Genomic DNA, 54403 nt, shown 5'->3' with positions numbered 1-54403 from the left:
AGAGCTGGACCTGTTTACTGTTCCCTACACACAGACCAGCATTGAGAAAAGTATGTTTATTGAAATACCTCCTGTTTCGGCAATCACCGATGGAGGCCCGATCGAGTTTTACATCTCATCGTCCGGCGAAGACTACCTGGATCTAAATGACACATATATCTACACACGTGCGAGAATCACAAACGCTGATGGTTCAAACCTGGCTAGAGATGCTAACGTGGGATTTATTAATTATCCCGGATGCAGCTTATTTAGTCAAGTCGATGTTAATTTGGGACACACGCTCATTAGTCAATCATCCAACACATATCCATACAGAGGTGTGATAGAATGTCTTATCAATTATAATAAGGACACTTTAGACACACAGTTCAGCACAGGGTTATTCTGTAAGGATACAGCATCACACATGAATGACACATCCATAGAAGGGGACAACCAAGGCCTTGTGACCAGAGGTGAATATACAGCGAATAGCAGCATTGTTGAATTGATAGCTCCTGTACACGCAGATCTGTTTTTTCAAGAAAAACTGTTACTTAATGGAATCGATCTGTCACTGAAATTTGTGCGCTCTAAAGACGAATTTGCTCTCATGACAGCGGATGCCAATGCGTACAGAGTTAAAATTGTCTCAGCCAGTCTCTTTGTCAAGAAAGTTAGTATATCACCGAGCGTCAGACTTGCACACAGCAAGGCATTGCACCACGCAAACGCAAAATATGCTATAGACAGAGTATCTTTAAAGACTTTCTCCATACCAGCAGGGTCTCGAATATCAACTAATGACAATTTATTTATGGGCAGGATACCTAAATTTGTCATCATTGCTTTCATTGATAATGAAGCTTTTACAGGAAGTCCAACCCGTAACCCATTTAATTTCGAAAACTGTGATGTAGAATTCATTTCTTTATACGCTGATGGTCAGGCTTATCCTGCTAAACCGTTCCAGCCAAATTTTCAGAGAAAACAGTATACCAGAGAATTCTATCAGCTGATACAAACCACTGGAAGACATTTAAAGGACAGGGCACTTGCCATATCGCGTAACGACTTTGGTAACGGGTATACATTATTCTGTTTCAATCTGGAAGCTGACGAAGGACATTCAGGCAATGTATCGTTAATTAAAACTGGGAACGTGAGGCTTGAAGCCCGTTTCAGAAACCCGCTACCCCGCACAATGAACATCTTGTGTTATTCAGTATTTGATTCAGTCATTGAAATATCTAATATGAGACAGGTGCTCTTGGATTACTATTGAGACAGCAAACACGGTCATGAACACTATAGAGCTAACATCTGTGATCGGTAGGATTATCAATAAAAACACACATTTTCTAGGAGTGCTAGCCAGCGATCAGCTACCCAATGCACAGCTTCAAAGACTGCCTGCTATGGCTATTGTAAACACTCACCCATCTACAATGCCCGGGGAACACTGGCTTGCTGTTTATATTTCGAGAGACAAACGCTGTTATTTTTTGATAGTTTTGGAAACTCGCTAGACCGTTTTCCGCCAGAGATAAAGGTGTTTGTTCTAAAAAACTGTTCCACTATTTTATATTCAGGAAAACAAGTGCAGAACGACTTCTCCGTCACATGTGGCCAACATTGTGTATTTTTTTTATTTCATATACAAAATGGTGTATCTTATTCACGTTTGCTTAACATGTATTCTACTAATTTATCTTGTAACGATGCTATGGTGTGTCGCTTTGTCAACAACATAGAGCCTGTGGCAGGCTGTAGCGATTATGTATGTGTGCAACAAGGATACTGATGTGTACTAGTGGTTATAATAAAAACGATATGAGAGCGTGATTTAATCGAGTCAATTGTATTTATTTATTATCAAAAATGTTGCATATATATATATTATACAGCCACATCATACAGACTTCAAGAGTAATAAAAAACAATAATAGAAAAACTGTAATAAAAGAAAACAACGTAGTAATAATGTAGTAATAAAGTAATAAAGAAATCAAACATTATACAATAATAGAAAAACTGTAATAAAAGAAAACAATCTAACAGTTAGTGAAAAATTACGGTAGAAAAAACAACAAACAGTCAATATTTTAGGCAGAAAAAACAACAACAACAACATTACAGCTGTGATAAGAAATAGTCTGAATTCAAAAATCCAACCACTCGACAGGACCACCCTTTAATTTATTTTTTTTATTCTTTATTTTTTTCTTTAATGTACTATCACGCAGTGAGATGCCCGGGGTGTTCTTTCTAGGCGTATGTTTTAAAAAAACAGGGTCTTCAGGCAGGGTGTGATCTGTTTTATACAACGCAAGGGTCTTACGTACGCCGGCATTGGATATGGCTGATAACGGTATGTTTAAATCTGAAACAGCCTTTAAAAACTCTGTCCAGCCTATAGGTCTGAAACCTTCAGAAGGTGTGTGTGTGGATGTGACGGCTTTAATCAGATCATAAATGTGTGAGCCCGGTATAGTGTGTTTATCGACAACAATTTCGCCTTTGTCATTGTAAGAAATAGTGTTCGGCGAACGGTTCAGAGCTGATAGAATGAGTTCTGCATTCCTCCTACTCCTTTTAGATATGTGTGTCAAAACATTCTCTGAGATAAAATCCTTCACACCTTCAGCGCCATAAGCAAGAGGGGTGTCCGCAGGAGGGGTTTGCACCTCTGTGTTAAGCTGCTCCGGTAGAGATAAAGACAATACGCTCTTTTCACGGGCCCCTTGTCTCACAAGTGCTAGGTATCTTTGGAGAATATCGCTGTATTTTTTAGCTTTCTCATACACATCTATGTCTGATTCTTGCAACACCTGAAGCATTTCCTTGTCCAAGTCATTCTGAGCCTGTTGTCTGATGTTGCCTGTGTGCTGTGGTGGTTGCTTCAATAAGTCCAACTGATGCTGGGGGCACCAAAAACATCTTTTGCACATGTTCCATTTTCACCTGTTTGCTATCAGACTGGTGATGAAAGGGATTGCAGCCCCTAATAACGGCAGTAAAAACCCTCCAGATTGGTTGATTGTCTTTCTCTTTTTCAAAGTTTTTATTTTTTTGTCGGCAATCAGTCTGATTAGAGATTTTTTCTTTTTTAGCTGTTTGTACTGGTGATTGGTCAGTGGAATGTTACCTTGCAATACGTTAAAGGCTATCTCACACAAAGCATTGATGAAATCCAAGTTTGCATTGCTAATAATAACTCTGCGTAGAGCCGGTGGAGACTTGTATATCAACTCCAACAGAGACAGATTCCTCCGCATGCGTGACGACATCCTTTCACCTCTTCACAGTTTTTTGTTTTGGGATATAAACAACCGGACGGTCTGACAGTAAATTTGTTCTGAGTCTTAAATAGTCAGGGGTCTTGGCTTTATAGTCTATTAAAAGATACCCGTATGTTGCGGATGTAGCATCATTAAACGCTTCTAAAAAATATTTAGTATTACCGGGAAACATTTGTCTACCTAAAAGCATGATTTGATATTTATCTCTAGGATTTTTAAACAATATTAGGTAGTTAGTGTTCAAGGAAATAGTTCTACTGGATTTTCCTTGAATAAACAAATTCTGAACCAGATATATACAACTCAAATTCCTATGATGCACATACTTTGTGAACACGTTTTGTACTTCTAAATTGTTAGCGGCATCGTTCATTACATCGTCTATAATTAACAAATTGTTCTTGTCTATAGGCAGAAGGGTGTCATCAGCCAGAGATTCGGGTATACCATTAACAAAGTTTATGTCTCTTATCTTAAGAAGTTGGTCATATAAAGGCTGCCAGCATGAGTATATATACACAATGTTATCAATGTTGTGCGAAATAATCCCGGATGCATTTTCAATGACATTTTTGACAAAAAAAGTCTTGCCGCAGTTACTGGGACCGCTGACCACCATGCTGAACGGGTGCTGCAACCTAGCGTCAAACCCCTGATCTAATTTAAAATCCATAAGGCAGGGTTGTGTAGTCTGGGAGCACGCGGCGCTTGTTGTAGACAACTTTAAGCTTCTTCACAACGGATACATTCTTCAAATGAAGCTTCTTTTTATCGCGTTTGATATTATCAGACACAGCCACTAGGTGTGCATCTGAAACCTGATTGGATACAAACTTGTGGACTAAACCTTTCAAGGATTCGTGGTGACAACTTTGGAGTTTTGTGCGTTCAGTGTTACACCTTTACATTTGACCTGTGTTTTGCCCAGCGATGTGTGATACGCGTAGCATTTTGGCCCCCCGGAAACAAATTCTACTATGTGATCCTCCACACCGCCCTCTCCAGAAGCTAATTCACTGGTGAGATCACCCAGAAAAGGGCCTAGAGGAGGCATCCAGTCGCCAGGGCGTGCTGTGAAAATGACGCTGTCTGTATCACAATACAGCACACGGTGTTGCAAGCTGTCTAACAAGTCATACAACATGAGTCTGGCGTGTGCAGTGGTCATGGCACCCACAAAGACATTAACGTCCTTTACGCGGGATGCTCTACCATCGGCGTGGCGCCACTGCACCATGGCGACGTCGTCAGAGATGAAACAAAACTGCCGCACGTCGTACTGATCGCTGAACATTAGCTGACTAAACCTGGACGGATCTGTGATGAGCTCAGACGATGCCATGTTTGACCTCATACTGAAACGACCCCATAATGAGTTTAGCAGCAGCTTGTTGCAGTTTCGAACAGCTTTATTTACACATATTTTGGACGGATCCAGCATTATTCCCTCCTTTTCATAATACTCGGCTATGTACTTTTGCTGTTCTTCAGGGGTTTTCACATGTTCTGGATACCCCGAGGCCTCCTGTTTAAGTTTTAGGAAGGCTTTCACATAGTCTTTAAACAATGTGTCGGTCTTGTTGGGGAAATGCCACACCTCATCAATAGAAACAAGCTTGTATCCTTTCTCAACAGCTTTTTCAAGCTCAAATGAGGCCCATGTGCCTTTCAACACCCGTTCACTGTCACTGTGCCCGCATGCAGTGTGCTGGTTCTGGTCTTCAGCGCACATGCTGCAGAGTGGAAACATCAGTTTGCCATGGCACCTGTAGGGAAGGACGGGGTGAAAAAGCCCTCTTGGTGGCAGTACTGTGCATTTAACAAAGCCGAAATAATTTTCTAGCTTGTCAAAGTTGCTGTAAATGATTTGAGGGTGTCCTACAGGATAATCTTTTTTAGATTGCACCGTGGGATAGAGACTGGTGAAGTCGTAGTAAAATATTTTTTCATCACACGCAACCTTGTGGTACAGTTTTATAGCATTTGTGCGACCGCCAAAAAGGGCGTCTCGGGGGTTCAGGCGTTCTGGCTTTCTGTATGTATGCATGAAAGCCACAACTGCAGGGTCTGTCTGCTTCAAGGCAGCCCATTCGCACTCCCACATCACAACAACGCTCAAACTGTATTGTGATTTCAGTGCATCCACTTTGTCACAAAACATACGGTGCAGCAGTCCGTAGGACGCTTTGCTGACAGGATTTACTTCACTCTCGGGGTAGCATTTAACACATCCGTGGTGAAAACATCCTGCAAATTCGTAAGCCATGTGAGCTGCGGGGTCAAAACCATCCAGAAAATACGGCCCAACCCTCTGTTCGCCTCCTCTGAGAGCGTGTTTTATCACTGTGTTGGTGGTGTGGGACACATATTGAAGCCATTCAATAGAGACGTTTGAAAATGTCTTATTCTGCTCAACGTATGCACCATCATATGTGAGAGCGAGCGTGTCTCTAGGCAGAAACAGTGTTTTATACACACCCATACTGAATGCAGCCAGGGTAGTGTGCATGAATGGATCAACTTGTGTACAACCCAACAGAGTGTCACGATATATGGTACATGCTTTACGCAGGACATCAACATCGTTAACACAGTAGCGTCTGAGTTCAACCTGAAAATCAAAGGTGTTCTGTGAGGCGGTCTGGTACCATTCCATGAAGCTCGCCTTACCACTTTCAGACATGCTCTCATAACCATAGAAGGAGGGATCCGGGTATGGACCGACATAATACTCATTATCCCTAGTGTTGAATCTGTGTGGGAAATGGCCCTTCTGCAGGTCTTGAAACCTAAAGCAGAGGGTATTTTGGCAAGACCCATGGGCAAAAAGCTGAACGAATCAATCCACCGCTGGTCATAGGCCGTGTCATGCATCAAAATCACACGGCTCCCTCTCATTGTGACGGTAGGTGTTATACATTGCTTGACGAAATACTCCAAAATTATGTAATTATCGAAGCCGGACGCGTTATGGGCTATGAATGTGTACCCACGAAACCTCGGGCGTCTGTAATGCTGCACAAACGCAGCCACACATTTTAATGTATTAAATGAGAACTTGTTGCCCTTCAGATCAGACGCACACACAAAGTTGGCCTCATGTTTACCGTTGTGATACCTTGTCTCAAAATCATATAAAATATATTTATCGCAAGGGTTCTGTTGTTCAACAGGCTGTATAAAACACTGATGCTCAGAGTCCCCGGCTAATTTAGGCTCGCAGCAGTGCTCGCATTTAGGCTGGACACATCTGTGTGGTGATTTCTTTGATTTTTTATATGTGACACCACAGCTCATGCAATGCTTCATATTGTCACATGGGACCATGTTGTGTTTTATTTCTGGTAATTTGTGTTGTTGGTAACAGTGTTGTGATTTGCAGATGCGGTTACAGTCACTGCATTTCACGGTGGGACCTCTGTGGTGGTGACAGAGTGTGAAACATACATTGCATCTATGTTTACAGCTGTGATAGAGCGGTGATTCATATGTATTGTAACAAAAATTACACACATAGCCTGCCCCTAGAAAAGCTGTGGGTTTTTCAATCAGGTGATAGTGTTCATTGTGTAGGTACAGCATTACAGTGTTTGGATTTGGCTCATCATGTGTGAAAAAAGTATGCAGACGTTTACGCCCTGCTGCGTGATAATAGATCACTATCTTAATGTTTAGATGTTTCTCAAATTTGCAGACATCAGAGAATGATACTGTCTGTGTGTCGCGTAGACCTACTTGAGCATGTAACTGTTTAGCAGCAGCATATTTTTCATGCTCTGGGGCTGTTGGGTTTAATGAATGTGCTATGCAAAGGGAGAAGCACAAATTGTTGTGCGTATTGTTTGGTGTATACAGATGTTTACCCTTCTTTGAGAGAATCTCATCATAAGGAATGTTTGCCAGTTTTAAGCGAGCCCCGCCACCGCTACTGTTTTGTGCAACTGTGACAATAAACTCTAATTCATCATCACCGATAGATTCGTCGTTACTTTGCATAACTTGTGCTATTTGGTCGAGAAACAGGTCGGGGTCATACTGATCATCAGGATTTAAAACAGCTTGAACATCAGAAGCCAGCGAAGGTCCACGGAGGACCACATTTAGAACACAACCCTGCTGAGATCCAGCCACTGCTCTATCTATCACATTAGCTAGGCAGCTTCTAACTCTTTCTGGCACTTGTTCTGGATCATCAAGACTTATGTCCCTAAAATCAAGGCGCTCACGCAACTCTCGTGCATTGAAATTAGGTATCTCTCTGATGCTAAGCTGACTGTGACTGCCAGACCCAGACTGAACAATGGGCTCAACTACAGCAGCATGTGTTTGTGTATGGTTAACACTTGAGGAATTTCCATTGTTTGAGGGGTTGTGTGGTGATGCGTCAGCAACAGCAGCAGCAGCAACAGATACAGTAGCATCAGCCCCCTGATAAGCATGGGTGAAAGAAGGCTCAGTAATAACACATTCATCGGTATCCTGAGTAACAACAGTAACATTCGGGGTTACAGGAAACTCCGTCTGTGTTTCGGTTACATCATCAGCAATAGGTTCAGAATGAGTTGGACGAGGACGCTCATTAGACACACCACTGCGGGTTGCATCGAGACTACTAAGTGTTGCATGCAAAACTTGACAATTGGTTACTAATTGCGCAGCAGCCTGATTAAAAACCTCAAAGTCGAACCATTTAGCCCTAGCGGAGGTACCGTCATTGTGCTTGAATAATTTACAGGGTGGGTCCATGATGTGGATTTTAAAAGTCACCTATTTAGAATGGTGGTATTAATGAGACGTAATAAACCCGAGGTCTCGTTTATTGCCTGGTGGCTACTTGTTAGAACACGTGCTATTTCTTGCAAGTTGGCCTGTGCTGCTTCTCGATCTTGGTTAACTTTAGCTAGTATTTCTTGCAAGTTCAGCTGTATTGCTTGTTGTTGCTGGTTAAGTTTAGCCTCTATTTCTCGTTGATGTTGACTAAGTTTAGCTTCGATCAAAGATAATATATCATTTTTTGAGGCACTATGGCTCTGTTCAAATGTAGAGGGTTTTGCTGCATTTAAGTATGCATCATATGCCTGCGATATTTGTGAGTCTGTTATGCCTCCTTCTTCAAAACCTATGTCTGAATCGCTGTTGTTTCTGAGACATTTTGGTGTGGTGGGTATGTCATTTATGTTGAAATCTGATAGACTGTACTCGAAAACATCGTTGAAATCACTAGGCAGACACTCACTCGCTGGTGTGTGCGGTCCGGTGATGAAGAATTCTTCCGATTCTCCGATGTTGCCCAAAGGTTGTGGTTTTTCTTGTTGTTCTGGGAGTTCAATATCACGTAAATATTCCAAAAACGTCAAGGGATCTTCAAGGGGTCCGTAGTGGTAAGGGGTTGTGTGATCGCTGTGGAGATAAACGGGTGTTAGAAATATATATATATGGTGTATCATTTCAAAACAGGATGTGTTTGGCTCTTTTGATTTATTTATGCCTATACTCACACTTTGTTCTGTGTTATTCCGGATGGCCCCGCTTCTTGACACGCTGTGTACTCTGTCTCGGGCCTGGTGTATTAGAACGTTTGTAAATATTTAAAACCTTTTTTCCTTTAAATTGTGTGTCATGTATAGAGACATGTATACATACCTAACGTAAGGCTTGGTCTTATTTCCTCCGCTTCTGTAGGTTTTTCTGGACAACTTATTGATCCTGTACCCGGGGGATAAGCACTGTTAATACAAAGTTTAAACAGAACACACACGCACACATATTTAAAACATGTGTAACACTATATTTACCTTGTGTTTTTTAGAGGTGTTGTTTGCCCTATATAGCTTTGTGATCCTGTAGAAAGAATGAGAAATACACATTTAAATGTTACTATGTGTGAAACAGGTAAGATTGCTTCTAAACAGTGAGGCACAATCTGTTTTGTGTGAGAAGAAATACAAACCTTGTGTAAGTCCCGCTTGTGGTGTCCATGTGTACCATGTTCCTAAAAATCAGGCTTTTGTTTAGAAGAGAAAACAGTTTGAATATTTTTTGATATACAGTTGTATAAATTTAAGAATCCGTTAATAGTATTGTTTACCTACCATATACGCTGTCCATGTTAAAAAGAACGCTCTTAGGGATGTTGTCCGTGCTGATGAACGAAGTGTTATGCTCTCAATGACCGATGTAATGTAGTGAGGGAAAATACAGGGTGACTGATTATGGCCTTTTATATAGGTGGGGCTTGTTTCAGGTGACCTCTGAGATGTAGAGATAAAAGGTGTAAACAAAACAGTGATGCCATGTTTGGAGGATGGCCAGTACAAAGTGTAATGGCATGATAAAAGGTGAAAGTGTAATGGTGGCTCCGATGGACCTGGCCCCGCCGGACCTCTGCCATAAGATAAAGGAGACTGTTTGTATTGAAAACTATGGCCGTACAAATGAGATGCTCTTGATAAGGACGACCTCTTCTGCTGACTGTAGGGGGTCTAACTGTAACCCCACTCTGTCTAGCTGATGCAGAATTAAGAATCCCATTTCTAAAGGAATGCATACTGTTTGTGGTATTCTGTTTGAAACTATTAGCCTCTGTGTGTTTCAGAGCCCTAAAGAAAAAGAAAAATACCCCTAAAAACTAGTTAAATTAAAAGTAAAATGCTCTCAAGGCCAAATGTAAAGTAGTGAGGAAAAATACAGGGTGTTTGATTAGGGTGTTTTTATATAGGTGTGGGGCTTGTTTCAGATGCCCTCTGAGATGCAGAGATAAGGTGTAAACAAAAGATGATGCCTGTTTGGAGGATGGTCAGTACAAAGTGTAATGGCATGATAAAAGCTATAGTGGCTCCGATGGACCTAGCACAGCCAACCCTCTGCCATAAGATAAAGGAGACTATTTGTATTGAAAACTATGGCAGTACAATTGAGATGCTCTTGATAAGGATGACCTCTTCTGCTGACTGTAGGGGGGCTAACTGTTGCAGAATTAAGAATCCCATTTCTAAAGGAATGCCTGCTGTTTGTGGTATTCTGTTTGAAACTATTAGCCTCTGTGTGTGTGAATATGTGTTTTTAGAAGGTGGAAAAAAAACTTTCTGTTTAAAAACTATTAGCCTCTGTGTGTTTCAGAGCCCTAAAGAAAAATACCCCTAAAAACTAGTTAAATTAAATGCTGTGTGTGAATATGTGTTTTTAGAAGGTGGAAAAAACTTTCTGTTTAAAAACTATTAGCCTCTGTGTGTTTCAGAGCCCTAAAGAAAAATACCCCTAAAAACTAGTTAAATTAAATGCTGTGTGTGAATATGTGTTTTTAGAAGGTGGAAAAAACTTTCTGTTTAAAAACTATTAGCCTCTGTGTGTTTCAGAGCCCTAAAGAAAAAGCAAAATACCCCTAAAACTAGTTAAATTAAATGCTGCGTGTGAATATGTGTTTTTAGAAGGTGGAAAAACTTTCTGTTTAAAAACTATTAGCCTCTGTGTGTTTCAGAGCCCTAAAGAAAAATACCCCTAAACTAGTTAAATTAAATCATCTATGTCTAAATAACAGAACTCCGAGACCTATACAATCCTTTAAAAAAGAGTTTAATTAAAACACGTAATGGTTTCATTAAATAAAACGCTATTAAACACATGTAAACATATGATCTCTGAACTCGCAAGTCCGTTCACGCGCAAGGTCCGTTCACGCGCAAGGTCCGTTCGCGCGCACATGGACGCGGAGGGGATAGGGGAGGGGGGTGTGGGGTAGGGGTGTGGGGGGTGTGGGGGTGGGGTGGGGGGGGGGGGGGGGGCAAAAAAGCTATAGGTATATTACTACTTAAATTATATGCAACATTCTCTGACTGGAAGAAATTTGTTTAACATTTAAAGCTATTTTCTGCACATTCCAGCACATAAAATAAAATATTTTTTTGTCTTTACACTCACTCTTTCAAATAGATGAAAGTAAAACAGCAGAAAATAAATAAAATCAAAGACTCAGCAGTCCTGTTGCTCTATTTTCACCTGTAAAGCAGGAGTGGGGTAGGCGGAGGTTTACCCTGGTGCAGGTGTGCCGCAGCGGTCAGTGGAAGAATCCGCGAGTTTCTCTGTGAGTTTCACATTACGTCGTAGGGCACTCGCTGCTTGCTTAGAAGTTTAGGGGGTTTTTTCGCTGTAAAAAGAAGTTTTCTTCCCACGCACAACGGACACTAATGCTTTTGTCACTTTTTACGGAATCAAACTCAAAATAAGGTCAGTACTTCCACGCTTTAAACGCTGCACGCTCATACTCTCTCCCGCACTCGATATTATCCATTGTTGATCTGCACACAGCTGTTGTCATGAACGTCGCACTCGCTTACGTCACTGTCATGAGACATTCTCGCAAAAAATCACGGTTTTAGTAACGCAGTAACGCAGCGTTCCTACGGGAAAGTAACGGTAATCTAATTACTGTTTTTGCAATAGTAATCCCTTACATTACTCGTTACTTGAAAAAAGTAATCAGATTACAGTAACGCGTTACTGTAATCTGATTACAGTAACGCATTACTTGGGCAGTAACGCGTTACTTGTAATTAGATTAATTACAAGTAACGCGTTACTGCCCATCTCTGCTCATGAGGACACTTTTGCAAATTCATAATGCCAGTTACATTTTACCATTTCTGTCCTCTGAGTGCTTCTTCACAGTGCCCTGAGGACTGGCTGGGGACAGAGCCAGCAGCAATGACAGCTTTAATAAAAAAGAAATGCATTTTATTGCAAACAGTTTATATTGCAGTCATTAAACAGCTGACCACCACTGTTTACCCTAAACGCAGAGGCTGCACAAGAAACACGAAACTCAAACTTATGGTAAAATCTGAAAACTAAAATTCCTTAGAAATCAAATGTTAAATTATCTTCAGCAATAAGTGAACAGTCTGCTTGTTTTGCAGTTTTATGTTTAGATTAATTACATTTTCAAAACCTGTTTCAACATTTACTGTGAAGTAAAAAGTTACTCACCATCATAAGTGTAAGTTGCTAAGTCTGTCTAGGTCTGACGTGTGTCTGACTACAGACCAATATCTTATTTTGGACTCTGACCAATCAACAGGTGGGTGAAAGCAGAGATCAATAACATGTTACAGTGTGTTTGTGTCACGTTGCATTTATTACCTACCATATATTACATATATGTCTGTAAAGGTTCTCAGTCATTCAGGTCATCGTAGTCTAAGGAGCTTGGAAAGAAAAGCGTCTAGACTTCTTCAAGTTGCTTCAAGACATTTCAGCTCTCATCCGAGAAGCTTCTTCAGTTCTAGGGTCAAATGGTGGAGAGTCCCAGATTTAAGCCCTATTGGAGTGTCCCCCAAGAAGGATGCCCACTCACATTCTGGGCCTTTTGACCTCAGGAAATCACATGATAGGGTAGAGCTAGGTTTCACAGCGGGTTCACCCGAAACCTTGGCTGATTGTGACCTACACCCGTTTTCACACCTTGTCTCGTGTGATTAGGTAGAGGATCAACAGGAGGTTCATGTCCCTTTTAGGGGGACACTCTCATAGGGCTTTAATGGGACTCTCCACCATCTGACCTTAGAACTGAAGAAGCTTCAAGCCAGACACTTTTCTTTTCAAGCTCCTTAGACTACCTTTCCCAGTGAGTGTTCACATTTTTGACATACATGATGACTATTTACATTGTTAAAGTGGAGGACAGTGCAATGTTGCTTCCTTCCTTCCTCATTAACCACCACTTGTAATATTTCACACAGTATGCTTTTTGCAATTACATACATTTGTGCATTGTTGCCTTGTGATGCTGAAGTAAGTAAAAACAACTTGATGATTGCAAATCCTAGTCTAAAATCTACATATATCATCTACCATAAATGGTGACTTCACAGATAAGCAAGTTACCTGGGTTAGCTGAACAAGCGGAAGTGTGAGCTGATAACAATCAAATGATCCCTGATGTAACGTCCATGATTTTTTAAAAGGACTTTTAAATTCTGACAGGTCAGTTTTTCACTTCACCTCAGGCCATCTTACATAACCTGAGGGCTTGAAGGCAGCTGGTTTCTGGATGTTAGAGTTCAATGTGGTATTTGTGCATTCGGTGATGAACTATGTTCACTTATGATGGTTGTCTGAAGTTACCTGTTACACATATTAAACAGCTCAGAAAAACACAGACTCTAAAGGGGTTTAACGAGAGAGTAATGGAGCTCGCTATCTGCCATTAATCCACCAATTACAGATTCTGGTATGCTCAGTTATTTGTGCTGTAAAAGTGGTAAATACACTCCAGTGTTTCTGGTAACATTAGTGTAGGATGATAGCTACACACAAACATTGTGTGTTTGTGTGTGCGTGCGTGCATGCATGTGCCTGATCCTTGGACTATTGTGTAAGCCCTTTTCCTCTCTCTCTTCTGTTCCCTGTATTTGCTATTTTGTCTGTTTGCATTGGTTTCATCATTTGATCTCTTTTTGTTGACCTTTTGCCAAGTAGCAAAGATTTGAGTTTCAGACTTTCATTTACTAACGTGGGTCCTCGTCTCCCGTCAGTCAACCACTGGTGGAGGCAGCTACAGTTGTAGCCACAGCTGCCCTGGGGCGCACTGACAGAAGCGAGGCTGCCATATCGCGCCATCAGCCCCTCTGACCACCACCAGTAGGCCGTAGGTGAAGTGTCTTGCCCAAGGACACAACGACTGAGACTGTCCGAGCCGGGGCTCGAACCGGCAACCTTCCGATTACAAGACGATCTGCCAACTCTTGAGCCGCGAAACAAGAACAATTTGCTGGTACTTGTGGGGCGCGATGCCTGTTAACTCGCTGACGGAGTTAACAGGCATCGCGTCAATGCGGTCAAGTCCTTTTAACAAGATTACCGCTGACAGCACTAATTTTTACTACTTCTATTTATTTGTCAATTCAATTCAATTTTATTTATATAGCAACAAATCACAACATCAGTCGCCTCAAGGTGCTTTATATTGTACAATAAATTTATTCATCACATAGCAACAAAAACAGAAAAAAATCATTGTTTTTGATCAAATTGACCAAATGAGTAAAAACAGTATCAACGTGCACCAGTCCATATTCACATGTGCATTTTTGATCACTCGTGGGCAGGATACATCATTTAGGCTCAATCAGTGTTTGGCAAGTTACTTTGATAAAGGAACTAGTTATAATTACTAGTTACTACTTCAAAAAAGTAACTGAGTTACAATATTATAAAAGTAACTAATTACTAGGAAAGATAACTTAAAAAAAAATGCTTGACCTTCTGAGGTCCTGCGTATAATTGCCCGTTTTTGACTACTTTTGATTTCACCTCTACTTTTCACTTTTAAAAACTATTTGTCGTGCCTTGTTCGTTACACACTCCAAACACACTAAACGTCACAAATCTCTCACATCTCAAAACTTGCTCTATCTCTCTCTCTCTCACTACCGTCACTCCTAAAATGTTCCCCTCTTCCTAAACAACCAAATGTCATGTTGCCATTTTTTGATTCGTCGACATGGTACATATTTCCACCAATAGGAAAGCGGTGTTTTTTCTTTTCCTTTCCTTCTTCTTGTTGGTTGCATGCAGAGAGTGCTTGCCAGCGCTGTCCTTAGAAAACAATGTTTTTACCGTTTGTAACCCTAATATAGTTTAAAGTCCGCACTTTTAACACAAAAATAGAGACACAGCATCTCGTTTCTATGTCATCTTAAGTTGATAATGTGATTGGTTTACCATGACTACTTTATTCTTCCTCAGCCAATGAGCAGCACTCATGTGATTTTTTGACATGGATAAATTCTTGAACATGCTTCCTTGTTTGTTTATGTCTAAATTTAAGTGTTTGTGCTTGGAAACATCAAAACAAATATATTTTTACGTATATTCTGTACTTTTCAATAAAGCGAGACACAGAAGTAAAAAAACGAATAATTTCTTTTACCTCTTTTGTTTATACGAGAACTCTTTCAAAATGCTGCTGTTGTGACCAATTTAGCCACCGTGAGGCTGAACTAGGGACTACTGCTCTAATGATTCATAAGCAACCCAACAAATTGATCCAGTTTCCAAGAACTGCTCCATAAATTATTTATTTGCATGTTTAATAATCCATCAATGCTGCAGTCAAGCCCGAGCAAAAGGAAGCTACTCCAAGGTGCTTTGCACTTATCAAGATGATTGACAGCGGTCAACAAGAAACACCCTCCCCTTACTCACCCAGTCTCCCTGCTGACACACCAGCGACCGAGTGAACACATTTCCTGCTCATTCAACACTTTCCAAATGACAATCATAAATCCAGGAATATACACGCAACAACATACACCACAAAGTGTGTAAAGTTTGCTGCAGCAGCTACAAAGTCTTTCTGTGGCATCAAAAATGAATATGTCACTGCTTTTGTTTTAGATTTCAAGTTCAGTGAAACAATAATTTGTTCATTTGTTTTCTTCTAAACATATTTATGAAAAGGTTTCCTGCAAAAGACAACTACATGTAACTGACATGCAGTTTTTATACTCCACCATTAGGTGGCGTTCTCTGCTATATTTTGGGGGGCACTGTGTAAGTCCCACCAAATTCACAGCAATACTGGTAACAATGATAATTAATGATAACAATAATTATATAAAAAAAAATCTACCTAGGGAGGAAAACTGGCATTCAAGCAGTGGAATCAATGAACACATAAATTACTAATGTTACAGGCCCCACTATGATGGGCGCGTAGCCAGATTACAATCCTGTAAAACAGGAGAGAAAGTGAACACAGGAGACACGCTGCCGTTCGCCTGGTCAGTCTTGCCAGAATGGAAAATTTACGGCAGCTGTGCACCCCAGTTCCCTTAGCACGCTGCTGCCCCCTACTGTCCAAAGTGTTATACACTCTCCTGGCAACAGGGAACTTGCATGACATTGTGGATTTAAATTACACCAATAAGCCAGCAAAATAAAACAAAGCATAATAATCTCCATATATCAAGACACTTAACTCACGATTGTGACCACATATCTGTGTGGATCACGCTAACACAAGACTCGAGTGCTGCACTCTGTGCAGGACAGATTTCTTTCTTCTTCCACGCTCCTTTTTCCTCCTATTGAAAGGATGATTGGTTCAGTCTTGGTTAAACAACTTAAAGTAACAAGAATCATAACATATATGAGGTGATTGACTGAAGTATTTACTTCAAATAAAAGTCCTCTTACTTTTCTGAGTAATGATATTTATAAACGGTGTGTTCATTTACAGAGACAACAGACACGAGGAAACTGTTGATCGAGTGCTGATATTGTTTCAAATGTTGTCAAATTATCATAAATAACCACGTGGAGGACACTGGGTGCAGACGTGTATATGACTGATACTTTCAGCCAATTTAGCATAAAGAAAGAAATGAATCAGGATTTGTGGAAGTAATCAATGACAAAAGACACAGTGTTGATGGAGGTGAATGTGTGAAGATCATGTCACTGAATCCTAAGGAAGAGGAGATCCTCAACATGTGAAGCTGTCAGTTGTGTATTTCTCATGTTCCTTTGTTTCCCGTAAGTGAATTTTCTCTGTGTTAATTTCTTCTGAAGAAAACCTTTGTACGAGAAAATCTACAGCTGATCAAAAGAGTAGAAACAAGCAGTGAAAATGTTTCTAACTGTAAAGTCATTATATTAACGATGCTACTTTGAGAGGAACAGTTTGAAACTGCAGTACAATCAAAGAAAAATAGAGCAAATGTGTATTTTTTATTCATGCCTCCAGCTTTATTAGAAAGTAGAAAAAGCAGCAAAAAAATATGTTTGTTTTTTTGGTTTTGAAGCAACAGAGTCATAGTGCGAAATGAAGGAAACAAGTTTTATTTGTCTTTTTCAACAATCCTGTCCACAGGCCTCATTTTCAGGTTCAGTTGGTTGTATATGAGCCGTTGAATCTGTTTGACAGTCTGAATAATCTCTCTGTTTTATTTTACATTCATGGGTTTTGAGTGTACATAAAAATAGCTTCTCCCTGGTTTTACTGCAGCTGCACTCATCTGCAACAACCAGGAGCACTCGTGTTTGGGAATTCTTTAAATTATTTGGAAGAATGATGATTAGATATAACCATGTTTCTGTCTGGTTTGTGTGGTGAAAGATGGTAAAATTTCATGTGGTGGACTAACCAAGTGCAGAATCTATTTTTTAAAAAAAAGTATAGCAAGCTGGCAGAAACAAAAAACTCATAAACTGTAAGAGGAACAGTAAAATGATAAACTGAATAACACTGACAGATATAACATCAAATCATGCTGCCTGATGTCTGTGGTTTCATGACATTTAGAAATAATTCATCGTAGTTTTGATCCAGGACAGCTGTCTCTCTGAGACAAACGAGTAGACTCCAGGTTTTTTAATGGTACCACAACCCTCTCCAAAAGAAGTGACTCCAACCAGCGCTCCATCGCACAACAGCGGCCCTCCTGAATCCCCCTGCAGCAAGAACAAACACACAGTGTTTCTTTGACTCACAGGTGTTGAGCTGAATGAACATTTACCTCAAACGAGGAAAAATACATGGATTCTTCATACGTACTCGACAGGTATCAGCGACGTTTGTACCATCTGAACCAGCACATATCATGTCTTTGGTGATAACAGGGTCGTGGTTATAATAAACACAAGAGTTGCACGTCTGTCTGTCCACCACAGTCACATTGACAGACATGAGGACGTCTGATGTTTGGCTGTTTTCAGTTACTCCCCATCCAGCCACCAGACACATGCTGCCAGCTGCCGGGTCTCTCACAGTGTCGCCAAACTCGAGCCACTGCACTGTTCTGGTTTTCAACACCGGTTTGTTAAGCTGATAAAAAAAAGTTAGGCTTGAATGACCACTCATTTATTTATAATATTTTGCTTGGAAAAATGCAATATGTGCAGTGATGTGTTGAAACATGTCTATACACACATGGAAATACATTTTAGAATTTAGTTAAGTAAGCAAAACCTGACTTGGCTGTAGGAGGTACAGCAGGTTATCTACGAATCGGATGGTTTGGTGTTTGATCCCTGGTCTTTCCAGTCTGCATGTCAGAAATCCGTTGGCAAATACTGAACCCCACGATGCTCTCCGATGCATAAGTTAGAGTGTGTGTGTGTCAGTGTTACACAGAAAGCACTTAAGCACAGAAAGATGTGTTTGGGTGAATAAGTCATGTTGTGTAACACTCTGAGTGCCCAGGTAGAGTAGAAAGGTGCTAAATAAGAAGCAGTCCATTTACATCATTTGGTATCAGACCCTGATTTTTCACCTTACCTTCAGCAACATGAGGTCATTGTCGTGCTTTGCACAACAGTAGTCAGGATGAGGAAAACTTTTCTCAACGACTCGGAGTTGCTTGGAACTTTCGTTTTTTGTTATGGAGTGGGCTCCCAGCATCACCTGATAACTCCTGTAAAAGAAAAAAAAACAATCTGGTGATGAAAGTTTACATATTTAAAAGGTTAACAGGTCAGCAGCTTCTAAAACAATAATCATGCTTCCTTATTATTGTGTATTATTACATATGGCTGAGTTATGGCTGTTATTGAGCTTTAGGTGAATCTGCATGTTTTCTTCAAGCTGAATGAAGAAATTAAAATGTACATAAAATGTTTTAGATGAAGAAATGTACAAAATGTTTGATGTAGTGATGGTAAATTTGATCATTTTTACTGAATCGAGTTTTAATGAGTCACTCACCAAAGTGAATCGGGTTTTTTGAGTCATTTGATTCACTGAGTCAGTTGACCAGAGAGTGCAAAAAATGTACATTTTCACTCAAAGTTAATTTGTTTCTATTTTCATGTACATCCTACTGCTAAGATGAGTGATTCTAAAAGAAAACAACTATTTTATAGAGCAAAAAAAGAGCAAACATTTTTTCTAAAGGGAACGTACACTCCTCCGAATGCAGCCGACAAATGCGTCCTCCTTTTCCCCGAATTTGAAGGATGGGTCGGGTGTGTCCCTCGTGGCCTACCATATCCCAGAATTCATAGCGCGGCCCAGCCAAACTCCAGTTTCCAACAATGGCGCCGCTACTAAGCTTTTAAAATTACTCTTACTAATGTTTCTGGGTCAAAAAATAAACTTTTAACATATTTTCAGGTGGATAGTCGCTGTGTAAATATCAAATATCTGCTCGGTTTATCAACATATTGCACATTTGCAAAAGTGCTTCGACGTTTTCGGAGATGCCTGCTACCCACCTATGGAACGCCAGGACTGCCATAATGAATTACTTAAATACACCATTAAATAATTAATTAAATGTGGCAATAATTAATTAAAATTGGAATTAATTAATTAAATAAATAGTTATGACACATGTAATTAATTAATTATTGACACATTTAATTAATTATTTATGTATTTCACATTTTAATTAATTATTGACACATTTAATTAATTAATTATTGACACATTTAATTAATTATTTATGTATTTCACATTTTAATTAATTATTGACACATTTAATTAATTATTTCATGATATATTTATTTATTTCATTTTGGCAGTCCTGGCGCCTGGCTCTCACCATGAATTAATTTTATCTGTCAGCTTCACCCATCAAACTCAGGGGGCGGGGTTAACGCTGATCGACTCAAAACCATTGCTTTGGCCTGGTGGCCATTGTTTATAGCCCACAACAACCGGCAGAACTGAACTTTGAAAAACCCTGTTTGTGTGTCACCAAATACAGTTTTAATATTTTTTTAGCCGAGAATGTAGTGGTTTAATCTTCATATGTCTGGTCGGTTTGTCAAGATACAGCCTCTTTGCAAAAGTGCTTCGATGATTTCGGAGATGTCTGCCCAGTCTCACGGCAAAGCGTGGGATAGACCCGCTTGCCTCGCAAGCAATCGAGCTGTTATTACCGCCGACAAAGCGCAGGCCCCGGTACACAGCTGTAATAACCCCCGCTGACACTGACTTATTTTACTGAGGTTATATTTATCGGGGTGTTATTTCCTGATGTTCGTATGTGTCCTACGTGTTTCAGTCGCCAATTCTGAATTATAACTAACATTAAAAACATGTTTAAGGAGGAGAGAGAGCAAATAAATTCGATTAACAGCTGATCTTTGGGTTTTTGTTCAGTAATCAGCGTGACCTGTGTATAAACGTATAAAAGAGAAAACGTTGGTGTTTCCGTCATGTAGTAACTGTTGGCTTTAACTGTACAAAGGTTGTTCGACTCTATGAAACACATACAGACTTAATGATGTTCGGCTAATATTTTTATCGTGAATATTAATCATGAGAGTAAACGGCCCTGTACACCACGGAGCGAGGTCAGCATCTCCACGATATCTTCAGCTCTCTGAGTTAACCCAGAGTTTCACAGCTGACTATCAAACTGTCATCTACGAATATGTCACGGGTCATATCAATATGATTTTACAGAAAAGCATCCTTAATACTGCCAACTATTCCAGAGACGTGGAAATCTACAGCATAAAGAACACAAAAATATAGCAGTCTAACGCAACACTGTAACAGAGATGAACCGTCAGTTTGTCGCAGATCAAAGTGGAAAGAAAGTGATTGGTTGAACAGGTGTTCGTGATCTGTGTTATCTGCATTTTCATCAGTGTAAGAGACTCAGCAGCAGATTAGACTAACAGTTATTGTTCTGACTATTGTCAAATTTGTACATGTTTTGTTTGGTTAGTGCACTGGCCCTTTAAGAGAAAGGCATGGTCTGTGTGCGGACAGGGGAAGTGTAAAGACTCAGACAATCGACTGATTAATGTGATCTATGCTGTGAAAGGCTGATAAAAAGGCATTCCCTGTGAGTATGCGTTATTGTTTGGCACTTTATGTTGATTAATAGCAGTTACTTAGATGCTGTATTACGTGTGCTAATTTATGGTTGTAGACAGTTGTTTGGTGTTAGCATTAGCACTTGGTCAAGCAGCTCCTCAAGTAATTATTTTAATTTGACACTCATATTCACTGTATTTGTTGTTACAGTTTCACACCTGCCATATAAAGCAAAGTCTAAACCCACTCTGGCGTCAGTGACTTTTGTGTGGAGCTGTTTAACTCCTGGATAGTAGAAAGTGGTTCTACAAGGCCAGTACAGTGAAAAGGGACACACTACACGACGATGAAGACTGCATTGTTACACGCTGTATCCAGACCAGCACGACAGACGCAGTGACACCAAGTCAGCATAAATGCACATTCAATCAGCTTAAAGATGGAGAAAGAAGGATATGAAGTAAGATCCACAACGTCAAAGAAATCTAGCCACTCTTCCACTGCAAGCGTAATGTTAGCCGCCGCTACTGCCCGTGCTAAAGCTGAAGCTGCCCAAAAAAGAGCTGAGTTTGCAAAGAAGGAAGTTGAATTTAAAATAGAAAGAGCCAAATTAGATGCAAAGCTTGATGTTCTAGCAAAAGAAAGTGAAGCTGAGGCCGCAGCCGCTGAAGCAGCTGTCTTGGAGTCTGCTGTTGCAAATTTTGACATGAGTGATGAGCACCTGAGCTTACCAAAGGAGACACAGAGTTCTCATGAGCGAACTACAGACTATGTCAATATGCATCAGGCACGCAGTGATTCAGTCAAATCAAAGGACGTCAAAATAGAAAAAGGCGAGTATGCAAATCGACCTAAGCCACCGGACATGTCACCGGATGAACTGCCCTCAGCACCAAAGGACTATGGCTCCCTCAGACCCCCTGATCAAAGACATTACTCACCTGAAAGGCAAGGACAACAGTTACGCTCTGTTAACTATCAGCAGCACCTCAGCCATGTCTCACCAGGGTTTACACCGCCCTCTGCTGGACGTTTTCAGTACTACCCTCCAGATCCAAATTCCTCTAGGGACTCTAATGAGCTTGCCAAATATTTAATGAGAGGTCAGTTGTTAACCTCTGAACTCACCAAGTTTGATGACAAGCCGGAGAACTATCTATCTTGGAAGTCATCTTTCATCAACGCCATTGACACTCTAGAGCTTAGGGCGTCTGAACACATCGACCTCCTTGTGAAATCACTTGGCCCAGAATCTACCAAGCATGCACATCGCATTAAAGCTGTAAACATAACAAACCCAGCTGTGGCATTAGAGCTAATCTGGGAGAGGCTAGAAGAAATCTATGGGTCGCCAGAAGCCATTGAAAGTGCTCTTTTCACCAAACTTGATCAATTTCCTAAAATAGGGCCCAGAGACAATCAAAAACTAAGAGAGCTGAGTGATCTGTTGCAGGAAATAAATGCAGCAAAACAAGAAGGGTACTTGCATGGACTCTCCTATCTCGATACAGCGCGAGGTGTCGCTCCCATTGTGGATAAGCTGCCATATGGGATACAAGACAAGTGGATGATGGAAGGCTCACACTACAAGCAGCGGCACAAGGTGACCTTCCCTCCATTCACGTTCTTCTTACAGTTCATACAGACACAAGCAAAGGCACGCAACGATCCAAGCTTCAATCTGCTGTCAACCTGCAACTCTGGAGTTAAAAGGGACAAGCTTGGAGATGGTTACAGCAACAACCGCAGGTCAGTTTCAGTGCATAAAACCAACGTTACGGCCATATCTGAGGAAGGACCGGACAAATGTTGTCCTGTGCACAACAAACCTCACGCCTTACAACAGTGCAGAAGTTTCAGAGAAAAGCCAATTCAGGAACGAAAGGCAATATTAAAGCAACACAACATCTGTTTCAAGTGCTGCGCTTCTAACAAACATGTAGCTCGCGACTGTCAAGCAGAAATCAAATGCTCTGAATGTAACAGTGATAAGCACCCAACAGCTCTGCATTCAGATGTTCCTCGCTTTCCCAAAGCTCTTCAGCCCCCAGCAAGTCACGGCGGGGAGAAACAAGAGCTACAGGAGACTGCAGTTGTTTCAAGTTGCACTGAGGTATGTGGGGAAGGATTTTCTGGGAAATCTTGCTCAAAAATATGCCTGGTTAACGTTTATCCTGCCAACGATCCTAGTAAACGCCAGAGAATGTATGTCATGCTAGATGACCAGAGTAACGTTTCACTAGCACGCTCTGAGTTTTTTGACATGTTCGAGGTTAATGGTAAGACAGAGCCATACACCCTCCAGACATGCAGTGGCATAGGTCTCACTTCTGGCAGAAGAGCCTCTGGGTATATGATAGAGGCAATCGATAGCTCCCTCGCTATTCAGCTGCCCATGTTAATCGAGTGCAACATGATTCCCAACAAAAGAGAGGAAATTCCCACTCCCTCCGCGGCTTACGCACACAGTCACCTCAAAGGCATAGCACACAAAATACCACCCTTGGACAGTGGTGCAGACATTTTGCTGTTGCTTGGAAGAGACATTTTGAGAGTTCATAAAGTGCGCAGTCAGATCAATGGTCCGCACAATGCACCATACGCACAGAGACTGGACTTAGGCTGGGTGATAATAGGAGATGTGTGCTTAGGCAATACTCATAAGCCTTCCCAAGTCTCCACCTTTAAGACTCACGTTCTATCGGATGGAAGACCAACTCATTTTTCCCCGTGCGAAAGCCACTTTACTGTCAAGCCAGACACCAGTCTTTTAAATCGACACTTAGTACTTGGTGGTTCAAACATAAAGGACAGAACACAAAACAGAACTATAGGAAACAATGTTTTCTGCCAGACCAAGGATGACAATAAGCTTGCACCCTCCATGGAAGATCTGCAGTTCCTGAATATCATGGACAATGAGTGTTTCCAGGATGAGTCACAAAGCTGGGCGGCTCCATTGCCGTTCCGCCAGCCCAGAGCATTGCTGCCTAACAATCGCCGCTACGCACTCAGTCGCCTCAAGTCACTTGAACGAACTCTAGACAAAAACCCAGAAATGAAAGCTCACCTGATAGACTTTATGCAGAAAATGTTGGACAATGGGCACGCGGAGCTCGCACCCCCATTACAAGGGAACAAAGAGTGTTGGTACCTGCCCTATTTCGGAGTATACCATCCTCAAAAGCCGTCACAAATCCGAGTGGTATTTGACTCCAGCGCGCAGTTTGAAGGTATGTCGCTCAACACAGTGCTGTTATCAGGACCCAGTCTGAACAACAGTCTATTAGGCGTGCTAGTGAGATTCAGGAAACATCCAGTTGCAGTAACCGCAGATATCCAGCAGATGTTCTATTGCTTCCTGGTGCGCGAGGACTGCAGGGATGTACTGAGGTTTGTCTGGCACAAAGACAATGATCCACAGAAAGAGCTCGTGGATCACAGGATGTGCGTGCATGTATTTGGAAACAGCCCCTCGCCTGCTGTAGCCACATATGGTTTGAGGAGGGCTGCGCAAAAAGGAGAAGCCAAATACGGGTCAGATGTTCGCCATTTCATTGAGCGTGATTTTTATGTTGATGATGCTTTAAAGTCTGTTCCCACCAAACATGATGCTATCGACCTCCTGAAACGGACACAAGACATGCTAGCAGACTCAAACCTTCGCCTCTTAAAAATAGCATCAAATAAGGTTGAAGTGATGGACGCATTCTCACCTCAAGACCGAGCCAAGGATCTCCAAAATCTGGACCTGTTCAAGGATGAACTCCCAGATCAGCGCAGTCTTGGAGTAAAGTGGAATATAATGGAGGACTATTTCACTTTTCACATTCCTCACGCTGAAAAGCCATACACACGAAGAGGAGTCCTTTCAACTGTGAACAGTGTGTTTGACCCGCTCGGGTTTTTGGCCCCAGTCACCATTCGAGGACGTCTGCTTCTAAGAGAGTTGTCGCTACAGACAACAGAGTGGGACTCACCTCTCCCAGAGGATCTGAAAGGCAGATGGATAGAATGGCAACAGTCCCTCCAATGCCTCAGCAAAGTCAATGTTCCACGCACTTACACTAAAATGTCACTGTCACAGGCTAAATGTGTAGAACTTTGTGTCTTTTCAGATGCGTCCATGAAGGCAATATGTGCAGTTTCATACCTCAAGGTCACCACTGGGGATGGCAAGACAGAGGTTGGGTTTGCCCTAGGTAAGGCACGACTCGCTCCACAGCCAGAGCTCATTGTACCTAGGCTCGAACTCTGCGCCGCAGTAATGGCAGTTGAAATGGCAGAGGTCATATGTGAAGAGATTGATCACCCTATAGACAAAACTAGTTTCTATACAGACAGCAAGGTGGTTCTTGGTTATATTCACAACCAATCCAGACGCTTTTATGTCTATGTAAACAATCGTGTGTGTCGTATTAGAGAGTCAACTACTCCAGAGCAATGGCATTTCGTTACGACCGACCAGAATCCTGCTGACCACGGCTCACGATCAGTTCCAGCTGCTGAGTTAGAACACACGACATGGTTCACAGGTCCAGCGTTTCTCCAGTGCCCTTCATACATCCATCTAGAGCAGACTGATTACAAATTGCTGGACCCAGACAACGACGCAGAGGTACGCCCAGAGGTAAAGACGCTTTGCACTAACATAACAAAGGAAGTTTTGGGCTCAGGACGTTGGGAGCGTTTCTCCACATGGTGCTCACTTCGGAAAACCATGTCAAACTTGATTCACATCGCACAGTGCTTTTCACAATCAAACGTTGACCCAGACTGTAAAGGATGGCACATTTGTAAAACGGCCATCACCCCAGAACTGTTAGATCAAGCAGAGACAATGATCATTAAAAATGTGCAGTTCGAAACATATGCAGACGAGATAAAGCGGATCTCTGAAAAACAGAACCTCCCTAAGAACAGCCCGCTGGTAAAACTAAACCCTGTGATTGGAAGTGACAATCTGCTGAGAATTGGTGGTCGCATTAATCGTGCGGGGCTGGGAGTAAAAGACACCAACCCTGTAATCTTGCCAGGCAGTCACTACATCACTACCCTCCTTGTACGCCACCACCATGAGAAAGTAAGCCATCAAGGCAGGCATTTTACAGAGGGCGCTGTCCGAGAAAGTGGCTTGTGGATTGTAGGAGGGAAAGGATGCATTAGCAGAGTCATAAGTAAATGTGTGACATGCAAGAAGCTGAGAGGGAAGTTTGAGGAGCAATTAATGAGTGACTTGCCCGTAGATCGCCTCCAAGTTGAGCCCCCCTTTTCTTACGTGGGCATGGACATGTTTGGCCCATGGGAAGTAACTACAAGGCGAACAAGAGGGGGACAAGCAAACAGAAAGCGGTGGGCAATATTATTCACGTGCCTGTGTACAAGGGCTGTCCACATTGAAGTAGTGGAGGAGATGAGCTCTTCAAGTTTCATTAATGCACTGAGGCGTTTCTTCGCCCTCCGAGGACCCGCAAAACAACTGCGCTCGGACTGCGGCACTAATTTCATTGGTGCTCACAAAGAGATGGCCACAAATGCACCAGAGAAAGACAAAGTGCAACACTTTCTACAGGACCAGAAGTGTTCCTGGGTTTTCAATCCTCCCCATTCTTCCCACATGGGGGGAGTATGGGAACGGATGATTGGTTTAGCACGGCGAATACTTGATAACATGCTGCTGCAAACTGGTCATGTTCAGCTCACTCATGAGATTTTGACCACATTTCTTGCAGAAGTCACAGCTATATTAAATGCATGACCGTTGTTGCCAGTATCATCAGACCCAGAACATCCTCACATTCTCTCACCGGCGATGCTGCTGACACAAAAGACTGGAGTTGTACCCACCATCTGTGATGATGTAGGACCCAAAGAAATGCTCAGAAGCCATTGGAAGCGGGTTCAGTTCCTTGCAGACACTTTCTGGAGCAGATGGCGCAAGGAGTATCTGCACAGCCTCCAAATTCGTCAAAAGTGGCACCACAAGAACATTGACATTAAACAGGGAGATGTCGTTCTCCTCAAGGACAAACAAACAAGAAGAAATGAGTGGCCAATGGGCGTAATCGTAAAGACAGTTGCGAGTCAAGATGGAATCATCAGAAAGGCCGAAGTTAGAGTTGCTTCCAAGGGAAATGTTAAGACTTATTATAGACCCATTTCTGAAATGGTTTTTCTGTTATCTAGTGATGTTTAGATATCTGTTGTGGTATCCCTAAGATACCAGGCGGGGAGTGTTCTGACTATTGTCAAATTTGTACATGTTTTGTTTGGTTAGTGCACTGGCCCTTTAAGAGAAAGGCATGGTCTGTGTGCGGACAGGGGAAGTGTAAAGACTCAGACAATCGACTGATTAATGTGATCTATGCTGTGAAAGGCTGATAAAAAGGCATTCCCTGTGAGTATGCGTTATTGTTTGGCACTTTATGTTGATTAATAGCAGTTACTTAGATGCTGTATTACGTGTGCTAATTTATGGTTGTAGACAGTTGTTTGGTGTTAGCATTAGCACTTGGTCAAGCAGCTCCTCAAGTAATTATTTTAATTTGACACTCATATTCACTGTATTTGTTGTTACAGTTTCACACCTGCCATATAAAGCAAAGTCTAAACCCACTCTGGCGTCAGTGACTTTTGTGTGGAGGTGTTTAACTCCTGGATAGTAGAAAGTGGTTCTACAAGGCCAGTACAGTTATACATTTAATAAATTACCAAATGAATCCACGATCGAACCTGTTCCGACAATTTGAGTTTGTATTCCCTCAGCTGCAGACTCGCTGCTGTTTAAATGTTTGAGAGGAAGATTAGATATAAAGCAAACGTCAAACATAGACTCAGTCTGCGTTCACATTTGATATGAGGCCAGGACGGATAATGGCTATGTCCTGTTTTAAGATCATACATGTAAAATTGTTGTCTGACCTCCGTCGATCCAGAGTCCGTGGTTACCATGGTTACTGCATAAGCAGCTATAATGTAAACATTACGCAGCATAGGTGTTTATGTTTTTCATTGCAAAAGAACTGTCTGAATGGTTAACTGAAGTTAACTTGGATAAATTATAGTTAAGGAGTATCACAGATAACGCCCATGTGAGCTGTGTGACTGTTCACCACTGCACTGAAATCAGTAGGCTATTACTGAAATACACGTGCTATATCATACACTATGATATAAATAGGGAGGTCCTACTAACATGTTTAGTTTTAAAGGACACCTTCCTGCCTTTAGTCTCATTCATGAGCAGTATTAGTTTTCTTCTAACATCCAGAAGTGTGCACGATGTGTTTCATAGTTTGTAACAAACCTTTTACAGTTAAACATAACATGACCGAAAAAGAAAAGAGAGAGAGAGAGAGAGAGAGAGAGAGAGAAATCACACAAATTATATGTTAACCTCATTTATTTTTAGTTAAGTAAACTCTAAAAATTCTAGCAGATAGCTGGTGCTTAGAATACAGTTGAATAACTATTAAAAAACAGATGATATAATATTTCTGTCCAGGTTGCAGTCTTCATGATGAACATGTTGTTGCAAACTCTGCTCCTCTCGGTGGAAATGCGCCTTCTCTTTCCTCTTTGTATAAAAACATTTTAAAAGTCAGTTTAATCTCAAAATTCACTGTTAAATCCAAAACACACCAGATAAAGAAAAGCGAATAGTTCAGTCTAACACATGTGTCAGTGAACCATTAAACGTCTGTAAAACTATGCAGTTATGAAACGTAACTTTAACCTCAGCCAAACCGATTTGCTCAGTTGTAAATAAAACAGCGAAGTAAACGTGACCCGACAGACAAAACCTGAGTGAATTAAGTCCAGCGTTTAACCACTGAGAGCTAAAACTCAGGTGAGGTTTCAAAGCTGTGTGCGGTGATTGGACATCAGCCGCCGATAAAGTGGGTTTGCCTATAAATAGCCTATAGCTCCAGCAGCTCTGTGCTCGGGAAAATACTATACTTTACTTATCTTGTGCAGAAAAATGCGCTGACATTGCGTTATATCGAGCACCGACTGCCCAGTTAAACTGTGACGATCACCAGGTAACGTGGGCGTGTTTCTTGAATTAGCAGCAGGTGTTAGAATAGAATAGAATAGAATAGCTTTTTATTGTCACTGTTACAAGAACAGTGAAAGGCAGTTTGGCATCTCTCCATGTGTGTGAAGTACACAATAGCGTAAGTATTTACACAATGACAAATTTACATTTACACAAGAAAGATATGTACAAGTTATACATACACCTGCAAACATACACGCACATACATACATATATGTATATATACATATTTGCATCCGTACATGCATACACACACATATTTCCACATACACACTTACATCTATATACATACACATACATGCCATCTAACTAGCAGGTGCATTGAGAGGTGCAGTGTGATCAGTGATATTGCACATTGAGTGGGGTGGGGGGTGCTGTTGGAACTATACTAAATAATGTTATAATAAATACAGTTTAAAGAGGTAGGGGTGTTGGTTGCATTGAAGTATAAACAGAAATACCATTTATAATTAAGGTGTAATGTCCATGAGTGTTGGCAGTGCAGTTATCCTCCAATCAGGGTGGAGGTAGGGCATGTTTGACAGCCTGTGGGTAAAAACTTCTGTTGAGTCTGTTTGTCTTCGACCTGATGGACCTGTAGCGTTTACCAGAGGGAAGGGGGGAAAAAAGTGAGTGTCCAGGGTGTGAGGGGTCTTTAATGATGATGCTGGCTTTCTGCTGAAGTCTGCCAGTATAGATGTCTCTGAGGGGAGTTAGTGAGGTGCCGATTGCCCGCTCTGCTGCCCTCACCACCCGCTGCAGTTTCCTCTTGTCCTCCGCAGTGCAGCAGTTGAACCAGAGTGTGCAGCAGTAAGTCAGAAGGCTCTCAATGGTGGAGCGGTAGAAGTTTACTAGCAGTCTTTGGGGTAATTGAGCCTGACGTAGTTTCCTGAGGAAGTACAGCCTTTGTTGTGCTTTCCCTACCTGGTGGGAGATGTTTGTGGACCAGGTAAGGTCGGCCGAGATGTGGACTCCGAGAAACTTGAAGCTTTCTACCCTTTCTACCTCCTCCCCATCAATGTAGAGGGTAGAGTGCTCAGATCGCTTTGTTCTTCTGAAGTCGATTACCATCTCCTTGGTCTTGGCTGTGTTCAGATGCAGGTTGTTGTCGTCACACCATTGCTTCAGATGCTGAACCTCCTCTCTGTACGCTGAATCATTGTTGTTGTCGATCAGTCCTATGACAGTGGTGTCATCAGCAAATTTTATAATGGTGTTACTGGTGTGGATAGGTGAACAGTCATGGGTGAAAAGTGAGTATAGGAGGGGACTGAGGACACACCCCTGTGGGACACCCACATTCAGAATGAGGGTGGAGGAGGTGTGCTCTCCCATTCTTACGTTCTGGGGTCTGTTGCTCAGGAAGTCCAGTATCCAGCTGCACAGTGAGCTGCTGAGTCCTAAGTTGCTTAGTTTATTAACCAGTTTGTGGGGTTGAACTGTATTGAAGGCAGAGCTGAAGTCCACAAACAGCATTCTCACATAGGTGTTACTACAGTCCAGGTGTGTGAGGGCTGTGTGAAGAGCTGTTATTATGGCGTCCTCTGTCGACCTGTTTGCCCTGTATGCAAACTGGTGTGGATCGAGGTTTGCAGGGATGGCAGCTTTAATGTGTGACATGATGAGCTGTTCGAAACATTTGGCAATTATGGGTGTTAAAGCAACTGGACGATAGTCATTCAAGCAGCTCACTGTGTTCTTCTTGGGCACTGGAACGATGGTGGCTGACTTAAGGCAGGATGGTACTACAGACTGTAGCAGTGAGAGGTTGAAGATGGTGGTGAAAACCTCTGCTAGTTGGTCTGCACATGCTTTAAGCACTCTACCGGCTACACCGTCAGGACCAGCTGCTTTCCTCGCGTTGACTCTGCGCAGTGTGGCTCTGACCTGGTGCTGCTCCAGCTGGATGGGAGCGTCGTCCCTCTCTGTAATGGCAGGATGGGTGATGGTGTCCCTGTTTTCTTGGTCAAAGCGGGCGAAGAAATGGTTTAGGGTGTCAGGTAAGGTGATGTCTGGGGAGTTGGTTTGTGTGCAACTGTCTTTGTAGCCAGTGAGTGTCTTGATCCCCTGCCACATGTCTCTGGAGTTCTTTGTGTTAAAGTGTTCCTCGATGCGCTGTTTGTATTTGCGCTTGGCTTCTTTTATGCCTTTAACCAGAGATTGGCGTGCCTCTTTGTAGACTTGTTGGTCTCCTGATTTGAAGGCGCTGTCACGTGCTCTTAGTAGGGCTCTCACCTCACTGTTGAGCCATGGCTTCTGGTTCGGGAACACTTTAACAGTCTTTGTTGTTGTTACGCTCTCAGTACAGAAGCTGATGTATGAGAGTACGGCAGATGTGTGGCCCTCCAAGTCTGATCCTTCTGCAAATACACTCCAATTCGTGTTATCAAAACAGTCTTGTAGGGCCGTGGTGGCTTCCGCGGTCCACACTCTTACTGATTTTTCAGATGGTTTTTGTCTTTGAATTAGAGGTTTATAAGCAGGGATCAGGGACAGAGAGAGATGATCAGAGAGTCCGAGATGAGGCAGGGGGGTGGCCTTGTAAGCATCTGGGATGTTGGTGTAGACCTGGTCTAGTGTGTTGTTTTCCCTCGTCGGAAAGCTCACGTTTTTAAAGAATCCAGGCAGGACAGATTTCAGGTTTGCGTGGTTAAAATCTCCTGCCACGATCACGGCGCAGTCCGGGTGCGTTGTTAGCTGTTTATTAATGGAGCGCTGGAGTAGCTCCATGGCTGACTTAGCGTTAGCTTGCGGCGGCACATAAACTGCTATTATTGTGATCGCTGTGAGCTCTCTCGGCAAGTAGAAAGGTCTACACTGAACCATCATGTATTCTATGTCCGGGCAGCAGTGGACAACTTTAACTGTGTTGTTGGTGCACCAGTTATTGTTTACAAACACTAGCAGACCTCCCCCGCGTTTCTTACCGGACTCTTTGTTCCTGTCCGCTCTGAACGTAGCGTGGCCCGCTAGCTCAATGGCAGTGTCTGGGGTAAAAGAGTCCAGCCAAGTCTCTGTGATGATCATAACACAGTAATCCAGACAGCGTGAGGTGATCCGCAGTCGTAGCTCGTCCATCTTGTTATTAAGTGACCGTGAGTTGGTGAGGAAGAGGCTCGGAATAGCCGGTCCGTGTGGGTTAGCACGTAGCCTAGCCTTCAGCCCCGCTCTCTTCCCTCTCTTCTGTTTCCTGTGCCTCCGTCGCCTACGCCACTTCAGCGGTGGTATGGTGAAATTAGAGTCGGTGACCCTCCGGATCTCAGGGGGAATTGAGTCCCAGTCATTGTCAGCAAAGGTGTGGAGGTTTTTGTGGTTTAGAACCGCAAGCAGTTCAGCTTTACTGTACTGCATATGTGCTCCTGCATATCGGAGTAAAAGTGAAACAAAAATACACAAAATAAAAAGAAAACCGCTAAGTTGAGGAGAGCGCCGGGCCGCTGCGACTGCTCGCGCCGCCATCTTGAATATAAACTTTAAACAGCTGACAGGTGAGGAGGACGCATGCAGGTAAACTGAGGGCCTGCTGAGCTGATCGCTGGTTTCGTGAGAAAAATGTCAGCTCGTTCTTTATGTTACAGAAGCACAGAGACACAAGACCAGGCGGAAAGAGACGTTCGGTGAAAATGATAATATGCGAATGCAACATGTGGAACACGGAAAGTGGAATATGTAAACAAACCGGTTGACGTAACCCCCTCGGTGCACTCTGCATGCTGACTGTTAGCAGAGCAGTGAAATCTCTGAAAACATCTGAGCACTTTTGCAAACATGTTCTATGTTGACAACCTGACCAGACGTGAAGATTACGGCGCGACATTTGCGTGTAGTTGGTGACAGAAAAACGGGGTATTTTAAAACTACACCACCACCATTGCTGCCTGTGATTTGAAATGCATTCTGGGACACCTGACTGCCTCAAGTCTACAGACGCAATCGATTATCTAGGATCGACCTGTTTTGACTTACTTTGCACGGCAACCAATCAAATGTTAGAGAAGCTGCATGGGCAGCGTTAACCCCGCCCCCTAGGTTTGATGGGTGAGGCTGACAGATAAAATTAATTCATGATGAGAGCCAGGCGCCAGGACTGCCAAAATGAAATAAATAAATATATCATTAAATAATTAATTCAATGTGTCAATAATTAATTAAAATGTGAAATACATAAATAATTAATTAAATGTGGCAATAATTAATTAATTACATGTGTCATAACTATGTATTTAATTAATTAATTCCAATTTTAATTAATTATTGCCACATTTAATTAATTATTTAATGGTGTATTTAAGTAATTCATTATGGCAGTCCTGGCGTTCCATACCCACCAGCTCGATAGCTAGCCGGGAGCTCGCCGAGAACGGCACAACTGCCGGCACATCATATTCAGATCACAGCGGACTTTCGTTACTCGGGTTAAACGTAATATATGAGTCACTTAGACAAACAGAAAACTGATTAAACAGAAGTGAGACGGTCGAGAATTTACGCCAGTGTCCTGCTATATTTTAGATAGCAAGGAGCAGACGGCCGACTTTATTAAACTCCACCGAAACAGCGGTGACGCTAATCAGAAGGCTAGACCGTCCAATTTCACAGCCGTTTACTTCCGGCCTACCCGACCTTCTGAGGACCCGGACCACGTAGACCGCGAAGGCTGGGTCCTCAGGAGGATGCAGCCCATGAATTTGGACACGACGTATGTGCACTGTTACTACCCGATCCGTACCGGAAACCCGATCGGTACCCCGCATGCGCAAATCTTACGTCACTTCCTGTCTTTGCCAACATTGTGGCAGTTTGTATTTGAATGACACGGTTAGCGCCTACTTAGCTCCTAGCATTTCTCAACAGCTGTGCCTCATTTTCGACTGCCTGGGACATTTAAACAATGGATAATCCGTATACAAACAAATTCATGCTTTTCTCCTCTACAGAGAGCGTTCCCCGATTGAACAACAGCGCCGTAAAATAAGAAGAATGGCGCCAAATTACAGAGTTAATAATACAGACTTTGTAATATGTCACGTGAAGATTCATCAGCCAGATGAAGTGTTTACTGACAACTGACAGTGATAGTGGACATCATCATCACTATTCCAATCAATCCTCTCCACACAGACAAGCATAAACACACTCGACTATCCCTAAATCAAATTTAACACACGTTTGAAATGACAGTAATTCAGTTTACAATAGGGTTCGTTCGCTCCGTCAGCAGGGGCGGTATCCTCGAACACTGGGGGTAAACTGCCATTAAACGAACAGAAGAAGAAGAAAACCCCTGCACATGCGCGGTACGGATCGCGTAGACCCGATTTGTACGGTCCGACTTTGCACATGCGCAGTAAGGATCGAGGAGTCCTGATCCGTAACTATCTTTTTATTTTTTTTGTTTTTGTCTACATTATATTAAATATTTCATTATCGGAAACATTTTAAGAGATACTTATTATCCTTAACATCTTAACAGATACTCTGACCCGTAACTATCGTAAAACGCTTCGACCGGAAGTAGACACCTTTCACGAATGCTGAACATTTGCCTGTTTAAATCATAAGACCAGTCACTGTACAGAGATGTGCTTCTGAATGTGGACGATGTGTCTTCTGATTCTGTAATGCAGGTCTGCTTGTGTTGAGTGATATAAACTCTTTAAACGTCAAAATTGATCATTAGATTTTTTATGACACAGCAGTGGTGAGTGTTCCCACCTTCTGCTCTTTGTAACTTAACGCAATCTTTCCGTTTTTGAGTTTTGGACATGATTTTGGAGCATATCTTCGCAGTAGGGATTGACCGCAAAGTAGAGCTACCGGAAATGTACAACCCCACATCTGAGGTGCGTTCTTCATACCTCGCTAAGTAAGTTAGCTGGATTTGATTGTTGACAATTTCGCGTGATCTTGGATCTCCAAAAGTTGAATCTGTTCATCTGGACGTAGCGTTTCTCCCACACTTTCCTGGATGATTGAGAATGCATCAAGATGTGATCTTGGATCGTTCGGTTCTCCGAAGCTCATCCGGGACTTGCTGTCATAGCAACAGATCCGTAAGCGTAAACCTGCTTGGGAGCAGGCTTACTTTATGTAAACAGGATTAGATCGCGGCCACTCAGGTATGTCCGCTTCATTTATACGACAGCAACAGCGATATTTCTCCACTGTTTTTCCATAAATAAATATTATCAATGTAACTAAAGATAATGCAGTATTTGATTCTTTTATTGATTTCATACAGATACATACAGGTCATTTCCTAAAAAAAGGGAAATGTACTATTAATCATTCTATTTCATGTATTTGATTATTTCAGATGTAATTCATATTTTAGAGTAGTAATAGTAAATTACTACGTGCAATCAAGATGAGAGACCACGGCTATAAAAGCGATAAATAATAAAAAAAAAATAAATATATATATATATATATATCTCCCAACTTACTGTGCATGCTTCAGCCACCCCTTGCATGGGAACAGGTAAAAGTGATGGAGTGTTATGTGAAACTACACACCAAAAAACCCCACAATGTCAATAAATGTCACAGTACAAAAAGCATTTTAATTAAGGCAACAACCAAATATTTTACATTGTACAAATAGAATTATGAGCTCATTTACCAGTTATGAAGGTGCTGCTGCTACTGCACCCCGGCTGCTGGTCTAAGGAAGAGCTGCCCCCAGGGATGCCCTCAACAATGGGTCTGGTGGCAACCCTAGGGCCAGCTCCTCTGCCGGGGTGTGACGAGGGGGTGCAGGACCACCACCTGTCTTTATTTGCTCTACCCTTTTCTTGGTTGCTGTTATAAACAAACAAACAGATTATTTCAGGGTCTCTTTTCAAGAGACTAAAAGCAATATAAGTGATAAATATTACCATTCTGTAGAATATTCTTATATTTCACTTTTACTTGTTCCCATGTTCAAGTGGGTCCTGTTGTGGTTCTAATGTGAAAGAGGATATAATGTAATATAATATGTTAAATTACTTACGAGTTTAATTTGTCAGCAACTTTCTGCCAGCCCTCTCTCCTTGCTTTTGCAGCCTTTGCAGTGTTCCCTTGCGTTTTAATTAAACTCTGAAACTCCTGAAATCCTTCAATCAAGAGTTCTTGCTCTGCTGCCGAAAAATACTGAGCGCGCTCCTTCGACATTTTCGCCGACCAATCAAAGGGTTGCCGATCAATGTTTCTACTATCGATGCGTAGCCCCTTTTAAGCCACCCAGTGATTTCAGATTACTTCATCCAGCTATACTAATCGTCAACAACAGGTGTGTTCGGAGAACCGGATTAGCGAGCTCAAAGTTAGCGCGATGATTTGATCTTAGATGTGTCATTTGATCTTGGATGTAGTAAGCGAGGTACGAAGAACGGACCCCAGGTCTCAAACCAGGAAGTTAGCATTTTCTCGTTCACAGGGTCTATTCACTTGCTCTATGATTCAGCACAGGAAAGGAGGGGGTGAGTAGCTCAAATGTGCTGTTAGCATGTTAGCAGAGCGATGCTACTGTGAACCGAGGAGCTATTGTCTTGATGTGAGCTTCTACTCAGGGTTTTTTCTTCCAGTCCAGAGCAGAAATTTTTTTAAGATACTGGATGTTGTGTTTTTCTCCACAATTTTAATTATAAGCTAGATATATTGCTGCTAACAGCAACAGGGATGAGTCAGTGAGTCAGTCGGGCTTGTGAATCATGATTCATGAGTCAGTAAAGTGATTCTCGAGTATTGAACGATTCGTTGGTGATTCGCGCATCACTAGTTTGATGTGTATGTAGCTGTGCCTTCTGTGTTGCTTGTTATTCCATCTTAAATAAAACTTTCTAGAACACCTCTGTAAAGATATTGTGCTTACAAGAGAGTGGAAAATTAACTTTAAATATTCATCTTCTCCATTCAATGTAATTAGCTTTGCATGCATAATTATAGCAGTGTGTATTATTTGACCTGCATGTGACCTAACCTGTGATGCATCCTTGCCAGATACCCGAACCACCTCACCTGGATCCTTTGAATGTGGAGGAGTAGCAGCTGAGCTTCTCTCCAATGACTGAATGAATGATTTCTCTACAGGAGAGGCCAGTCATGGTTCACAGAAAGCACATTTCTGCTGCTCTGTCCCTGATCTCATTCTTTCAGTAACTACCCAGAGCTCGTGACCACAGGTGAGGGTAGAGACATCTGGGTAGTTACTGAAGGAATGATAGTCTGTTAAAAATAAACACTGCATTATTTTCAAAATTGAGGAAAATAAGGCCTCAGATTCTTACCCAGTGCAGTGGGCAGCTGTCAGCACCCACTGTGGATGGATTAATGTTCCTCCACAGAAAGATTTAGTTACACTTCTCACATAAGCCATGAAAGGCAGTGAGTGTGGATTGACTTCTTTCCCATTAATAATCTCAGAACCACGACCTGAAACAAAGAAAATCTCCAGATGCATAAATGAAGAACAGCTGAAAGAAACAAACACCTGAAGGATATCAGCAGTGTGACTTTGCATTATGCTCATTTACATCCATCCATTCGCTTCCGCTTATCCTTTTCAGGGTCGCGGGGGGCGCTGGAGCCTATCCCAGCTGTCATAGGGCGAGAGGCGGGGTACACCCTGGACAGGTCGCCAGTCTGTCGCAGGGCCAACACACAGGGACAGACAACCATTCACACTCACATTCACACCTAGTGACAATTTCGATTATCCAATTAACCTATCCCCACAAGCTGCATGTCTTTGGACAGTGGGAGGAAGCCGGAGTACCCGGAGGGAACCCACGCAAACACGGGAGAACATGCAAACTCCACACAGAAAGACCCTGGCCTGATGGTGGAATTGAACTCAGGACCTTCTTGCTGTGCGGCAACAGTGCTAACCACCGTGCCACCTGCTCATTTACATGAAGATCAAAATTACCAGTAGGTAAATTAAGTTACAGTAGAAAACATCACTCACCTGGCTGGATGATGAAGAGGAGCACACATGAGATGAGAAGACTGAAATTCTTCAGGCAGGACATTTCTTCTTCCCTCTTTGATCAGACGCTGAATGCACTGAAACTCGCTGTGATGCTCAGCTTTATGTGTTCAAAGGATGTGGTCTGACCGTGGAAACGAATGAGTCAGCAAAGCAACACTCACTGAAACCTTCAAATCTATGGTCAAGAGAATCATTAATATCCACACCCCCTCCCCCAACTCCACACCCTTTCAGAACAACCATATGTATTTAAGTTGTGAAATATACTGGGATATTTATAACTGGCACTATTTGCATCTGTTAGAGCTGTTTTTTTATACATATTATTGTTATTAAAATATAATTTTTATATATTACAAAGTTGCATTCTGTAACTTTGTAATATCTTGTATTATTAAGTATTATTTATTTACTGCAGTATTCGTATTAGTATTATGTATTATTTACTGCAGGAATGTCTTAATTCAGATCAAACTGAGATTATTGTACTCAGCCCTGAAAATCTTAGAAATATGGTATCTAACCAGACTCTTACTCTGGATGGCATTACCTTGGCATCCAGTAAGGCTGTGAGGAACCTTGGAGTCATTTTTGACCAGGACATGTCCTTCAACGCACATATTAAACAAACATGTAAGACCGCTTTCTTCCGTTTGTGCAACATCTCTAAAGTTAGAAATATCCTGTCTCAGAGTGACGCTGAAAAACTAGTTGGGTGCGGTTCCCGCACCCATCTTAGAAGCATCCACCTCCACAACAAACTGTCTGGCAGTACCGGGATGGGGGAGAATGGGTGCAGAGCAAAACAACTCTTTTAACCAGGAATGCTGGGAATGTCTGCTCAGCTTCAGATCTCTAAAATCTCGAGCCGGGATGTCAGTCTGCAGTACACATTCCAAGTGAACTACAATGAACAACAAATGTAGAGCCAATCTAGGATGTTTCACTTCCCTGCAGTCAATGGACTCAATGATAAGGATAATCAATTCAAATGTAAAGAGGTCCAGTTAGAGAGAAGATCCTTAAATAATGGATTGGATTTCATATAGCGCTTTTCAAGACACCCAAAGCTCTTTACAATGCCACTATTCATTCACTCTCACATTCACACACTGGTGGAGGCAAGCTACTGTTGTAACCACAGCTGCCCTGGGGCAGACTGACAGAGGCGAGGCTGCCATATCGCGCCATCGGCCCCTCTGGCCAACACCAGTAGGCGGTAGGGTAAAGTGTCTTGCCCAAGGACACAACGACCAGGACAGAGAGCCCAGGGATCGAACCGGCAACCTTCCGGTTGCCGATACGCTTCCCAACCCCCTGAGCCACGGTCGCCCCAAAGATTAAACAAAGATTCAAGATTCAAAGTGTTTATTGTCATATGTACAAGAAGAAAAAGCATTTCTCTGTGCAATGAAAGTGTTTCTTTTGCTTCCACACACAAATGCCGGTTAGGTTTCAGAAGATCATAAAGTTCCACATACATTATTATTCAATACAAGATTTATATTGACAACATGCATGTTCTTATGTTTCAGGTACATGGGCCAGACGTGACCGTCAAAAAGGCCAGGTGGGTCTGGTACCAGGTAGTTTCTTGAGCGGTCAACAACTGGATGTCAAATAAAGAAAGTACAGTTTAGCAATAATTATTATTAATTTTCACAATGAAGGTGCAGAGAATAAAGTAGAAACATCAAACATCTGAACTCTGGAATGGGTCTGACAAGAAGAGCAGATCTGAACTGCAGCCCGCCTATTGGTGACCAAGGCTCTATGATGTGTTGCCAAAAGTGTCAAACAACACCTAGTGAGCTGCACATAAACCACAGGTGTTAAAACAAAATCAGCACCCATCAGTTCACGTCTCTATTTTTGCTGACTCATGGTTGGATCACATCCTGTGAGCTTTACAGAAAATGCTTGGTGCTTTAAAGAACCTGATAAAAGAGAGATAAGAAGAAATGTTCTGCTGAGAAAAGTATTTTTATCTCATGTGTTGTCACAGTATGCGCTGGCAGACCGTGGGGTTGTCGGGAAAGATGACCCAAATGCTGGACTCTTGGAAGCAGACAGTGTGTTTGTTTACAGTGTCATTGGGGTGGAATTACGGCACGACGAGTCCAAGGATCATAGTTTTAAGCCATTTTATTGAGCACTTCTCACCACAACACACTCCAACTCCTGTCCAGGGTGTGTACATCATCATCATTGATTGATTGATTGATTGATTGATTGATTGAGTCCTGGCCTGACGAGGTAGCTCTGCTGTGTTGTGCCATCCTCTTTGCCAGAGGGTGTGTGGTCTCCCCGATGTATGAATCCTGGCAATCCTCCTAGTACTTCACAGCGTACACTATGTTACTCTCTTTGTGTCGGGGGACATGATCCTTGGGATGGACCAATTTTTGCCACAGCATGTTTTGGGGTTTAAAAGCCACAGTGACACTGTTTAGAAAAAAATGCCTCACCTCCTTTGTTTAGTGTTTGGTTATGTGAGATTATTGCATGTTTGTATATTGAACAAGTTCATTATCGTCTGGCTTACACTCACTTTAAGTTTGCCAAAATCTGGGGCCTTTTCTCAATTATATTAATGGGGATTCGGAACTGAAGAAGCTTCTCAGATGAGAGGTGAAACATTTTCAAGTAACTTAAACAAGTGTAGATGCTTTTCTTTCCAATCTCCTTAGACTACGATGACCTGAGAACCTTCACAGACACAAACAATGGGGATTCAACATAAACTGACCCATTTGACTGCACTTTGTGTTTATGTGAAGCTGCACTTCTGCCGGACCCTGTCCACATCTGAACCAAAGAGTAAAACAGTGAAATGTGGATTATTAAATATTAGGTCTCTCTCCTCCAAGTCTCTGTTAGTACACAACTTAATAATTGATCAACAAATCGATTTACTCTGCCTTACAGAAACCTGGTTGCAGCAGGATGATTATGTTAGTTTAAATGAATCAACACCCCCGAGTCATTCTAACTACCAGAAACCTCGAAGCACAGGCCGAGGGGGCCTAGTGCTCCGATTACCACGGGGACCACCGTCACCTTCACCCTCCACATCCTCTCGAGCTCTTCTCTGAGCCCTTGGTATTTCTCCAGCTTCTCGTGTTCCTTCTTCCTGATATTGCTGTCATTCGGAGCCGCTACATCGATCACTACAGCCGTCTTCTTCTGTTTGTCTACCACCACTATGTCCGGTTGGTTAGCCACCACCATTTTGTCCGTCTGCATCTGGAAGTCCCACAGGATCTTAGCTCGGTCATTCTCCATCACCCTTGGGGGCATCTCCCATTTTGACCTCGGGACTTCCAGGTTATCCTCGGCACAGATGTTCCTGTACACTATGCCAGCCACTTGGTTATGGCGTTCCATGTATGCCTTGCCTGCTAGCATCTTGCACCCTGCTGTTATGTGCTGGATTGTCTCTGGGGCATCTTTACACAGCCTGCACCTGGGGTCTTGCCTGGTGTGATAGACCCCAGCCTCTATGGATCTTGTACTCAGAGCTTGTTCTTGTGCTGCCATGATTAGTGCCTCTGTGCTGTCTTTCAGTCCAGCTTTGTCCAGCCACTGGTAGGATTTCTGGATATCAGCCACCTCCTCTATCTGCCGGTGGTACATACCGTGCAGGGGCCTGTCCTTCCATGATGGTTCCTCGCCTTCCTCCTCTTTCTTGGGTTTCTGCTGCCTGAGGTATTCACTGAGCACTCGGTCAGTTGGGGCCATCTTCGTGATGTATTCGTGGATGTTTCTTGTCTCATCCTGGACTGTGGTGCTGACACTCACCAGTCCCCGGCCCCCTTCCTTCCGCTTAGCGTACAGCCTCAAGGTGCTGGACTTGGGGTGAAACCCTCCATGCATGGTAAGGAGCTTTCTTGTCTTTATGTCAGTGGCTTCTATCTCCTCCTTTGGCCAGCCTATTACCCCAGCAGGGTACCTGATCACGGGCAGGGCGTAGGTGTTGATGGCCCGGATCTTGTTCTTACCGTTCAGCTGACTCCTCAGGACTTGCCTGACCCTCTGCAGGTACTTGGTGGTTGCAGCTTTCCTAGCGGCCTCTTCATGGTATATATATATATATATATGTATATATATGTGTGTATATATATATATATATGCGTGTATATATATATATATATGTGTATATATTTGAGCCTGTATGCTGTAAAACCATGCCACACTAGAAAATGAACAGTTGAAAGAGGTCATTAAAATAGTTAAATTTCTCAGGTAGAACATTTCTTCTTATCTGGCTTTTATCAGGTGTTAAAAGCAGATTCATATCACGAGCTCAAAGGATGTGGTCTAACTGGGAATTAGTAAAAAAGAGACAAGTAGGCTGATGTAGGCTGATATTATTTAAGGTTGTGGTCAAATTTATCATAAATAATAACCATTGTTTTTAGACACTAGAGGCTCTTTATATGATGCAGCAAACGTTATCACAGCGTGTAGACGTTTAAGTATGTCACTGAAACTTTCAGTTATGCGTATTTAAGGGTTTCTTAAAGCTGTGTTGGTATTCAGACAAAACACAAAACAGCATGAAAAACATAGAAACTATTTGTGTTAAATGATGACAAAAAATACAAGGTCTTAATATTTACTGAGAATAGTTGTAGACACAGCAGTTTCATCAAATTGTTATACATTTTCTACTCATTACTGTGAACCCCTCTGAAGCTAAATTTTTTTCAGTTCACTGTGAGTTTAAAGTAACCTAGAGGGCAATTTTTGGTGCATTTTTCTCTCACAAATAAGCCTATAGTGTGGAGAAATTAAGCAGACTGCTTTGATACCTCTGAGCTGAACTCACATGTGTATGTTGTTGTTTTATTTGCAAAAAGTTTTGAAATCGTTATGATTTGTTGTATTTTGAATGTTAATGGTTACTTACTATAAGTTTTGTTGAATCATTGTTTACAGGAATTGAAAAATATGGTGATTTGATGTGGTGATCGGATAAGATTTAAGATCTTGATGCATGCATCTGAAAACAGACTGAACACGACATCTAGAACACTTTGGATTTTGTTGAGAAGGTGAGCAGTGTCATTATCGAGGCAGACGAAACCATGGTCTCGTACGACGTTACATCTCTCTTCACTTGCATCCCAGTCATGGAAGCGTTGGAGGTAGTTTGTAAGAGGTTACAGGATGACCCCAACCTCAGCAACAGGACCACTCTCAGCATCGACCAAGTGTGTTTGAACTGTGTCTTCATTCCACCTACTTCACATACAAGGGTCAGTTCTACAGGCAGAAACACGGATGTGCCATGGGCTCCCCAGTTTCACCCATCGTGGTCAATTTGTACACGGAGAAAGTGGAAAAGAGGGCTTTGCTATCCTACCCTGGAACACGACCAAGCCATTGGTTCAGATATGTGGATGACACCTGGGTGAAAATCAAATCAAGACAAACCACAATTCATGGATGGTAAATGGTAAATGGCCTGTATTTATATAGTGCTTTTACTAGTTCCTAAGGACCCCAAAGTGCTTTACATATCCAGTCATTCACCCATTCACACACACATTCACACACTGGTGATGGCAGCTACATAGTAGCCACAGCCACCCTGGGTGCACTGACAGAGGCGAGGCTACCGGACACTGGCGCCCCGGGCGGGCCACGGAATGGATCACATGAACTCGGGGACGCATCAAATTCACCAGGGAGGATATGAAAAGTGGCAGGTTAGACTTCTTAGACTGTGAGATTTCCATCAGTAATGGGGGACATCTAAAAGCTGACGTGTACCGTAAACCTACACATACGGATCAGTATCTAAGGTTTGACTCTCATCATCCACTGGAGCATAAACTGAGTGTCATCAGGACGCTACAACACAGAGCGAACACCATCCCCTGAGAAGGACAACTGCTGAATAAGCAAAAAACCTGTAGTGATCCCGTATGTCTCAGAAGTATTGGAACAGTTAAGAAGCAGTTTTTAATGTTTATTTATATGATTTTAAGTTCAAAATTACATAAAATCACACCAGACAAAGGACACAAAATTCAATGAAAATAACATTCAAGCACAGAAAAAAGAAAAAACCTGAACAGGAAAACAGGACAAGAAAAGAAAAAATACACCGGTTAGCCAGTCCAAATCAAAAGTTCAAGAGAAATGCTAGTGTTCAAAGAAGGTGATCTTTTGTTTGAGCTTAGAGAGGGCAACAGAGAGTTCACCAAGTCCAGAAGATGTGGAGAACGAGTCCAAGAAGGAATCAATTCAATTCAATTCAATTCAATTTTATTTACACAGCGCCAAATCACAACAAAAGTCGCCTCAAGGCGCTTTATATTGTACAGTAGATCGCACAATAATAAATACAGAGAAAAACCCAACAATCATATGACCCCTATGAGCAAGCACTTTGGCGACAGTGGGAAGGAAAAACTCCCTTTTAACAGGAAGAAACCTCCGGCAGAACCAGGCTCAGGGAGGGGTGGGGCCATCTGCTGCGACCGGTTGGGGTGAAAGAAGGAAGACAGGATAAAGACATGCTGTAGAAGAGAGACAGAGATTAATAACAGATATGATTCGATGCAGAGAGGTCTATTAACACATAGTGAGTGAGAAAGGTGACTGGAAAGGAAAAACTCAATGCATCATGGGAAAACCCGGCAGCCTACGTCTAGTGCAGCATAACTAAGGGAGGATTCAGGGTCACCTGGTCCAGCCCTAACTATATGCTTTAGCAAAAAGGAAAGTTTGAAGCCTAATCTTGAAAGTAGAGATAGTGTCTGTCTCCCGAATCCAAACTGGAAGCTGGTTCCACAGAAGAGGGGCCTGAAAACTGAAGGCTCTGCCTCCCATTCTACTTTTAAATACTCTAGGAACAACAAGTAGGCCTGCAGAGTGAGAGCGAAGTGCTCTAATAGGGTGATATGGTACTACAAGGTCATTAAGATAAGATGGGGCCTGATTATTTAAGACCTTGTATGTGAGGAGCAGGATTTTGAATTCAATTCTGGATTTAACAGGAAGCCAATGAAGGGAAGCCAAAACAGGAGAAATCTGCTCTCTCTTTCTAGTCCCTGTCAGGACTCTTGCTGCAGCATTTTGGATTAACTGAAGACTTTTCAGCGAGTTTTTAGGACATCCTGATAATAATGAATTACAGTAGTCCAACCTGGAAGTAATAAATGCATGAACTAGTTTTTCAGCGTCACTCTGAGACAGGATATTTCTAATTTTAGAGATGTTGCGCAATTGGAAGAAAGAAGTCTTACATATTTGTTTAATATGTGCGCTGAAAGACATATCCTGGTCAAAAATTACTTAAGGTTCCTCACAGCATTACTGGAGGCCAGTGGCGGTCCTAGCCTGTTTGGCGCCCCGGGCGAACACTCCCTCTGGTGCCCCCCCCCTCCCACACATCCACACACGCACGCACATAAAACATATTAAGGATTGTACATTAACATAAAACTGTTGTCAGAACCATACTGAATTACACCAGAGAAGCACACAATCACACATATGAAGCGAGAAAGAGTATGCATTGTATGCAAACAGCTGCTAAACAGCCATCATAATTCGTCATGAGAACAGGACAAATCAACAATTGACAATGACTAATTAATATTCAAATCTGTAACATAATGTATTGTTTGGAGTTCAGTCTGTTACTGTTACTATTTTTACCATTTCTTCTTGGAGCAACTGTAACCCACATAATTTCCTTAGGGATTAATAAAGTATTCTGATTCTGATTGTTTCAGGATGACCTGCCATTATCCAATGACACATCTGCTTACCTGTATCTTTTGCTCGTTTCTCCTCCTCTTTTCTTTTAGTTTTTCTAAACTGAGAACCTGATGGCTTTGAAAGTTTCTTGTCCATCTTCTATTGGTTTTAATTTTGCACTCCAGTATGAAAAAAAATATCCCCCAACTCGAGGATCACCACAACATAACCTAATAGACCTACACCTTAGTTCACAGATTCTTTTTGTCTCAGGTTTATTTCTGGGATTTCACTCAACCCAGGATTCAAAACATGAATACATAATGGGCTTGGACTTACAACATTATGAACCCTTTTCCACGGGTTGTGTGTGAGATATGAAATCATAAAATATAAAAAATAAATTTTAAATTGGTATTGATCCCTTTACCCTGAGTCCTAAAGTTTATATTTATTTTCTTACTCTTCTTATATTTATTGTTCGTTTACTTGCACTGCTGTAACTAAAGCCTCGTTGTCTCGTCTCTCTATATACTGGACTATAGCGGAGATGACAATAAAGTTTACTTTGACTTCAGCAGCGAGCAGGCGCACCGAGGGCTCTTGCGCTCACTTTTCGCGAATTTCGAAAAAAAAACATCGGTGCAAATTAAACGTCTGTATCATAATGTCTGATGTTTTTGTGTTTGTTATTTTGTTTTTATTTAGTTTTATTTTGGTTGGTTATTAGATGCTGCTCCAGCCAGCCAGTGAATCTCCCGCCACCCCGCCCCTCGCAAACGGAGGGCGCTCTTACTCCCAGCAAATGGGTGATAGAAAACTGATCGGTGCCTCTGTCATTCCCAGTATGCGCTGGCTGATGTCGGGGCAGCATGAGTACGAGCATTTTTTTTTTTCCCGTGATGCCGCCCCCCACCATGGCACCGCCCCAGGCAACCGCCCGTGTTGCCCGTATCAAAAACCGCTACTGCTGGAGGCCAAGGTAATGCCATCCAGAGTAAGAATCTGGTTAGATACCATATTTCTAAGATTTTCAGGGCCGAGTACAATAACCTCAGTTTTATCTGAATTAAGAAGCAGAAAGTTAACGGCCATCCACGTCTTTATGTCTTTAAGACATTCCTGCAGTTTAACTCATTGGTGTGTGTTACCTGGCTTCATGGACAGATAGAGCTGTGTGTCATCTGCATAGCAGTGAAAATTTATGCTATGTCTTCTAATGATGCTGCCTAAGGGAAGCATGTATAATGTAAACAGAATTGGTCCTAGCACCGAACCCTGTGGAACTCCATAATTGACCTTAGTGGGTGAAGAGGACTCTCCATTTACATGTACAAACTGGAGTCTATTAGATAGATATGATACAAACCACTGCAGTGCAGTACCTGTAATACCTACAGCATGTTCTAATCGCTCTAATAGGATATTATGATCAACAGTATCAAACGCAGCACTAAGGTCTAGCAGGACAAGCACAGAGATGAGTCCACTGTCAGAGGCCATAAGAAGATCATTTGTAACCTTCACTAAAGCTGTTTCTGTGCTGTGATGAGCTCTGAAACCTGACTGAAACTCTTCAAATAAGCCATTCCTCTGCAGATGATCTGTTAGCTGTTTGACAACTACTCTTTCAAGGATGTTTGATGTGAAAGGAAGGTTGGAGATTGGCCTATAATTAGCTAAGACAGCTGGGTCTAGAGATGCTTTTTAAGTAAAGGTTTAACTACAGCCAGCTTGAAGGCCTGTGGTACATAGCCGATTATTAGAGATAGGTTGATCATATTTAAGATCGAAGAATTAATTAATGGCAGGACTTCTTTGAGCAGTTTTGTAGGAATGGGGTCTAAAAGACACGTTGATGGTTTGGAGGAAGTAATTATTGAAGTTAACTCAGAAAGATCAATTGGAGAAAAAGAGTCTAACTTAACATCGATGGTACTAAAAGTAGCTGTAGACGATATTACATCTGTAGGATGATTATTGGTCATTTTTTCTCTAATGGTAAGAATTTTATTTGTGAAGAAGTTCATGAAGTCATTACTAGTTAACGTTAAAGGGATTGTTGGCTCAACAGAGCTCTGACTTTTTGTCAGCCTGGCTACAGTGCTGAAGAGAAACCTGGGGTTGTTCTTATTTTCTTCAATCAGTGACGAATAGTAAGATGTTCTGGCTTTGCGGAGGGCTTTCTTATAAAGCAGCAAACTATTTCTCCAGGCTAAATGATGACCCTCTAAATTTGTGACACGCCATTTCCTCTCCAGCTTATGAGTCATCTGCTTTAAGCTACGTGTTTGAGAATTATACCACGGAGTCAGGTACTTTGGATTTGAGACCTTAGTTTTCACAGGAGCTACAGTATCCAGAGTCGTACGTAGTGAGGAGGTAAAATTATTAACAAGATAATTGACCTCTGTTGGAGTACCGTTCAGATAGCTGCTCTGCTCTGTGTTGGTACAGGGCATTGAAGATGATAACAGTGGGTGGATTATATTCTTAAACTTAGTTACAGCACTTTCAGAAAGACATCTACTTTGATAAAGTCTACTCTCCACTGCTGTGTAATCAATTATTGTAAATGTAAATGTTATCAGGAAATGATCAGACAGCAGAGGGTTTTCAGGAAACACTGTTAAATGTTCAGTTTCTATGCCATATGTTAAAACAAGATCTAGAGTGTGATTAAAGTGGTGGGTGGGTTCTTTTACATTTTGAGAGAAGCCAGTTGATTCTAATAACAGATTAAATGCAATGTTGAGGCTGTCATTTTTAGCATCTACATAGATGTTAAAATCACCCACAATAATTATTTTATCTGAGCTGAGCCGAAGCTGAGCCAGGACCAGCTGCTCCAGGATCTTCATCAGGTGGGATGTCAGAGCCACCGGCCTGTAGCTGTTGAGGTCCTTGGGGCGTGAAGTCTTTGGCACTGGCACAACACAGGAGGTTTTCCAGAGCTGTGGGACTCTTCCCAGCCTCAGGCTCAGGTTGAAGAGGTGCTCCATCACCCCACACAGTTGGTCTGCGCAAGACCTGACCACCCTTGAGCTGATGCCATCTGGGCACGCTGCCTTCTTGGCTTTAATCCTCTTCAGTTCCTTCCTAACCTGGGTGGTTGAGAGAGACAGGCTGGAGCCTTGTGTTGAGAGTGTATTGGATGCTGTTGTTGGGGGTGGGGAGGAGTGAGCAGGGTGAATAGAGGAGGTGTGGAGTGTCTGAGGTGTCAGAGGTGGAACAGCAGCAGTGGGGGTGGGTGAGTCTGCAGCCGATGTTGAAGACTGCCTCATGGCTGAATCAAATCTGTTGAAGAAATGATTCAGTTCATTTGCCCACCTCACATCCCTCCCAGGCAGAGAGTTCTGATATTTGTGGCCTGAGATGGTTCTGAGGCCTCTTCAGACTTCGCCAACGTTGTTTTGCTGAAGCTGGTTCTCCATCTTCTGCCTGTAGCTGTCCTTCCCATTCCTTATCAGTCCCCTCAGCTCTCTCTGCACCCTTTTCAACTCCTCTTTGTCTCTGGATTTGAAGGCCCTCCTTTTCTGCTTGAGGACAGCTTTAATTTTTGGGGTAATCCAAGGTTTGTTGTTGGAGAAACACCGTACAGTCCTGGTAGGTACGGTGTTATTCACACAGAAATGAATATAGTCAGTAATGCATGTAGTAAGGCTATCGATGTCCTCTCCGTGGTTGTCACAGATCACCTCCCACACATTCGACTCAAAACAATCCTTAAGAGCCTCCTCGCTCTCCTCCAACCATCTCTGTACTGTGCGGGTGGCTGGTGGCTCCCTGCGCACTAAGGGCTCATACACAGGGACAAGGTGCACCAGGTTGTGGTCAGATCTGCCCAGGGGAGGGAGAGGTGATGAACTGTATGCCTCTTCTGCATTGGCATACAGTAAGTCCAGTGTTCTATTGTCTCTGGTTGGGCAGGTCACATACTGGGTGAAGGTGGGCAGCGTGGAGTTCAGTGAGACATGATTAAAGTCCCCTGATATTATGAGAAGGGCTCTCGGAGATTGTGTTTGCAGTCTGCTGACCACAGAGTGGAGAGTGTCACAGGCTGCATCTGCGTTGGCTGAGGGAGGGGGGACATACGCTGTTATTGCGATAACATGCGAGAATTCCCGGGGTAGGTAGCATGCTAACGGGTAACAGCTCAACGTCTCTGCTGCAGAGTTGTTCTTTCACAGTGATGTGCCCAGGGTTACACCATCTGTCATTCACAAACACTGCCAGTCCCCCTCCTTTCCTCTTACCGCTCTCTCTCGTCCTGTCCGCTCACAGCAGCTGGAATCCTGGTAGTGTCACGCTCGTGTCCGGAGTTAGCGGTGTTAGCTACGACTCCGTTAGCATCATGATGCGACATTGCCGGTACTCCCTCTGTCACCAGGTTAGCGACGTGAGCTCATCCATCTTATTGGGCAAAGATTTTACTGTTAGGATGCCTGGGTCGTTGACCCAGAGGTTTTGAGTTCATTATATTATTTATCTTTTCTAGTCTTTGGTTTCTTTCTTAGAGTTCCATCTTATGGTTTATGTCTCTGTGTTCTATAGTTGCTCTGTCTCCCCTGTCGGCTGTATCCCCTTGTTAAGTTCGCGTCTCTGTGTTATGTTTCCTGTTTTACTTTGAAAGTCCATGTTTCATGTTAGTGTATCTGGTTTTGCTTCCCTTGTCTCGTTAGTCCTGATTTGCCCCAGCTGTGTTTCCCTCCTGTTGCCCATTCCCTGATTGCTCCCTCTATGTATTTAAGCCCTGTGTTTCAGTTTGTCATTGTCGCGATCTACTCTTATCTACCCTTATCTTGCTGTGTGTTCTGTCTGTGTAAGTGTATTTTGTATTCCTAGTTTTGTTACACTTTTGAGTTCAGCATTAAAGCTGTTTTGAGTTCACGTCTGTTTCTGGAGTCTGCACTTTGGGTCCTCCTTACCACCACTCCTGCCTGCACACAGCCTTCACATAACACTTACATTTCCAATAATTACAGAAGGACGAGATGGTCCATAACGTCTCCTTCTCGGGCGACGGCGCTCATTCCCAGCACGACACGCCCGTCTTTTCTTCCTCAGCTCACTGGGAATGTCGAGTCTGTCCACCGGCAGTACCGCTGCGGGACGCAGCGCTAACAGCTGGTCCCTACTGTAAACAAAGGGTCCCTAGACACGGGTGAAAAATTAGAAAAAACTAAGAAAAACGACCAGGACTAACACGAAACGGTAGAACATGGTTGCAGAGTCTAATTACTAATACGAGAAGAAAAAAGATGAGAAAGAACGAAACTCAGAATGAGCAGAGCTGCTGTAACAGGCTGACGCACACGGGGGTTTCCGGAAGAAATGGGAAACAACATCCTGTTCTGCCAATCCAGAATTACCGCTCCTGTTCTCCATCATCTCCAACATTGTAGACATGTGTCAACCAAGACAGGAACTCAGGACAGGCCTCATACACCCCAGGGGCTCTGCCACCAAGGAGTTGTTTAACTGCCTTAATAACCTCACTGCTGGAGATAGGCGAGACATCCCCTTCGTCCCCAGAGTCTGCTTCCTCCATGGAACATTTGCCAGTGGGATTAAGGAGGTCCTGGAAGTATCCTTTCCACCGCCTGACAATGTTCTCAGACTAAGTCACCAGTGCTCCACCCGCACTACACAAAGTGCAAGTAGAACATGCTTTCCCCTCCTGAGTTGCCTGATGGTTTGCCAGAATCGCTTCGAGGAGTCTGAAGGTTTTTTCCCATGGCCTCTCTGAACTCCTACCACACTCAAGTTTTTGCTTCAGCCACTGCCCAAGCCGTGTTCCGCTTGGCCTGTCAGCAACCCCCTTGGGACCGCAACTCAGTGCAGCGGCTTCGACAATGAAGGTGCTGAACATGGCCCATTGGAAATCAATGTCCCCAGTCTCCCTCGGAATGCTGTTGAAGCTCTGCCAGAGGTGTGTGTTGAAGATCTCCCGGATTGGGGGCTCTGCTAGACGTTCCCAGCTCACCCTCACTATACGTTTATGTAACACAGTAAGGGGAATTGTTGAAAAGAATATATCAATGGGCCAATAGGTTCGACTATAGGAGCACAGGGGTGTGTTTAAATAAGACACAGAGACAAGACTGTAACTCAAAAGAACCAGCCGACTTTAGTGAAATACACTATACAGTTGACAAGCACAGGTTAACGACACTTTACAATGGTAGAAAGGAAACTTACAAAAAATGAAAGGAAAGTAAAACGCATAAACTACTAAAACAATGACTTGGCCAAGTGTTACTTTTGTTTTTCAATGTTCGGGTTTCAATATTCGGGTTTCAATGCTCGGGTTTCAATGCTCGGGTGCACCCTAGTAATCTGACTCCTTAACTCTTATAGAAACAGATTACACGAATCTAATGTACATTCAAATGAAAATCTCACTCTTTTCACATGTGGAGAATGTTCTATACAACAGCTCATTATTCAACGTCCCAAATAAAAAAATGTCCAAGGGGTACAGTCCAAAAAATTCCCAGGGTGTGAAAGAAAATAGGGGTGAGAGAATGTCAGTCAGTGGTCTTATGTATAACCAGCTGTGTGTGAAAGTGTGAGTGATACAGTCCTACCACACCGCAAGGTGCAGCAGATCATCAAGTGGAAAAGAAGCAAATCTTAGTCTCTCTAAGTCCAGGTGGGAAGGCTCGCCATCTATTTCACCGGAGGAATCCACCTCAGGAACAATTCAGCATACAAAAAAACCCTGACCTGTCAACAGACAGGGTCAGAAGAGCAATTCAAATATTAATTATGCTGTTCTAGCTATAATTCACAACTTAGAATTTTGTTGAAATCACATTCAACATCAATTTGCAATTACAATACTCAAATTTGCAAAAATAAAACATCTCTCTTACACAAACTATGCATTACACCAAGTAAAGTCAGTGCATATGTGACAACTATTACTCAAACAATTCAGATAAATTCAGTTTCTCAACGATAAAACGCGAAACAGACGTGAACTAACTGAGACATACAACATGTGCTCACCGATCTCAGTGCATCACGGCCGAAGACAATGGTATGGTGTCTCTCGGTCGGAAAATGCGGGGCTCTAAATAACGTAACAGGACATGTTGTTTTTCTCTTTAATAACAGTAATACGATGTGAAGGAAAATAAACATAAGTTGCACTTCAAGTGTTACCTTACTTCTGGAAGCAGATTGAGATGAACTTTAAGGCAGTTGATAGCAACCAGAGCTAACAAAGGCTAACAGTTTAGCGCCACGTGGTACTTTCTAAAGTCGCCAGAAAACTGCAGCATTCGCCTGTTTACTCACTGTGGCTACTCTTAACATGGAAGGTAGCTGATAATCAGCGAACTTATGTGTAGCACAGTTGGTTGCAACTTATATCTAATACGTTTTCCAGCTCGAAAGCTTCAGACTCTCTTTTCTCCTGCCAGCACGCGACTACCAAGGTTATTATCGTTAACGAAATCTAACGAAATAATGAAAACTAGAAGTGAAAAAACATTTTTGTTAACGGAAATAAAAATAAAAACAAAAAAAGGAAAACTAACTAAAACTGTAATGAGTGTTCACAAAACTAACTAAAATTAACTGAATTTAGAGCAAAAAATGTGTTTAGTTTTCGTTGATGTGTGCGTGTCATACAATAGTCAAGGGTGAAAAAGAAGTTTAGTTTCCAGGTTTTTTTCTTGCTGTGTCTCATTATGCCAGCAGGTGGCAAGTACGTTAGTCGCGTCGTCTGTGTTGCTGCTCCGTCCACGCGGAGAATCATGTCAGGAAAAGTCTGGAGAAAGCGCCAGCTTCCAATTTGGGATTACTTTGAATATGACTGTGTTTTGGATAAAGCAAGTGTCTTGTAGTGGAAAGAGACAAATTATGAGGGACATTTCTAAAGGGAAAAAAAATCCCACAAACCTTAAAGTGCACTTGAAAAGCTCACACAAGAAGGCTAACCTAGCTTACCTTGAGAAGGTAAGGGGCACGCCCAACCCTCATCCCCAGAAACAGAAGCTAACCCCAGGCAAGGCAGCGTGATGCATCCCGAGACAACAGGACTGGGATATCTACATAACTGTGTGAGTCAATTGCCTTAACACCCGGTGCTGCAAGAGTTAATAGTCTCATTGGGGCCAAGATATACATTTTATAGTTGCCTCTTATCAATGGTTGTTCATCTGCCCTAATTTATTTATTTATTTAAAGAACCCATAGGTGGGAATGTGAGTTGTCTGTCTCTGCATGTTAGCCCTGCGACAGACAGGCGACCTGTCCAGGGTGCAGGGTATGGTAGCTGGAATAGCAACATACCCAAGGATAAGCAGAAGAGAATGACTGATATGATGAAACTGGGATTTTGTTACACTTAATTATTGCAAACACAACTAAAACTATAACTGAAACTAATCAAAACTAAACTGAAACTAATGATTTTCCAAAAAATAAAAACTAAACTAAACTAGCAAACAATTGGTAAAAACTAATTAAAACTAATATAAAATTGAAAATCTGAAGTCAAAACGAAATAAAAATAAAAACTAATGAAAATTGCAAAACTATTAAAACCCTGGCGACTACCTCCACACATAGCAGCAAACACAGAGCAG

General features: G+C 42.3%; 2 protein-coding genes and 1 long non-coding RNA gene across 4 annotated transcripts; all 3 read right to left on the bottom strand.

Moving 5' to 3' along the window:
- Window positions 1-6043: 6043 nt before the first annotated feature.
- On the bottom strand, window positions 6044-10331 carry LOC109204628 (uncharacterized). Its single transcript, XM_019366136.2, has 6 exons — window positions 9377-10331; window positions 9235-9276; window positions 9080-9125; window positions 8928-8990; window positions 8783-8845; window positions 6044-8684 (listed from the first exon to the last, which is right to left on the bottom strand). Exons 1-6 carry the CDS (start codon window positions 9390-9392, stop codon window positions 8048-8050), a joined length of 867 nt encoding a protein of 288 aa, XP_019221681.1. The 5' UTR covers window positions 9393-10331; the 3' UTR covers window positions 6044-8047.
- A 6794-nt stretch (window positions 10332-17125) lies between these two features.
- LOC100690457 (granzyme K-like) lies at window positions 17126-38259 on the bottom strand. 2 transcript variants are annotated; one of them, XM_019366204.2, is made up of 5 exons: window positions 38064-38259; window positions 37384-37528; window positions 18562-18697; window positions 17839-18108; window positions 17126-17735 (listed from the first exon to the last, which is right to left on the bottom strand). In XM_019366204.2, the coding sequence occupies exons 1-5, from the start codon at window positions 38125-38127 to the stop codon at window positions 17583-17585; spliced, it is 768 nt and encodes a 255-aa protein (XP_019221749.1). In that variant the 5' UTR covers window positions 38128-38259; the 3' UTR covers window positions 17126-17582. The 2 variants fall into 2 exon arrangements, with proteins under 2 accessions (XP_019221749.1, XP_025752950.1); XM_025897165.1 differs by lacking the exons at window positions 37384-37528; window positions 38064-38259 and adding an exon at window positions 27956-28373.
- Window positions 38260-52267: 14008 nt separating this feature from the next.
- LOC102081436 (uncharacterized) lies at window positions 52268-53239 on the bottom strand. Its single transcript, XR_266097.4, has 3 exons — window positions 52974-53239; window positions 52818-52881; window positions 52268-52532 (listed from the first exon to the last, which is right to left on the bottom strand). It is a non-coding gene; the product is annotated as an uncharacterized LOC102081436 (long non-coding RNA).
- Between the last annotated feature and the right edge of the window lie 1164 nt (window positions 53240-54403).

This window comes from Oreochromis niloticus, linkage group LG12 (genome assembly GCF_001858045.2).
Source record: "Oreochromis niloticus isolate F11D_XX linkage group LG12, O_niloticus_UMD_NMBU, whole genome shotgun sequence".
Lineage (NCBI taxonomy): Eukaryota > Metazoa > Chordata > Actinopteri > Cichliformes > Cichlidae > Oreochromis > Oreochromis niloticus.
Note: the sequence above shows the minus strand (reverse complement) of the source record. Positions and strands in the feature narration are given on the sequence as shown.

Excerpts from the sequence above, each read along its gene's own strand:
- LOC109204628 (XM_019366136.2), bottom strand. Across the intron at positions 9,126-9,234 it reads ACAAGCGGGACTTACACAAG|GATCACAAAGCTATATAGGG; the intron begins GTTTGTATTTCT and ends TTCTTTCTACAG. Across the intron at positions 8,846-8,927 it reads AAGACCAAGCCTTACGTTAG|GCCCGAGACAGAGTACACAG; the intron begins GTATGTATACAT and ends CTAATACACCAG.
- LOC100690457 (XM_019366204.2), bottom strand. The coding sequence starts at position 38,127 with ATGTCCTGCCTGAAGAATTTCAGTCTTCTCATCTCATGTGTGCTCCTC. Across the intron at positions 37,529-38,063 it reads CCTCTTCATCATCCAGCCAG|GTCGTGGTTCTGAGATTATT; the intron begins GTGAGTGATGTT and ends TCTTTGTTTCAG. Across the intron at positions 18,109-18,561 it reads ATGACCTCATGTTGCTGAAG|CTTAACAAACCGGTGTTGAA; the intron begins GTAAGGTGAAAA and ends TTTTTTTATCAG.